The 66,462-nt window shown below is 37.8% G+C and overlaps 5 protein-coding genes across 8 annotated transcripts; 2 read left to right on the top strand and 3 right to left on the bottom strand.

Moving 5' to 3' along the window:
- The first annotated feature begins 25,221 nt into the window (after positions 1-25,221).
- LOC140833134 (chaperone protein dnaJ 49-like) lies at positions 25,222-27,596 on the top strand. Of its 2 annotated transcripts, none has more exons than XM_073197578.1 (3): positions 25,222-25,346; positions 25,545-26,773; positions 27,180-27,596. In XM_073197578.1, the coding sequence occupies exon 2, from the start codon at positions 25,716-25,718 to the stop codon at positions 26,769-26,771; it is 1,056 nt and encodes a 351-aa protein (XP_073053679.1). In that variant the 5' UTR covers positions 25,222-25,346; positions 25,545-25,715; the 3' UTR covers positions 26,772-26,773; positions 27,180-27,596. The 2 variants fall into 2 exon arrangements, with proteins under 2 accessions (XP_073053679.1, XP_073053680.1); XM_073197579.1 differs by having other exon boundaries at positions 25,545-26,779.
- A 4,410-nt stretch (positions 27,597-32,006) lies between these two features.
- On the top strand, positions 32,007-32,513 carry LOC140831461 (uncharacterized). The gene has a single exon (XM_073195214.1). The coding sequence runs from the start codon at positions 32,007-32,009 to the stop codon at positions 32,511-32,513; it is 507 nt and encodes a 168-aa protein (XP_073051315.1).
- Positions 32,514-34,606: 2,093 nt separating this feature from the next.
- LOC140831802 (uncharacterized) lies at positions 34,607-36,286 on the bottom strand. Of its 2 annotated transcripts, none has more exons than XM_073195542.1 (6): positions 36,003-36,286; positions 35,822-35,925; positions 35,699-35,755; positions 35,455-35,630; positions 34,902-35,365; positions 34,607-34,806 (listed from the first exon to the last, which is right to left on the bottom strand). In XM_073195542.1, the coding sequence occupies exons 3-6, from the start codon at positions 35,727-35,729 to the stop codon at positions 34,665-34,667; spliced, it is 813 nt and encodes a 270-aa protein (XP_073051643.1). In that variant the 5' UTR covers positions 35,730-35,755; positions 35,822-35,925; positions 36,003-36,286; the 3' UTR covers positions 34,607-34,664. The 2 variants fall into 2 exon arrangements, with proteins under 2 accessions (XP_073051643.1, XP_073051642.1); XM_073195541.1 differs by having other exon boundaries at positions 35,827-35,925.
- On the bottom strand, positions 35,744-38,513 carry LOC140831460 (uncharacterized). The gene is made up of 7 exons (XM_073195213.1): positions 38,342-38,513; positions 37,310-38,032; positions 37,060-37,230; positions 36,291-36,979; positions 36,130-36,206; positions 35,822-35,925; positions 35,744-35,755 (listed from the first exon to the last, which is right to left on the bottom strand). The coding sequence occupies exons 1-7, from the start codon at positions 38,357-38,359 to the stop codon at positions 35,744-35,746; spliced, it is 1,794 nt and encodes a 597-aa protein (XP_073051314.1). The 5' UTR covers positions 38,360-38,513.
- Positions 38,514-39,743: 1,230 nt separating this feature from the next.
- LOC140833133 (glyoxysomal fatty acid beta-oxidation multifunctional protein MFP-a-like) lies at positions 39,744-44,850 on the bottom strand. 2 transcript variants are annotated; one of them, XM_073197576.1, is made up of 18 exons: positions 44,610-44,850; positions 44,029-44,100; positions 43,884-43,949; positions 43,740-43,796; positions 43,561-43,628; positions 43,403-43,484; positions 42,948-43,003; positions 42,541-42,843; positions 42,375-42,461; positions 41,870-42,044; positions 41,654-41,775; positions 41,396-41,559; positions 41,074-41,328; positions 40,873-40,994; positions 40,639-40,760; positions 40,411-40,574; positions 40,201-40,339; positions 39,744-40,039 (listed from the first exon to the last, which is right to left on the bottom strand). In XM_073197576.1, exons 1-18 carry the CDS (start codon positions 44,707-44,709, stop codon positions 40,004-40,006), a joined length of 2,190 nt encoding a protein of 729 aa, XP_073053677.1. In that variant the 5' UTR covers positions 44,710-44,850; the 3' UTR covers positions 39,744-40,003. The 2 variants fall into 2 exon arrangements, with proteins under 2 accessions (XP_073053677.1, XP_073053678.1); XM_073197577.1 differs by having other exon boundaries at positions 40,411-40,559.
- Between the last annotated feature and the right edge of the window lie 21,612 nt (positions 44,851-66,462).

Below are 66,462 nucleotides of genomic sequence, written 5' to 3'. Positions count from 1 at the left end.
TCTTCTCATGCACCTTCAACTGCCTGGAAGCATAAGCTATCACCCGACCATGCTGCATCAAAACTACGGCTAAACCGAGCTTAGAGGCATATGTGTATAGCACAAAATCGCCTTGCCCTATTGGCATGGCTAATGCTGGCGCTGAAATAAGAGCTTGCTTCAAAGTATCGAAGCTCTTCTGGCACTCGCCACTCCACACGAACTTAGCATTCTTCCTTGTCAGTGAGGTGAGCGGCACTGCTATTGACGAAAACACATTAATAACTTACGATAGTAACCTGCTAAACCTAGAAAAATGCGGATCTCTGAAGCATTCTTCGGCTCAACCCATTTCTTAACGGCTGCCACCTTTGCTGGATCCACCTCAATAGCACTGCTAGATATTATATGGCCCAAAAACGCTACCTTCTCCAACCAAAATTCACACTTACTGAACTTTGCAAATAACTTGCGGCTCTGCAAGATCTGTAAATTTGTCCTCAAATGTTGATTGTGCTCCTCGTGGCTCTTCGAGTATATAATAATGTCGTCAATGAATACTATGACGAACTGGTATATGTAAGGCTAAAATACTCGGTTCATGAGGTCCATGAAAATTGCTGGAGCGTTCGTCAGTCCAAACGGCATCACCAAGAACTCATAATGCCCGTCCCTGGTTCTAAAGGCTGTCATGTGAACATCTGCATCTTTCACCTTCAGCTGATGATACCCTGATCGAAGATCTATTTTTGAGAACACTGGCTCCTTGCAACTGATCAAACAAATCCTCGATCCTTGGAAGCGGGTATTTATTCTTGATCGTTACCTTGTTCCATTCTCGATAATCGATACACAACCTCATGCTCCCATTTTTTTTCTTTACGAAGAGTACTGGTGCGCCCCAAGGTGAGAAACTAGGGCGGATAAATTCCTTGTCGAGAAGCTCTTGTATCTGCTGTTTGAGCTCTAACATCTCCGCTGAAGCTAATCGGTACGGTGCCTTCGATATTGGCACAGTGCCTGGTATAAGATCGACGACAAACTCCACCTCTCTCTCTGGTGGGAGACCTGTGATGTCATCTGGAAAGACGTCAGGAAAATATCTGACTACTGGTACTTCAGATATAGACGGAGTGGGTACGTCAGGTGCAGAAACAACACTGGCCAAGAAATCCTAACACCCTTTGTGAATGAGTCTCCGCACCTTCATGCAAGGGATCATGCGAGGAAAACTCCTCCATCTAGCTGGCTCAAAGAGAAATTGTTCCATACACAAAAGTTCTTACTAACACTGACCTTTTCTGGAAGTCGATAAGAACTCTGTTCTTCGTCAGCCAGTCCAGTCCCGCAATGATATCAAATTCTGGCATCGGCAACACAATCAAATCGGCGTACACTAGGTGGCCCTGGAGTTCCAGATCGATGTCTCTGACCACGCTAGTAGCTGACAATTCTTCCCATGATGGGACTGTCACTGTATAGCTCACATCGAGTCCAATAGACTTGACGTCCATGTGACTAGCGAATGTCTCCGAAATAAAGGAGTGGGTGGCTCCTGAGTGTATCAGGGCCTCCGTGGTTAGTCACTTTATGAATATATTTTCAGTCAATAACGTCGTGTCTGGGTTCGCCTCCTGAGCATGCATGGCGAATACTCTGCCCTGAGTTGGCTTCCTCCATTGTGGGCAGTCCTTTAGCATGTGGTCACTGGATCCACATTTAAAGCACTTGCCTGACCCATATAAACATTGTCCCGGGTGCTGGCGGTTGTACTTCGGGCACAACGGGTGGTCACCCGGCCTCTGTGGCGCCTTCTGCTTTGGCATAGGACCCTTGCCCTTTGGCGGTCCCTGATATGGCTTCTTCACTGGCTGTCCCTGGAACGGCCTCTTAAAATGAGGTCGTTGTTGTTGCTGCTGCTGCTGCTGTGGAGCCTGATAGGGCCTCTTGCCTATCAGCCTCAATATCCCTCTGATCCTGTTCTGCAGCCAAAGCTCTAGACACGACAACTGCATATGTAGTAGGACCAGCTACTCGGACATCTCGGCGCAAGATCGGCCGCAACCCATCCATGGAATGACTCAACTTTTTCCGGGCATCATTAGCTATTAGGGGTACAAAGTAACACCCCCTCTCAAACTTCGCACAAAATTTTCTACGCTGCTGTCTCTCTGCCGCAGTGCCATGAACTCCCTGGTCAACCTGGACCGTACTTCCTCAGTAAAGTACTTGGAGAAGAACACCTCTTTGAATCCATTCCAGGTCAAAGCCTCCAGATTGACCGATACGGACGCGCTCTCCAACCACCGTCTGGCATCCCCTGCTAGAAGGAATATGGCACACCTGACCCGGTCTGTATCTTGATGTTCCATGAAGTCAAAAATCACTTCGATGGACTTAATCCATCCCTCTGCCACCATCGGGTCAGTCGTCCCTGCAAACTACTTGGGATTCATTCTCTGAAATCTTTCATACACCGCTTCTGGTCAGGGCCTCGCCCCTGCATTCGCTGTAGCCTGGTTTCCCGCAAACTGTGAGAAGAACTGCGTCATACCTGCAAGCATTTGTGCCTGCATATCCGGCGGTGGAGGAGGAAGAGCGTCTCTCTCCCCATAGCGAGTCTCCCTGTCCTCCTCTCTTGCTTCCTGATTAATCAAGCGTCTAGGAGGCATACTGTTCCAGTAATTTACCCAACATGTAAACCCGATATGCATGAATGTAATATCAATAACACACGATGCACGTAATTTGAACTTAAAACATGGACATGCTGAAATCGTGACTTACATAACATAATTCAAAACCTTAAAACTTACAGACTTGAGGTGTGAGTTCGTGAGCTTCTTGCAACTAACAGTAGACATAACCCTTTACAAGAACACCGCTCAGATACCAATTGTAACGTACCGTACTTTACACTACTTGAAATTGCGGAAAAATAAAAATTTTCTTAAATATAAAATAAACATTTGAATTTGCATTAAAATTTCTCGCTCGTCTAAAAACAATTGCCATAAACCAACCACACTCAAGTTTGCCAACTATCTAAAACTATTTGTAATAAAAGATCACCATAGAAATTTTACTAACGGAAATACTTGTTTTAGAAAATCGTAAACAAACATGAAATCAGAGTATTTGAAACTTTCAAAAATTCTTAAAAACATGGCGGTCCTCGGGTTTAGCCTCCTGCGCAGTCCAAACAAGCTCATTGATCCCCACCCCTCGTCTCCTCAAAGTCATCCTCACCTGCATCGATCAAGTCTAGTAAGTCTAAAGACTCAACATGTATAAACTAGAGATAACGAGTAATATATAATAAAATCACATGCAACTTTAAAATAGGACGTACATACTGAAATTTGTACTTGCTTATAAAAACTTGAACTCACGTACATACATATACGTGCCATAACGTGAAACTTTTCTCAAACACGCTTGCATACTTGTACATACTTGACCAAACATAACTTCATAATTTTGCGTAGAGGCATGTTTCAAAGCAAGTGACCCATACATAAATACGCTTGATCAGACTAAACCACAGTACTGGGCTGACAGGGAAAATCCACTGCCACATACATGAGATCCCCATTCATGCTTTAATGGGTGGATTGGTCTCTGGTCATGCTTTACCACTTTCCAATCCTGATCTAAACCCGTTCATGCTTTAACGGGGTGGATTGGTCTGTGGTCATGTTTTACCGCTTTCCAATCTCATACATAAATTTGGTCACAAGACATTTAGCATACCTAAAAATTTTAAAATATTTTCTTTTGCATATCGAACATACTTACTTGGCATTGAGGGATTCGTTGGATCTCGCTTGGGGCCACTATTGCACATACTATTATAAGTTCAAACACTTATCTTGCATAACTTCTACGTAGGTAACCCGTGCTCGCCACCGAAGTAAATAAATAGCTTATGACATTCTAGATCACTCGGGACTTGACCTCGTTTAATAATCGTACTAAGCCATGATATAGAACCTCAAAACAAATCCTATATTTTTACATAAATAAATTTTAACCATCGTACTAAACCATGATATAGAACCTCGAAGCAAATCCTAAAAAAAATAAAAAATTTAAAAAAAACTTAAAAGGTTACACAGACCCGTACACAGGATCCCGGTAGGGGTCCGGGTAGACGATGAAAATTCACATTTTGAAGGAAAAAGGACACGGACCCCGTGTACGGGTCCGTATAGGGGTCCAGGTAGACTCTGAAATTTCGTATTTTGAAGGACAAAGGGGACGGACCATGAACCGAGAGAACCATCCTAAAGTGCTAGAACATTCATTCAAACTCAAAAAAACACTCCAAAACAACAACGTCCAACTTACAACGCAATACAATCATGAACACGAAATTTGACACCAAATCAATTCCTACGATTTCTAACTCTACCAAGTGCCTAACGACACAAAAAGAAACACCAAAAATCATCCCAACATCATTCTCGATATACATAAACTCAGCAGCGATCATCCATCGATCCTCGACGAAGCCTGAAATAATAAAACTTCAAAAACATATCAATAGCATATATTTTCAGAAAACGCAGTTTGAGCAGTCCCACGAAAACGATCATAACTCACTCATTTATTATCCAAATATTTCTAATTTACTGTCAAATCGAAGGTATCGAAAAATTATACGTTTTATAAGTTGAAAGTATTTCCAGAAAATCGACCGAAAAGTCGCAGTATTTAAAATGACAGCAAATTTTGAGTTTTCAGGTCTAAAATCGTTTCAAAACCGATCCAACAAATTTTTGCTCAAACGTTTTATAACATACATGGATTTTTACGCATAATAAACAACACAGCGCATAATATGACGAGATCAACACATGAAAAATAGAATATACATGCGTTATGATGATTAAAATACTGAAACGGCGATACCGACGTGGGAACGGGGCGAGGCTTGATCCGGGACGAATGTGACACTATTTTCCTTGAAGAAAACTCGACGCAATCTAGCTGGAAAGATTAGAAGAAAGGGGCGGCAGCTGTTCTCTCAAGAACCTTAAGTTTGCTCTCCTCTCAAAAATAATAAAAATCTGAAACATGATTGTGTGTGTGTGTTTTTTTCAGCCGTGTAATTGTGTATAGATGTATGTGCGTGAGTTAGCTAGGTAATTAGGGAAAAGTTTTGCTCAATTACATACTTAACATGCTAATTAAATTGCTAATACAATGCTAACTCAATATTAACTTTAATAACTATCTCACAATAAAATTTAAAGTACACAATAAAAAAAATCTTTAAAAGTTTTAAAATCTAAAAATTACCTAAGAATTAAATTAGGCTTTTTAAAATACTCAAAAATTATAAATCATTTAAAATGTCTCAATCCTAACTTAAATAAAATGCCACATTTTAAAATTTGCCAAAATTGTCGTTGGTCTCTTTTCCTCGATCCCGCATCGAATAGTCGCCTGAAACATGAAACTCAAGAAAATATTTTAACGTGCATCACATAAGCTTAAATAATTTAAAATAATCTAATTTCATAAAACATGCATCGATAAAAATCATTTTAACATTAAATGGATGATTTAACAATTAAATAATTGCATGTGTTATATGTGTACTGAATTTGGGCTCTACAATAAGGCTAATTAGGGTAAGCCCGAATAAGAATAAATGTTATTATGAATCACACGGAGATGTGAACTCACAGCTAGTTATATCCCTGAACCATTGAGGGTCACACAAGTATCGGATTCTATGTTCCCGTTGAGAAAGTCAAAGTTCAAGGATTTGAATTTGGCGATTATAGTTTGATGGAGATCAAACATGATGCTTATAAAGGAGTTTATGAGATGATTCCATAGAATTGAGGAAATGGAAGTTAGTTTAATTGCTAATTATGGAATGAGAGTGGAACTGTCTGTTTTGGTTAATGAACTCACTAAATTGACAGTTGCCCAATATGGTAATTGAAATTTTTTCTCTTCGAAATTTTCAATTTTCATTATATGAATAAGTCTTGTATTCTTGATACATTAATGATGTCGGATCGTCGATCTGGGATATAATGAGTTCAAAATTATTTATTTTTTGAATTTGGAATTTAATAATTAAATTATAGTTTTAGTAGTGGTGACTACTGATATGTGTACAAATTCTTATAAAATATTATAGAGATATCTAGAATTAATTAACTAATAAGTTAATAAAATAAATTAAATAATTATTATTTAATTTTAATTAATATGTCTATACATGTATTAAATGTGCATGTGTAAATATATTAATGTTAATTATACAATTTATATGGAGTTATAACATAAGGTGTATTTATATTATTAATATATCACGCATTATTAAAAATTGATAAATACATGATATAATAATAATATGAGAATTTTATTATAATGGAATTAAGATGTCCTGATGGAAGAGGTATTCCACGACCATCACAAGCGAGGAACACAATATCTGATCGTGGACCAGATTTGACGATGAAGAGGACGAAGATCTATTCATAGATAAATACAAGAAGGGCCATACCGCTAACCCCGGATTGGATTGGTGTCCAGCGTTATAAACGCGCAAGTATAAAAACTAAACACTCTATGGATGGTTTTGACATACAATTCCCAAGGACAGTTATGAACGTCAAAACAAAATTTTAAAACTTCTTCTGCTCCTTTGGTGTGAGAAAACGGTACACCAACACCATCAACCACCAACAACCCATTAATTACTTACATTTCCCTCACATGAAGATTTGATTGAGAATCAAATGCATCTCCACACATCCTTTTAATCTTATCATTCTCTGCTACTTAAGTTTTCTCTAGGCCACTTGATGATCTACACCACTCAAACTTATCAATGTTTACTGACTTGGTAAGAAAATCAGCTATGTTATCATCTATGGCATAGTTTGGTACACATGATAGGATAAACATGTGATATATAATATAAGGATAACTTAAGGATAAATAAGATGTAGGATATTATATTTAATGTTTGGTATGATTTTAATAAGAGTGATTAAATTTATATATTAGATTGTAATGACAAAATTAACATTATCATAATAAATTTTATAATTTCAAAGTTGTTGCTTGAGTTCATATTTTTTATCTGTTCATGTGCCGATAGTACTTGCATGATTTATTTATTTTTACCTAATTTTATATATTATATAATATGATAATTGAGCCCTTGATTTTGTGAGTCAAGTCAAATATCAATTTTTAAGGTTAATCGAGTGATACTAATAATTTTATTGAGATTTATAAAAATTATTTATATAATTATCTCGAATTCATTTATATAATTATCATATTATATAATATATAAAAATAAATAAAATATTTATTTGATTTTAATTTCTACCTACTAGCATAGATTTATAAAAAAAATCATTTATAAATTGAGGGTAATTAAGTCATTTGTAGTGCATTTTACCATTAAATTAAAATTATCATACCTTCTATTAGGGATATTTTATCCTTATAAAAAATTATCTATCAAGGGCCCATGATATTATCATGAGCTTTTTAAAAAAGTACCAAACATGGGATAAGAAGGATTATTTATCAATCCCTCTCTTATCCCATGTACCAAACTATGCCTATATGGATTGTATATCCACACTTCTTTCTTCTACTACTTCTCAAAATGAAATCTAATTCCAATGTGTTTAGTTCTAGAATAAAAGGCTGAATTCCTTCCAATGTGCAAGGTGCTCTGATTGTCACAAAAAAGAGCCTTCTTTTGTTTGTACCCGATCTCCTCCAATAATATTTTAATCCATATTACCTCCTTCCAAGCTTGAGTATCTGCCATATATTGTTCTTCTGTTGTAGATAACGATAAAATTGTTTGTAGTTTTGAAACCCAGCTTACTACTCCCTCTGCTAGTGTAGACACATAACAGTAGTAGATTTTCTCTTATCAGGATCACCTGCGTAATCTGAATCGACATAGCCCCTGAGTGTAAATATGACCTCTCCATAACATATTGCAGTATTTGAGGTACCCTTAATGTATCTAAGAATCCTTTTAACATTTCTCCAATACTCTAGTCCCAAATTTTCCATATACCAACTAACTATTCCCACTGCTTGTACAATGTCCAGTCTTGTACAGATGAACGCAAACATAAAACTTCCCACTGCTGATGCACATGATGTTCAAGAAATCTACATCCTTTCTGCTTCAATGCTAGGACACATCTCAAAGAATAACTTGAACTTAATAGGAAGATGGTTCGAAATTGACTAACTGTCTTGCACGTTGAAGCGTTGCAAGACTTTTTTAAATAATTTTTCTGGGAAAACCAAATCTCTCTTTTACTTCTGTTTTGGTGAACTTGCATCCCTATAATCTTGTTTGTCGGTCCCAAGTCCTTCATATCAAATTCCCTTGTCAATTGTGCCTTACATTCTTGGACCTGATCTTTGTTGGGCCTGCTACCAACATGCCTTCCACATACAACAAAAAAATGATATAATTATCACCAGACCTCTTGAAATATGTACAAGGTTCTGCACTCAGTTTGTTGTATTCAAGGATCATGATATAGGAATCAAATCTCTTGTACCAAAATCTCGGCGCTGTGTGAGACCGTACAAAGATTTGTTTAACCTGCAAACCAAGTTCTCTTTGTATTTTTCCGCAAAAACTTCTGGTTGAAGTATATAGATTTCTTGTTCAAGATCACCGTGAAGAAATGATATTTTCACATTTAGTTGTTCAAGATGTAGATCAAACACCGCACACAATTCCAACAAAAATCTGATTGTTGTAAGCCGAACCATATGAGAAAATATCTCATTGAATTCAATGTCTTCTTTCTGAACATACCTTTTTACCACCAATCTAGCAAGATAACGCTCTACTTGATTATTTCCATTATACTTGATCTTATGGACCTATCTGTTACTAATGACTTTCCTCCCTTTGGTAGTTTAACAAGAACACAAGTTTTATTTTTGTCTAATACCTCTAAATCTTCTTGCATTGCTATCATCCACAGAATATATCTAAGTTTTGAGTAGCCTCGTTGAAACTCGATGGCTCATCATCCTCTGATAATAGACAATATGCAGTATTTCTTTCAGTGACATAATGTGAAAGACAACCCTGTGGTCTTATGTCTCAAATTTATTGCCTCACATTGGAAACCTCGGACTCAACATGTTCTTATTCTTTGTCCTCTGGTACTGTTTCACAAGAAATTTGACCTTCGTTCGTCTTATTTTACACCTGAAATATAGTAGTTTCTTAATTCAACGTGCATTTGTCTCCCTTTACTTTATCTTCGTCGAAGATAACATATCTGCTGATGAAAAACTTGTGGTGTAAGGTCCAGGAAATTCGATCTACATAACCTGAATATATGCAATCTAGAGTTTTATTTTAAAATATGTGCTTATTGATTTTTACACATTTAATGCATGATTATTGCATGGATAGGTATAATTTCATGAGTTATTTTAAATTTTCATGCATTAGGGTTTTAAGTTGTATTTCGCGCTCGAACGAGGAACGAGAACCACAGAGTATCGGGAAAAATATTTTTATTGAAGGATTAATTTTAATTAATCATTATGAAGTTTTTTTAAGGGCGTTTTTCGAAAATGTGCCTTGATGGGTATTTTTACTTATCGTACAACGGTCCGAAAATTCGTGTTTGGAAATTTGCGGAAAATTAAAAATTTTCTTTTAAATAATTAAAAAGTCTCATTCATAGATAAACTGACAAAAAAACTGTTAAATGTTTAAAATAGCAGCGGAAGAATTTTAATGTTTGCGAAATAATGACTTAAAAATAATTCAGCAACATAAAAACTTGGTTTGAATTAAAAATAATAAATGCTGAAATGAGGTCCTCGGGTTCCACTACTGCCAACTCGAGCTGGCTCACTGGTCCCCGCCCTCGGTCCTGACATCATAAGTAACTACAACAATCAAGTCTAGTGAGTCTAAAGACTCAGCATGCATATATCGTAGATAACAAGTAAATAGTAAAATTTGCATGGAATAAAAATATCTTGTCATGAGGCATAATGTGAAAATAACTTGTCAGGAGCAATTATAATACGTGCATAACTGAACTGAAAATCATAGTAAAAATGTTTGCTCCTTGGAGCCCTGTGCTGAAATAGCATGTGATAATTTTCTGGTGAGATTATGGTCTACGCAAGTGGTCCCTGCACTGTACTGAACTGACCGGTAACTGGCGACCGGGCCGGTAATTGGCGACCGGATTTAATAATGTACGTCTGATCAGACTACTGCCACAAAATACTGGGTGAAACAACTGAACTGACCGGTAACTGACGACCGGTAACTGGCGACTGGACCGGTAACTGACGACCGGATTTAATAATGCTCCCATAACCGGTAACTGACGACCGGACCGGTAACTGGCGACCAGATTTAATCATGATAGTAAAGTGACCACAATAAATATCACATAAATCTCAAAAATGAATATTTTTGCACGTAATATAATTAACCAACATAATTAAATATGAACAATTTCGATCTTCTTGCATTAAAATCATGTACTTGAGATATTTAAAAATATCTATATAGCTTGATTGAAGAGTGAAAGAAGATATAAATATGCCTTGGTTTGTTTTGACAAAAAACAAACGAAATAACGACGCGGCGCGGCGGAGACAGAGTGCTCTTCACTTTCTCACTTAATTCCTCTCTTAATTCCTTTAAACCAAGCATGATTCATAATTATTATAATGGCGTAAAAATCGTAAACGTGATGCATGAACATTCAAAAATATCATGATTTGTGCTGAGGGCGCTGCCATGACCCAAATCTTACCCCGGGTGCAAAATGACCATTTTGCCCCTGGGAACCCAAATATTATCGTTTCAGCCCTGGACCTCTAAAATTGACCCGAAGCTTACCCAACCCCTTAAAATGTCCCAAAATATTTTTAAAACTATTCTTAGACGGAAACTCGAGCCAAATTTACAACTTACCCTATTCGTTTCAACATTTGGACCGGGGTCCCGGTTTTAACCCGAATCAACCCGAAACTCAAATAAAATTTTTCCCAACTCGAACTATAATTTAAACAACTCATACTCAACCCTTTACTAGTTAAATTATATCCTTTAAATTCATGCACCATCGGCCAACTCCTAAATTTCCTAAAAAGAAATCCTTGGCCACTCCCTTAATTTTTAATAACCAAACACATGTCCTACCTTCACTCCCCCACCTCTCCACATCTCGGTCCTCCCTTCTACAACAACATGTCCTACCTTAAGACTCACCATTAGGCCCTTAATAACCCCTCTAGACTATACTAAACCCAACAAATGGCCGCTGCACAACGCGAAGAAAAACCAGCCGAGACTACCTCACTAAACCCTCGACTCGGCCTCTCCCTAGCAGCATCCAACAACCAAACTAAACCCCAAGCCAACATCTTTGACACTACCAGTAGCCCCTACACACAAGGATCGCAGCCCCTTGCACCAAATTCAGAAAAAAAAACGTGAGTTTACAAACAAAAATATGATCAACTTTCATGCAAAAACCGTGCATCTCATCTCGAACGTGTATGATATGATTTTTAACGACTATGGTACACACATCAGAAATATATGGGGTGCAAGATGCAGAAATGAAAGTACATAACGCGCCTTGATGATGGGAGAACCAAAACGATGCAAAAAGGAGGCCAGGGTGAAGTTTTGTTTGCAAAACAAACCAACAACCAAAGCTTTCGGCTGCTGGGTTCAGAAACCCAGAGAGGATGTTTGAGGGAGGTGGGTGTCGGCTGATGCACAATTAGGTTTAGGGTAAAACATGCTTAAGGGTTAATTATATAAGATAAATTATTAGTTAATGGGCCTAACTTGTTTAATTTAAAGATTAAAAATACGATTAAGCCCTATAAATTCAAAAGTAGGCCCATTAAGCTCAAACCCACTCCCAAAAGATCTTTCGAGTTGGAAAGATTTTGAAAATAATAGCCGAACCATTAAAAAGTCCCCCGATTTGATAAAATTTACGTACCGTAAAAATTAAAGGTTGTGCAAGTAATATACCCGAAAATTCCTATTTTTGAAAAATACCCTAAAAATTCTTTAACTTAATTTATAAAAATAGATCGTGTAGTAAAATAATTTTCCTGAAAATTCCCCGGTCTCCGATCCTCGCTCGAACGTGAAATGCAACTTAAAAATCTTAATGCACGAACTTTTAAAATTTCATGAAGCAAATCCTATCATGCATGAATTATGCCTAAAATGCATAAAAATAATTAAACATAAATTAATGAATTAAACATGCTAAATTACTACTTCTTAAATAAGTCTTTATTAGCTTATCTCAATATTCCATCTTCAGTCCGGCCTCACTTATTTAATTAAAAAGGTAACAATTAAACTACTGCGTAAAATAAATAAATTTAAAGAAAAGAATTTAAATACTCATGTAATAAAAATAATTTCAATTTAAATACTAGAAATTATGCATGGCTTATACGCAGTCCAATTTACGGGTTCTACAATCCTCCCCCCCTTAAAAGAAATTTCGTCCTCGAAATTAAAACTCACCGAATAAATCGGGATACCGACTCCTCATCTCTGGCTCAGACTCCCACGTAGCTTCCTCCTCTGAATGGTTAAGCCATTTGACTTTGACTCGCTGTACCAATTTGTTCCGAAGCTTATTTTCCTGTCTGTCTAAGATCTGCACTGGTCTCTCCTCATAAGACAGGTTTGGAGTAAGCTGCAACGGCTCGAAGTTCAGAACATGCGAAGGATTTGTCATATACTTTCTCAGCATAGAGACGTGGAACACATTGTGTACTCCGGCCAGATTCGACGGAAGAGCAACACGATAAGCTAGCGTCCCAACTCTGTTGAGGATCTTAAACGGTCCAATGAATCTCGGACTGAGCTTCCCTTTCTTTCAAAATCGCATGACACCTTTCATAGGTGCCACCTTTACAATAACATGGTCGCCCACTGCGAACTCTAGATCTCTCCTCCTCTGATCTGCATAACTTTTCTGTCTACTCTGAGCAGTCCTCATCCGGTCACGGATCTTGACTACTACATCGGCAGCCTGCTGAATAATTTCTGGACCCAATTCTGCTCTCTCTCCTACTTCATCCCAATGAACAGGAGATCTACACTTACGGCCATACAGTGCTTCATACGGAGCCATACATATAGAAGATTGGAAACTGTTGTTATAGGTGAATTCTACCAACGGCAAATTCGACTCCCAACTCCCAGAGAAATCAATCACACAAGCACGGAGAAGATCCTCTAAGATCTGAATAACTCGCTTTGACTGACCATCTGTCTGTGGGTGGAAAGCTGTGCTAAACAACAACTTCGTACCCATGGTCGAATGTAAACTCTTCCAAAACGAGGAAGTGAATCTAGGATCTCTGTCAGATACGATCGAAACTGGAATACCATGAAGTCGGACTATCTCCCGGATATACAACTCTGCATATTGAACCATGGTGAAAGTCGTCTTAATAGGCAAGAAGTGCGCCGATTTGGTAAGACGATCAATAATCACCCAGATGGCATTCGATCCTCTGACTGACTTCGGCAACCCGGTCACGAAATCCATGGTAACATTCTCCCACTTCCACTCGGGAATAGGAAGGGGCTTGAGCATACTTGCTGGTCTCTGATGCTCTGCTTTCACAAGCTGACATGTCAGACACTCGGACACAAAACGTCTGATGTCCTTCTTCATTCCAGGCCACCAATACAATGACTGCAGGTCTTTGTACATCTTCGTACTCCCTGGATGAATGGAGTACGGGGACATGTGGGCCTCTGATAGAATATCTGCTCGGATAGAACCACTTCTAGGAACGCACATCCTCTCTCGGTATCTCACAATACCGTCGCTAACTGAATACAAGACACTGCCCTTGGTCTCATCCCTATGCTTCCACTTTGCTAACTGCTCATCTGCTGACTGACCACTGCGAATACGATCTAGAAGAGAGGACTCGATAGTCAAGGTAGATAGACGAAGAACTCTACCTCGAGGATAAGTCTCTAGATCAAACCTCTGCATCTCAGTCCGAAGAGGTCTCTGAATCGTCAAATGAGCTATCATTGCAATTATTCTGCTCAATGCATCCGCAACTACATTAGCTTTACCCGGGTGGTAGCTAATGTCACAGTCATAATCCTTCACAAGCTCCAACCAACGCCTCAGACGCATATTCAGCTCTTTCTGCGTAAATAAGTACTTGAGGCTCTTGTGGTCGGTGAAGATCTGGCACTTCTCTCCATACAAATAATGCTTCCAAATCTTCAAGGCAAAAACTACTGCAGCCAACTCTAGATCATGGGTAGGGTAATTCTTCTCGTGGATTTTCAACTGTCGAGAAGCATAAGCTATCACCTTCCCATGCTGCATCAATACTGCACCCAAACCGAGCTTTGAAAGCATCGGTATACAGAACAAACTCACCGGGCCCTGACGGCATGGCCAAAACTGGTGCTGAGATAAGAGCTTGATTCAAAGTATCGAATCTCTTCTGACACTCCTCGCTCCACACAAATTTAGCATTCTTCTTGGTCAATGATGTGAGTGGAACTGCGATAGAGAAGAATCCCTGAATGAACTTCCTGTAATATCTTGCTAGCCCCAGAAAACTGCGGATCTCAGATGCATTCTGCGGCACAACCCAATCTCTGACTGCTGCGACTTTTGTTCGGTCTACCTCAATACCACTGCTAGAAACAATGTGGCCTAAGAACGCCACCTTCTCTAACCAAAATTCGCACTTACTGAACTTTGCGAATAACTTGTGCTTCTGCAAGGTCTGCAGCACTGTGGTCAGATGCCTGCTGTGATCCTCCTGATTCTTTGAGTAGACGAGAATGTCGTCTATGAATACTATCACAAACTGGTCAAGGTACGGCTGAAATACGCGATTCATGAGATCCATGAAGATCGATGGCGCATTCATCAGACCGAACGGCATCACAAGGAACTCATAGTGGCCATAACGAGTCCTGAAAGCAGTCTTGGAAACATCAGCATCTCTGACCCTCAACTGGTGATAACTGGAACGCAGATCTATCTTGGAGAATATTGAAGCTCCCTGCAACTGGTCAAATTGATCCTCAATCCGCGGAAGTGGGTACTTGTTCTTCACTGTAACCCTGTTCAACTCCCGGTAATCAATACAAAGCCTCATAGAGCCATCCTTCTTCTTCACAAATAAGACTGGCGTGCCCCATGGTGAAAAACTCGGGCGAATGAACTCCTTGTCAAGAAGTTCCTGATTCTGCTTCTTAAGCTCTGCCATCTCTGTCGGTGCTAGTCAGTACGGTGCTTTGGGGATCGGAGCAGTACCTGGCATAAGCTCAATAGAAAACTCCACCTCTCTCAGGTGGCATACCCAAGACGTCTTCCGGAAAAACGTCTAGAAAATCTCTGACAACTGGGACATCTGAAGCCGACTGACTGGGTGCCTCAGGGGACAGATATAAAAGTCGCTAAAAATGCCCGACACCCTCTATGCATGAGTTTCCTAGCCTGGACATAAGGAATAATGCGCGGTAAAGGAAAGTACATGTCCGGCTCAAATAAGAACTGTGTCATCCCAGGCGGTCGGACTTGAACAGATCTCCGCTGGAAGTCTATCAACATTCTGTTTCGCAATAGCCAATCCATGCCTAATATGATATCAAACTCTGGCATCGGCAACACGATAAGATCCGCATAAACAAGATTCCATGCAGCTCGAGGTCTATATCTCTGATCACATTGGTAGCTGCCATTTCCTCGCCTGAAGGCAACACTACAGAATAGGCTACGTCTAGCCCAATGGTCTTGACCTTGAGAAAATTAGCGAAGGTCTCTGCAATAAAGGAATGAGTAGCCCCTGAATCTATCAGGGCTTTCGTAGCTGACCCCGCTATAAAAATTCTCCCTGAAAGTTTGGAACATCAAGCTGAAACCAAAAATCTCAAGAACTATCCTATAGACATGCAGAGGCCAATGTTCTTCTAACTTAAATTCCAAAAATAATACTGAGTAGAGCATTCAATCCTATAACAGTTTCTAAGTTCAAAATCTTAATCCCGGTTCCCAAAACACTGAAAATTAAATATTAACTTAAAGGTTATAGGTACCTGTCATCAGCATAGTATCGGGGTTCGTTTTCGCCGCATAGAGAGCAAACACTCTGCCCTGAGTAGGCAGGTTCTTCTGAGGGCAATACGACAGCGTGTGGTCTGGGCTACCACACTTGTAACACTTTCCTGAGCCAAACATACATGCTCCAGGATGGCGGCATGAGCACTTGGGACAGACTGAGTGCTCAAATGGCCTCGGGACTGCGCGTCCCTGCTGCGGCTGCTGAGGTCCTCCTCTGTTTCTGGGCGGGCCGTGATGCGGCCTCTTGTTCTGGTGCTGCTGCTGCTGAGGGGGAGGAGGGCGGTGTGGTACCTGAACTGGTTGCTTCCCCAAGCAATCCCTCTCAATGTCGATCAGGTCTTGCTCTGCATCCAGAGCTCTAGAAACCGCAACTTCATAGGTAGTAGGGTCAGCAACCCTAACATCGCGGCGTAAGATCGGCCGCAGTCCATCAAGAAAGTGCCTCAGCTTGGCACCTGCATCATTCGCAATCAAGGGCACAAAGTGACAGCCCCTCTCAAACTTACGGATGAACTCCGTAACAATCAGCTCTCCCTGTCTCAGGGTCATGAACTCCCTGGTCAATCGAGAACGCACCTCATCAGTAAAATATTTGGAGTAAAATACCTCCGTGAAGCGCGCCCAAGTCAGTGTAGCCAAGTTCAGGGCTACTGATGCTCCTTCCCACCATAAGCGGGCATCTCCTCCTAATAAATATGTAGCACAGCGTACTCTGTCTGCATCTCCCAGCTCCATGAACTCGAAGATAACCTCGAGGGACTTGATCCAGCCCTCGGCTATCATGGGGTCCGTCGTCCCTGAAAACAACTTAGGAAGCATCTTTATAAACCTCTCATAGACAGCATCGGGCCCTGTCGGCATGGCTGCTCCAGCGGCATTGTTCCCCGCAAACTGTGCGAAGAACCGATTCATCCCAGCTAGTATCTGGGCATTCATATCTGGAGGAGGGGGTGGGGGTCCGTTCTCCTCTCGCCTCTGATCCTCACCATCCTCATGACGGTGCTCACCACCACCTCTCGGGCAACCAACCTGGCGTTTAGGAGGCATAATGTTCCATAAAAACCCATACGTAACTAACATGCATAATTCCATAATTTACTTTAAATAAATACTGAAATAATTAAAGAATCTGAATGTAAAACATTTCATGGAAGCATGCAGTCAAAATAATTCATGCTTTAAATAAAATGCTGAAATGTAAAACTTACAGATCGAATACGTGACTTCATGATTTTCTCGTGGTCAGTAGTAGTACAACCCTTTACAGAATCATTGCTCTGATACCAACTATAACGGCCCGAAAATTCGTGTTTGAAAATTTGCGGAAAATTAAAAATTTTCTTTTAAATAATGAAGAAGTCTCGTTCATAGATAAACTGACAAAAAAATGTTAAATGTTTAAAATAGCAGTGGAAGAATTTAATGTTTGCGAAATAATGACTTAAAAATAATTCAGCAACATAAAAACTTGGTTTGAATTAAAAATAATAAATGCTGAAATGAGGTCCTCGGGTTCCACTACTGCCGACTCGAGCTGGCTGGACCAATCCCCGCCCTCGGTCCTAACATCATCAGTACTTACAACAATCAAGTCTAGTGATTCTAAAGACTCAGCATGCATATATCATAGATAACAAGTAAATAAATAGTAAAATTTGCATGGGATAGAAATATCATGTCATGAGGCATAATGTGAAAATAACTTGTCATGAGCAATTATAATACGTGCCTAAATGAACTGAAAATCATAGTGAAAATGTTTGCTCCTTGGAGTCCTGTACTGCAATAGCATGTAATAATGTTCTGGTGAGATTATGGTCTACGCAAGTGGTCCCTGCACTGTACTGAACTGACCGGTAACTGTCGACCGGACCGGTAACTGGCGACGGGATTTAATAATGTACGTCTGATCAGACTACTGCCACAGTATACTGGGTGAAACAACTGAACTGACCGGTAACTGGCGACCGGATTTAATAATGCTCCCATAACCGGTAACTTACGACCGGACCGGTAACTGGCGACCAGATTTAATCATGATAGTAAAGTGACCACAAGCAATATCACACAAATATCAAAAATGAATATTTTTGCACGTAATATAATTAACCAACATAATTAAATATGAACAATTTCGATCTTCTTGCATTAAAATCATGTACTTGCGATATTTAAAAATATCTATATGGCTTGATTGAAGAGTGAAAGAAAATATAAACATTCCTTGGTTTGTTTTGACAGAAAAAAAACGAAATAACGACGCGCCGCGGCGGAGACGGAGTGCTCTTCACTTTCTCACTTAATTCCTCTCTTAATTCCTTTAAACCAAGCATGCATCATAATTATTATAATAGCGTAAAGTCATAAACGTGATGTATGAACATTCAAAAATATCATGATTTGTGTTGAGGGCGCTGCCATGACCCAAATCTTACCCCGGGTGCAAAATGACCATTTTGCCCCTGGGAACCCAAATATTATCGTTTCAGCCCTGGACCTCTAAAATTGACCCGAAGCTTACCCAACCCCTTAAAATGTCCCAAAATATTTTTAAAACTATTCTTAGACGGAAACTCGAGCCAAATTTACAACTTACCCTATTCGTTTCAAAATTTGGACCTGGGTCCCGGTTTTAACCCGAATCAACCCGAAACTCAAATAAAATTTTTCCCGACTTGAACTATAATTTAAACAACTCATACTCAACCCTTTACTAGTTAAATTATATCCTTTAAATTCATGCACCATCGGCAACTCATAAATTTCCTAAAAAGAAATCCTTGGCCACTCCCTTAATTTTTAATAACCAAACACATGTCCTACCTTCACTACCCCACCTCTCCACATATCGGTCCTCCCTTCTACAACAACATGTCCTACCTTAAGACTCACCATTAGGCCCTTAATAACCCCTCTAGACTATACTAAACCCAACAAATGGCCGCTGCACAACGCGAAGAAAAACCAGCCGAGACTACCTCACGAAACCCTCGACTCGGCCTCTCCCTAGCAGCATCCAACAACCAAACTAAACCCCAAGCCAACATCTTCGACACTACCAGTAGCCCCTACACACAAGGATCGCAGCCCCTTGCACCAAATTCAGAAAAAAAAAAACGTGAGTTTACAAACAAAAATATGATCAACTTTCATGCAAAAACCGTGCATCTCATCTCGAACGTGTATGATATGATTTTTAACGACTATGGTACACACATCAGAAATATATGGGGTGCAAGATGCAGAAATGAAAGTACATAACGTGCCTTGATGATGGGATAACCAAAACGATGCAAAAAAGAGGCCCGGGTGAAGTTTTCTTTGCAAAACAAACCAACAACCAAAGCTTTCGGCTGCTGGGTTCAGAAACCGAGAGAGGATGTTTGAGGGAGGTGGGTGTCGGCTGATGCACAATTAGGTTTAGGGTAAAACATGCTTAAGCGTTAATTATATAAGATAAATTATTAGTTAATGGGCCTAACTTGTTTAATTTAAAGATTAAAAATATGATTAAGCCCTATAAATTCAAAAGTAGGCCCATTAAGCTCAAACCCACTCCTGAAAGATATTTCGAGTTGGAAAGATTTTGAAAATAATAGCCAAACCATTAAAAAGTCCCCCGATTTGATAAAATTTACGTACCGTAAAATTAAAGGTTCTGCAGGTAAAATACCCAAAAATTCCTATTTTTGAAAAATACCTTAAAAATGCTTTAACTTAATTTATAAAAATAGATCGTGTAGTAAAATAATTTTCCTGAAAATTCCCCGATCTCCGATCCTCGCTCGAACGTGAAATGCAACTTAAAAATCTTAATGCGCGAACTTTTAAAATTTCATGAAGCAAATCCTATCATGCATGAATTATGCCTAAAATGCATAAAAATAATTAAACATAAATTAATGAAATAAACATGCTAAATTACCACTTCTTAAATAAGTCTTTATTAGCTTATCTCAATACTCCATCTCCAGTCCGGCCTCACTTATTTAATTAAAAAGATAACAATTAAACTACTGCGTAAAATAAATAAATCAAAAGAAAAGAATTTAAATACTCATGCAATAAAAATAATTTTAATTTAAATACTAGAAATTATGCATGGCTTATACGCAGTCCAATGTACGGGTTCTACATATCGTGTCGTATTTTTTAAATCGGTACGTGAATTTTATCGAATCGGGGGACTTTTTTAGGGTTCGGGAAATATTTTCAAAAACATACCAAAACTTAATATTTTTTGGGAGCGTTTTTGGGCTTGATGAGTTTGTTTTAATGCTAAATGGGCTCCAAACCCTTTTAATTTTTATTAGAGCCCATTAGTGTATTAACTTCCTACTTAAACTTTACTAAACCTAACCCTAGCCCTACTTAATAGTCATGGCCACCCCTCCCCTCATATATCAGCCTCCCTTTCAGTTTTTACAGCAATAAAAATAGCAGCAACTTCGGCCATAGCTTGTTCCTTCAAGAAAGCTTCTCCCCGCCTCTCTGGTTCACGTCCCGCGCGTAGTTCTTCGAGTTTCTATCACGTTATTGCTAAGGAACTCCATGTCTCTCCATTATCGCATCATTTACGTCATATATGTCTTGTGATATGTGTCATGTTTATAGAATGCTTGGTACTTGCATATTACATTGTTATCTCTTTAGGATTCATCATGAAATCGCACGGTTATGGTTGCATCTCACGTTTCTTTGTTTTGGTGAAAAGCACTGCTCGTGTAACGTTTTAGGGGTTGTATCTTGTGCTGATCAAGGATGTGTAGGGCCGAGTAATGTCCGAATCGCGACTGGTTTAACTGTCCTAGCGTTTGAATCATCATAGCGTAAGGGCTAGATCGAGAGATTTGTGTGTCCAACCGTGCATGGTTCGATCTTGGCACAGAAACTGACCCTCTTGAGTACGTGACAGGGGTTGGAGAGGGCCGTGAGCTGCTGGTCTTGGTCCAGGAACTGATCGAAAGAGTAGGTTGAAGGGTGGCTCGGTTGGTTTGTTGGGGTGGCTTCAGGTGTAACACGCGGGGTTAGTTGGCTGGGCAGTAGGGTTAGCTAAGGTGGGTCAATGAGGGTCTTGTGGTTTTGGACTAGGTTCCAGATTATTTGGTTAGTTGCTGGTCCGCTTGGTCTTGAGCTAGGTCGGTTATTTTAGAGCCAAGGCGCATTAGGGTTTTGTTCTCCTTGGTGCAGAATTTTTCAGTAGGAATAAGGGGTTTTCGAGGATTCCATATGTTGTGAAATGGGTTTTAAGGAGTATGGTTAAGTATTATTAAGTCATGTTTTGAGTTGGGAAAAATTTGGTTATGTTTCAGGTTGGTTCGGGTTAAAATCGGGACCATGTCCAAATTTTAAAATGAATCGCGTAAGTTGTGAAACATGCTCAAGATTATGTATTTAAAGAGTTTGATAAGTTTCAGGTCAAAATTTAGAGGTCTAGGGTAAAATAAAATGGTCATTTTGGATTTCCAAGGGTAAAATGATCATTTTGCATCTGAGTCGAGGTTTTAGTCCTGGCAACGCACTGAGCACAAATTTGTCATGTTTTTGTATCACAAGCATGATTTTTATGAATTATGAAAAATACGTTGCATGCTTGGTTTTAAGGAAAAAATTTGTATATGCATGATTTTGATAAGTGATAAAAATGATGATGTTTTTGAATGATGAGACTTGGTTGTGACTGACGATTTATGTATACGATGATGATGATACCTAGGCACAGTGGATGGGTAATGTTGTCGCTGATGTTCGACAGCTACCGGGTACCACGGTTATACGTAGCTCGATCCATCGAATAGAGCTGATACTAAAGTCACAACTAATAAACTGAATTCAATTAAAAGAAAATGTATACATATATGATGTTATGTTGAGACATGTTTGACACGTTATGATTTTATACGACATGTTTATTTTTACGCTCTTAAGTTCATGAAATGTATTTTTAGTAAGGTATTTTTCACTGTTGCATGTTATGTATATGTCTTGCTATTAACATTACAGGTATGTTGAGTCTTTAGATTCAGTAGGTGTGAATGATGTATGTGAGCATGTTGATGAGTAGGTGGGAGGTGCCGATGTCTGAGTAGGCGGGGCGGGCTGGATGTGCGCACGTGAACCCGAGAACCATATATTTTCTGCACATCATGATTTGAGATAGGAGTGGACACGAATATTTTTACTCATTCATTTTATTATGTTATTGGTTATCAGGATCTTTACTCGTTCATATTTTTTTATTTTAAACTGCAGTATTTTCATCCGGTAGTTGATTATTATTATTTTGAAAGGTGAAATTTTCTGAAATGTTGCATGCATGCATGATTTACGAATTTTCGAGAAATGACCTTGTAAAAAAAAATTAGTTGCATTGTTTTTAAGTAGTAGATGTTTTATGTGGATAGTAGGATCCCACAAGTGGAACCTTTTTACTCCATCAGCATAACCTAAAAAGATATATTTTCTTGATTTCGAATCTGACTTCGATCTTTCTTGATCATTGTATAGAACATACACATAATTTCCAAATGTATGGAAATTAGAATAATCAGTCGGCTTCCCAGTCACATCTCCATTCTCTTCCATTGTTAGTCCTCAAATACTTGATTTTCTTTTCATAAAATGTTCAACCTGCTCTTTGAAATCATTGAAGATCTGTAAAAAAATATTATTTCTTCTTAATTGGATACACCCAACATCTCCTAGATAAATTATCAATGACCATGACAAATTATCTCGCTCCTTCTAGGGATACAGCCGTTGCTTGCCAAACATCCAAATGAATCAGCTCCAAGATGCTTTTGCTTTTAACATTCGATGTGCCAAACTTTAATTTGTATTGTTTACTGGTAACATAATGCTCACAAAAGAGTAGTGACACTTTTGTAAGTCTTGGTTGCAGCTTCCATTCTGAGAGAATTTTCAACCCCCGTTCTGACATATTCCCGAGCTTTCTATGCCATAACATTTTTAATTCTTCTCATAAACCAATTGATCTAACAACTAGTTCCCTCTCTTTGTGATTTTTTCCCAGAATTGCATACAAATTTGCAGCAACTTTTTCCGTCTTCATAACCAAAAGCACAACGCACCCTTCACAATTTTCATAATTTCATTTTCGATGCGGATTTTGCACCCTATATCATCCAATTTCCCCAAGTACAAAATATTTTTTCGTCAAACCTTTCACATATCGTACCTCTTTTATGGTGCAAATGTTGTCGTCAAATATTTAAATTTTGACATTACTGATCCCAGCAATTTCCAAGGCATGATCATTTCCTATTAATACAGATTCTCTTGAGACTGGTTCATACTTATCGAACCATTCTCTTCAAGACTTCATGTGCTATGTCACACTTGAATCCATAAATCATTTGTCACAAAATATGTGTCTGCTTTCTTCAATTGTTGCTACTTCGTTGGATAATATTTCACTTCCGCCTGAAGTACTTGCCACATTTCCTTGAGAACCCTTCTCGATACTCGTTCATTTTCATCTATTTTATGCCACATAGAAGTGAATTGGACAAATAAAATATTTAGTATGATGATATGATCGGTCATCGATGAGGATTCCGCCATATATGATCGGTCATCGATGAGAATTCCGCCATTTGAAGAGTATAAAACCTTATCTTTAGGAAAATAATATTGTGTAGTTACTTGACCTCATACATCTTTGTCAGGGTATCCCATATAACAACATTGTTATCTCGTACTTGCCCGCTATTTTGTCTACAACAATTTAGTAAACTGGACAAAATAATCCCATCTTAATAAAAAAATATCAAAAAAACTTTTCTGATGTGGAAGATCAGTCTAGGCTTCAACAATATAGCATACTCAGAATTTTAAAAAAATTTAAACCAAGACTCTGATAACATTTGTTGGTCCCATGTGCGGTAATTTGAGATAATAATATGAAACCAAAGTATAAATCTGGACAACGTGATTTACGTGAAAAACCTCTAAAAATTATTAAGGTAGAAATCAAGAGCAAGATAAAAAGAATTACAAAATAATATTTTATAGTATACAACCACTCATTGTGTTTTCAGTGAGAACACACACTCACTTAATATAAGAGAAAAAACACCTCACAAATGTTATAGAACTAAGCACTCAAATACTATGAGAGAAAAAACTGAGAATGAAATGATTATAACAGCCACAAACTTTCATCCATCAACCACCAATAACACAATAATTACCGACATTTCCAAGTCACAAAAGAATTATATAATCAACCATCAATAACACAATAATTACCGACATTTCCTTAACACCTCACAAAGGTTTTAAGGAATTATAAAGGTTAAATAAATTTGATAATATGGTAACCCTGATTATATAGAGTCCGAGGAAGAAGACTCCAAATAGGAAAAAAAATTAATTTCCCAAATCACGACTTACTTTCCATTTATTTATTGCCACATCAAGTCCTTCCTTGGGCCAAAATCCTGTTTTGTTCATGTTATTTACATGAATAATGTCTTTACCCACTCAGCACACACGTGTATTTAGTGAATAAATCAAGATCACTCATTCAATGATGATATATGAATGAGTGACCATTATTTATCACTCAACACATGTGTGACATGTTGAGTGAATGGGAACACTACCTATGTAAGTAACATCTACCAAACCCCAAAATCCGAGTATAAAACCAATTTTATTATTATTTTTTACATCATTGTAAGGCAAAAAATTATTTTTAAAATATTTTTTGTGAGTCGAATATTTTATTCGATTTTACATATTAGATATTATTAATCTTTATGCAAAAAGTGTTAATTTTCATTTTTCTGAATCTCATGGATTCGTGAGATGGATTGATTCAAATATTATTCTTTAATTATTGGGTTATTAGGATGAAGATTCAATTCAAGCAAATAATTTGGGATAATTGCGTAACATAAATATATATAAACTCGACATATTGATGCATCTATATACTTTAATATATATCGATTTTCAAATAAAATTGATTATTTTCTTATATTACCCTACAAAAAATAATATATTCTTGATATTAAATTAATTAAGTCATCATATATAAATTAGAAACAATGTGGAAAGTTTTGATTGGTGGATCCTGGAGTCAGGCTCTGTCTATACATGGCCCGATACGCGGTTTCTTCTTCCTGCACATCATATGAACCGATATCATATGAGGTTTCGCAACTGATGCAAAAAGTAAGCCAAGCCCCCTTTTTCATTTGATGGATTGATCGATTTTGTGTTTTATTGCATTGTTTTTTTTCCATTATTTGTTACGCACGCGATTCTTGATTGTGGAATCGATATTGACAACTCCTTTCTTGTTGCTTAATTTTTTTTATTTTTCCCAATTTAGTGAGATCCTGATGCATTATTATTTTTACTTTTTATTAGGTTATTATTTGGACTTGCGGGAAATTGAGCACCTTGGATTTTATTGATTCGTGAAGTTCATCAACTTCACGGGGGCGTTGGATTTTCTAGGTTTTGAACCTTTAGATTGAATTTGGGACATTTTCTCGAATTTGATTGGCTGTATTTCAAAATTGTCATTAAGCAATTGTTATGGATAGTAACAAGGATGAGGCTTTGAAGTGCTTTAATATTGCTCGAGAGGCCATTGCTGCTGGCAATAAACAAAGAGCACTTAAATTTATTGGGATCGCTCGCCGCCTGAATGAGAATTTACCCCTGGATGATCTTTTGGCTGCGTGTGAAAATCTTGATGCTTCTTCTGTCAGTGCCTCTAACGATGTGGAGACTATCAAGAGAGGGAGGAACAATCTGGGTTCAGTTGATGGTGATGGGGTTTCAAACGAGGAGAGGAATTACACAGAGGAGCATGTGCAGTTGGTTAGGCAAATTAAGAGTAAGAAAGATTATTATTCCATTCTTGGCGTGGAAAAGAGCTGTTCTGTGGAGGAGATTAGGAAGGCTTATAGGAAATTGTCTCTGAAAGTTCATCCTGATAAGAATAAAGCTCCGGGAGCTGAGGAGGCATTCAAGAAAGTTGGCAAGGCATTCAAGTGTTTGAGTGATGGTGACTCGAGGAGGCAGTATGATCACACTGGTATTGTCGACGAATTTGAGTATAATCAACAGAACAATGTCAGGCAAAGAAGAAGGAGAACAGGGAATGACTTTTTTGATGATGACTGTGACCCCGATGAGATATTTAGGGCTTTCTTTGGTCAGCGTGATGCATTCAGAAATGCTCGAGTTTACAGGACTAGAACAACTGATGCTGGTGCTCATCACAGGGAAGATTTGGGTGGTAATGGACCGAATCTTATGCTGCTCCTTCAGTTGCTACCATTTTTAATAATCGTCCTGCTTGCCTATCTTCCTTTCTCCGAGCCGGAGTATTCATTGCAAAAGAACTATTCATATCAATTCATGAAAACAACGGAGAAACATGGGGTTGAGTTTTTTGTCAAATCACCTGAATTTGACCAGAATTATCCTATAGGCAGCTCTAATCGACAAGACATCGAAAATAATGTGATCAAGGACTACAAACACATGCTTGGACGGTATTGTCACATGGAAATGCAGAGGCGTCATTGGAACAGACACTTTCCAACTCCTCACTGTGATAGGCTTGAAAGTTTCACATCATGAAGGTCAAGGTTTTTCTGTGTCTGCATGTTCCATTGACCTGTACTAAGTTGAATCTTTGCAATTATATAACTGTTTGAATGATGCCTTTTACTAAAATTCTTTCCCTTCTGTGATATAGCTGTACAAATGTGGCTCCCTTAGAGGGAAAACTTAGCTATTATAATACATATCAACAACATTTTGCTATGCAATTTCCTTCTTCAAAAATTTCGAGTCCTAGTTTATAAGCTGCTCCTAGACTGCTTGAACAATGTAGTCCTGTAATTCGTGTAATTCAATAATGTTTGAATAATCATTGGCCTGGGACTTACTCATCTACATCCTATATCCCACTGAATCTTTTAACTTTAGGTTCTGTTATTCGCTAGAGTTAAAATGGTTGACACGTAAAATTTTGACTTTTTGCAGTAAACTGGAAATTATCCATCTCTAAGTGAAGTTATTCCTTTGTTGAGTATGCGGATCTTATAAATGCATCGACCTTCAACTTTTTACTTCCACGAAGCCTTACATGTCCTTTATGGAAGTGCCTTTACAGAACAGAGGTATTTGACCAAAAGATCGGGACCATGAATCTACTGCTAACATTCAGCTTTTCTGGCTGTGGCTTTCTTGCATCTGGATCATAAACAGTATGAAGGAGGTTTGTGGCCTCAACAGGCCCCGTGATATTTTTATCTTTTATTTACTGTTATTGTGTTGCAATCATATGAAATACCGTGTACTGAATCAAAATCATTGTTGATGAAAACTGCTAGATGTTTTGAATCTAGCGTGCTTTGTGATCTACTTCTACCTTGAAAGATGTTTAACAAACATGCCTTTTCCTGCAATTCTTGTAATCTCTTTTATCTTGTATCTCTGTGATTTGCTAACTTAATCAGAATCCATCCAAGAACATGCATGCGTGAGATATATGGGATACCTGAAATGTCCCAACCATTCAATATATTCAAAATATTCGTGGTAAAACAAGACTCCCTACTGCTTGCACATAGGGAAAAACATTTTGTTTTCCTCGTTACAATTGGGGTGAGCCCGATTGTCGAGTATTATGACCCTAGGGCAAGAGCAAAAGCAGAAGCATGCTGCAAAGTTACTTGAACTGCTTGAGCACGGCAACAAAGATTGAACTAGATCAACCGTGGTGAAGAAGTTCTCACAATTGCTTCCTTCTGATTATCTATGTTGCATGGATACGGGTACGAGTATCGTATCGAATACAATACGGATACGGCGACACGTCAAATTTTGAAAATATAAGACACGATACGGTTAGGATACGAAATTCATTAAAATATATATAAATATTATATATATTTATATTTATATAAATTTAGTATTGAAAAGTAAAAATTATAGAGATAGATGTAATATTTCATTAATCATAATATCTTAAGTACAAAATATTAAATGCAAAATCCATGTTAAGTAAAAAAAAATCAAACATCTATATCGGTTGAATTGAGAGCCGCTTGAGCAGAAATGAAATGAAAGAGATGGACAAATTTATTTAGGGATTCAAAAGTCCAGCTCAATTTATTGTAAATTATTTTCCATTTAGTCCCTAGAAATTTTAATTTTTTTAATTAACCCCTAAAACTTTTAAATATTTGCAATTTTGAACAAACGTATCCGAAAAATGTATCCACATCGTATCCATGGCGTGTCCTCGCCGTGTCCAAAACGTATCCGGCTGGTCAACCCTAAACAAAGTCAACGATACAGATTTTGAGGTATCCGACACGCGTATCCGTATCCATGTCGTATTTGTATCCGATACTTTAAAAAAAAAAATTTAAGGTATCCATGCTACATAGCTGATTATTCAGGTCCTTATATAAGTTATTATCTGGGGCTCTAGTAGATAGAGTATCTTACTTCACTGCCATTCTACGTAAAGTTTTTTTTCAGATGGAAGAAGTGAGGTTCTACTCTGAATCCAGAAACACTGGATTGCTTTAGTTTGAGTTATTGCATGTTGAGGTATAGAAGTATTGATGTTTCTCTATGTTATCCAAGTGAAGAACCATTAGTGATGTCAAATGATGACTCGAGTCTTGTCTTCCAGTTTATCAGCTCATAATATTCTTCGTGGTTTGTTAAGCTCTCCAAGTATGGCCATTTTTTACTCAAAAGTTAATAGATAAGTGGAGAGGAGACTATCATATGCTACGTTTTCACAGGTTGGTGTAAATGTATTTTCCCCTTTTTTGCAATAAGCATTATATTTTTTCAGCCGGACGGGATATGTGCAGGAATATCCGCACACATAATTGTGGATACCGATCGCAAAAGGTGCAATTAATGTTGCCATCACCGTTGGTGCAAGAAAAAATGAAAAGAACACCACCACTTAAATAGTTTCCAAAAAAAAAAAAAAAAAGAACTACCACTTAAATTACTTATTTTGTTAGCAAATAGAAAGGTAATCTAAAAGAAAAAGATACGTTACAGCAACCATGCCATCGACTTTTTAACCCCTTTTACCAATAGATGCAGGTCATGATACAATGAAAATTTTGCTGTATTCAAATCTTACATCATACTCACGACATCACAAGTGATGAACAGTAAAACATAACCAAACAAGGATGGACCAAGAACATACTAAAAAATTTTAAGCTTTTTTTTTTTCTTTTTCTCAGCCACTCAAACAGCTAACAATGAAGGGATTGCAGCCAAATTGGAAGTAGCATTCTTAATCGAGCCAGTAACACTTTTACCAGTAGAAGGCTGCTTGCCAAAAGGTCTCATTGGACTAGCCAATGCCCATCCCCAACTTTTAACTCTGCCATGTGAAAGATTTACCACTGATGAATGAGTTGGAGAGATTGATTTATCCTCAGTTGAAGAGGAGGAAGAGGATGAAGGGGTCATAAAACCACTGAAAATCCCACCACATTTCACTTTTTCAGTGACACCAATTTTATGAACTGAGGGAGTTTTGGGCTTTGCTTCCCTCTGAGACTCCACTCTGCGGAGAGTACAAGGGCCAATTTAAAAACTGGGATTACGTGGTCAAAGATTTAAAAAACAAGGAGTCTGACTTTTTTTTAAAAAAAAAGAAGGAGTTGATTCTTGATTAGTTAATTAAACCTTAATTAAAGTTAACTTCCTAAATTGATTAATTGTTAGTTGTTCTCTCTCTTTCTTCCCATTCCACGCACAAAATCCCCACAAAATTCCCAAAGCTTCCCAAATTTAAAGAACTCATCTACGGCATCTACCTCTTCCGCGTATCAATAAATCGAAATTGACCACGGTTGCTCAAGTGTTGTGGCGCTCATTCCTCAGATCTAGATCTAAATCTACTCCTACATATTGTTCCCCCATTCTTCTGTATCTGAATACGTCTGTATTTGAAGAAAAATACAGTAAGTTTGCTCCATTTTCTTTGACAAGTTCATTGTTTTCATCATTTCATGCAGCGATCGACCAAAAATAAGATGAATAATCTGTGTCGTTCATCAAATGAGGATTTTTTTCGAAGCCAAAAAAGAATTCTTCGTGGTCGACCAAAGAGAAATTATTCATGTTCTTGTTTTTTCTGAAATTAAGTCGGTCGACCGTGAGCTTATTGGTCGACCGACATAACTTCATGGTCGACCAACTTATTTTTTGGTCGACCATGTGCGTTTTTTTTTGTTTTTACAACATTTTACCCATTCTAATTATCATATTTGTTTGTGCACTTTGTAGATATGCCAACAGTTATTGTTGTTCATTTTAATGGGAAATAGGAAGTGACAGAGGGGCTGGTTTATAAATGGAATACAGGGGCCAATGCATAGTTTGTTGCTATTCCAGTGGATGATAATATTTGTTATTTTGAAGATTTAAAAAGTGAACTATACAGAGCTGGGAAAGTAGAAGACACTTCCAACTTGAGGTTGAGATATCTACTAGATTTGCCGTGCAACATTCAACCAATTTATATAGAGAACGACCATGATTTGAAAGCATATTTGTATCTTGGTTGTCCGAGAAGTAGGCCAGTACTTCAAGTTGAAATTGTATGTGTTGCTTCTTTTGATTTTTGTGATAATTTGCACGGAAATGCTATTGATGAGAACAATTGCAATATTAACGAACAGAGTCATTTTGATGATTATTTTCACTTGAATATTGTGTCTGTGGATCGTAATAATAGCAGTGATTTTTTCGACGAAGCGCATAATGTGGATGCCATGCCTGTGGATCGTAGTAACACATTCGACGAAGCGCATAATGTGGATGTCATGCATGTAGATCGTAGTAACACGGACGAGTTATATGATGAAGCACGTGATGACATAATTGAGGGCGAGGCAAATTTGGTTCAAAGCAATGATGCAAATTTGGTTGCGGATGTGGCTCTTGATAATGACACATTTTCATTCACGGATGGTTCGAACTTGTTTGTGGGTCAAGAGTTTCCAAACCGAGAAGCGGTGAAAAAAGAGCTAATTAGAATAAGTTTGGAAACTTGCTTTGAATTTGAGACGGTAAAAAGTATCCAAAAGGTGTACGCCGTAAAATGTGTAGTGTCTGATTGTAAGTGGAGAATATGGACCTCTTTGATTAAGAATGATTCACGTGCATTCTCCGTTCGAACATATTGCAATACACACACATGTGGTTTGACTGGGAGAGGAAAGAGAATCCGTGGAGCGAGTTCTGCTGTTGTTCGTGATATGTTGGTGGATAATTTCCAAGGTCATCCAGTGCCAATTGTACCAAAAGCGGTGATGGCGATGATGTGCAATAGTATGAATGCTGATATATCATACTACAAGGCTTGGAAAGGGAAAGAACTAGCAGACAATATGTTGAAAGGTGATCCTACGCAGAGTTTTACAAAATTGAGCTGTTATTTGCACATGGTTGAGCAGATGAATCCAGGAAGAATAACAGACATATTTGTCGACGAGGAAAATCGATTCAAGTATATGTTTCTTGCTTTTGGGACATGCGTTAGAGGATATCGAAGTATGCGAAAAGTTGTATCAATTGATGGTACGTGGTTGAAGGGCAAGTATAATGGTGTTTTATTGGTGGCATCGGCACAAGATGGAAATTATCACCAATATCCTTTGGCGTAGGGAGTCGTAGATGTCGAGTGTACTTCTTCGTGGAGTTGGTTTTTAACGAAGTTGTTAGAAGTAGTACCAGACGAGGATGAATTGGTGATAATTTCTGATAGGCATCAGGGGATCATTAATGCAGTTTCTACTATCTATATAAATGCGCATCATGGGCATTGTACGTTCCCAAAACATGAAGACAAGATGCAAAAAGAAGGGTGCAACCGAAATGTTTTTGCACATTGCAAAAATTTATAAAACTTTCGAGTTTGATATTGCATACAATGAGTTTAGGAATAGATATCCTGAGGCAGCGCAATATTTGGACGAGAGAGACTCACTTGATAGATGGACTCGAGCGTATTGTCCGAAGACCCGTTACAATATTATGACGACAAACTGGGTTGAGTCAATCAATGCTAGACTGCTTGAAGAAAAGAAGCTGCCAATCATTGCACTGTTAGATTCCTTGCAGAGACTGGCATCATCTTGGTTTGCCCGATATCGCCACGCATCAATTGCAAGTAACATTAACTTGACCCCTACGATCGAGGGGATTCTTCGTAGCAGGTTCACAGATGCCCAAGGAATGCAAGTTTTTGAATTAGGACGTATGGAGTTTGATGTTAGGAGTCGTGGACATTCGGCCATAGTGGACCTCGAATCAAAAAGATAGACATGTCGAGTTTTTGATATTGATAGAATCCCATGTGCTCATGCCATAGCAGCTAGTTGGTTAGCGAATATTGATTTATATGATATGTGTTCACAGTACTATTCTACAATGTTATGGTGCATGGCTTACTCAGAGACTGTGTATCCCGTTCCGGAAGAAAATGAATGGCCACGCAACATTAATTTTCCATTGGTGTTGCCTCCTTTGCTAGAGAAGAGAGTTGGCAGAAGAAAACAAAACAGATTTCCTTCGATTGGTGAATTCAACAAGAGATAGCTTGAGGTTCGAACATTATTTTTCTTTGGTCGGCTATTATTTTCTTTGGTCGACCATCAAGCTATCGGTAGGGTGATGGTCGACCCTTAGCTTTGTTAGGTCGACCATCAATTTCATGGTCGACCATTAGCTTGATGGTCGACCATTAGTTTTCTTTGGTCGACCATCAATCTCATGGTCGATCATTAGCTTGATGGTGAGTTTTGTTTTTTTTAAATATATATTAATAATTGTCCAAAATATGTAACATAATTGTGATCATCGCAAAACACTGAGATTGTGATGAATTGATTGATATGTAAGTTAAAATATATAACATAATATTGAAATTACGAAGTATATTTTTTAAAAAATATAAAAAAAAATAGCATGATTCACATTTAACTTGAAACATATAACATAATCCTGTTTTTTAAATCGTGACAAAATACTGAGATTGTGATGAATTGATTCATAAGTAAATTAAAATATATAACATAATCTTGAAATTATGATTTACATATTTTAAAAAATATAAAAAAATAGCATGATTCACATTTAACTTGAAACATATAACATAATCTTGTTTTTTAGATCGTGACAAAACATTGAGATTGTGATGAATTGATTCATATGTAAATTAAAATATATAACATAATCTTGAAATTACGATTTATATATTTTAAAAAAAAATAAAAAAAAATAGTTTGATTCCATGATTCACATTTAACTTGAAACGTATAACATAATCCTGTTTTTTAGATCGTGACAAAATACTGAGATTCTGATGAATTGATTCATATGTAAATTAAAATATATAACATAATCTTGAAATTACGATTTATATATTTTAAAAAATATAAAAAAATAGCATGATTCACATTTAACTTGAAACATATAACATAATCCTGTTTTTTAGATCGTGACAAAATACTGAGATTGTGATGAATTGATTCATATGTAAATTAAAATATATAACATAATCTTGAAATTACGATTTATATATTTTAAAAAATATAAAAAAATAGTTCGATTCCATGATTCACATTTAACTTGAAACGTATAACATAATCCTGTTTTTTAGATCGTGACAAAATACTGAGATTGTGATGAATAAAATATAAAAAAATAGCATGATTCACATTTAACTTGAAACATATAACATAATCCTGTTTTTTAAATCGTGACAAAATACTGAGATTGTGATGAATTGATTCATATGTAAATTAAAATATATAACATAATCTTGAAATTACAATTTATATATTTTAAAAAATATAAAAAAAATAGCATGATTCACATTTAACTTGAAACATATAACATAATCCTGTTTTTTAGATCGTGACAAAATACTGAGATTGTGATGAATTGATTCATATGTAAATTAAATTATATAACATAATCTTGAAATTACGATTTATATCTTTTAAAAAATATAAAAAAATAGTTTGATTCCATGATTCACATTTAACTTGAAACGTATAACATAATCCTGTTTTTTAGATCGTGACAAAATACTGAGATTGTGATGAATTGATTCATATGTAAATTAAAATATATAACATAATCTTGAAATTATGATTTATATTTTTTAAAAAATATAAAAATCCTAAACCCTTGAAACCGTAAACCCTAAAACTAAATAACAATGATCGACCAAAAGAACAGTGGTGGTCGACCAACACAATATAATGGTCGACCATAAAAGGTAAAGGTCGACCATTACTCGTTGGTCGACCAAACTCGTTTATGGTCGACGAACAGAATTTGTTGGTCGACCAGACGATTTTTGGTCCACCAAAAACGAGAGTGGTCGACCAACAAAATAACACCAAAAATTACATAAGAAAACGATGTTCCAATAATGACATAAAATTGTCAGATACATCACAATAATCACCAATCATTAAGGAACATATTACAAGCTAAAAAGTATCTAAACTCATATACTAATCTATCATCTAAAGTTAGTACTACTTGCGCACTCCTGGACAAAGAGTATCTGGCAACCGCTAATACAAACGCTCCTAAATCTTCGCTGTGAAAAAAAAACGAGAAGTTAATATTTATTATTAACATTAAAAAAAAGAATAATGAAGTTATTATATTTTAAATAGAAAGTTGACAACGTACTGTATAATCTTGGCACAGAATTCATCATGTAGTTTTATATTCCAAGGCCTCTCGGGGTGTGGGTTGTTCCCAACAATGGATAGCAGACGAGCAGCGTTTATAAGTATAGGCTCTATGTCTTCATTCAGTTCTTTGAATTTGGGATCGTGCCTTTGCTGCAAGTCATATATAATGCACTTATTCACCCATGTCACGAGTTTTAGCAAAAACCAGCGCCCATCTGTGTAGACAGGGATGAGAATTCTTCGTGCCTTTTCCCACGAGAGACACGACCATTCTGTATCACTACCTTTGACTTTGCTCACAATCGGTGCCAGATTTATGTTGAAATCGATATCTTTAGCTTCGGCCAAAACTGATATCGCAGAGTAGAAATTTCTGTCCATCAATGAATCATCTGCCGACATCACTTCAGGATGTCGGATCTGCATCTCAAGCAATCCACGGAGAGCTTCGCCGATGTGCTGAATTCAACATAACATAAGGTTTTCAAAGTTTTAAAAGAACTTCTCTACAAATTTAAACTTTATAAAAGATTTATTTAAAAGCTTACAAGGAAAGTGACACGCGAGTTTGCGATAGCCATGGGCCCGTAGAACGACTTCTCATATTCGACATAAAAACCTCGAATCCTACTGGGCGAACGGTCGAGCATCGAGGCCCTAACTCGCGCAAGCGAGTTGTTTACCTTCAGTGTCACGGTCTCCGCAAGTGGCCTCACACCGGCATCTATAAAATGATCAATTGTAACAACTTTAATGCAAATATGAACAATAAACAAGGTATAGTTTAATAACCTCTCGATGTGGTCGTCTCGCCTCCTGACATACGCGCATCTGGAGTCACTTGAATATCTAAAAACATAAAATATATTGTTTAATATACTATAAATAAATATAAATATAAAAAATGTGCATTACCTCACCTCCTACGGACTCCTCTGGAATGGCTTGAAGGTTAGGCTCAAATATCTGTTGGGTTTGGCTATCACTACCAATTTCCCTACCCAAATTATCAGCCACACCTAACAGCGTACATTCAACAAATTAAATAATAACAACTTTAATGCAAATATGAATAGACAAGGTTTACTGTAATAACCTCTAGACGTGGTCGCTTCACAACCTGACTTACGCGGAACCGGAGTCACTTGAATATCTAAAAATAAAGACTTTGTTGTTTAATATACTATACATAAATATCAAATCAAAAAAGTGCATTAACTCACCTTCTGAGGACTCCTCTATAATCACCGAAAGGTTAGGCTCAAATATATGTAGTGTTTGGCTAGTACTCGCAATTTTCCTAGCCAAATTATCATCCACACCTAAAAGCGCACATCAAACAAATTAAAATAATTATGAGAATTGTACTAAATCATTATACTACATAAACATAAACATAATAAATAAAATTAACTCACCAAAATCTGCCTCAGATGCTTTCCTCTTCCGCCCTCTGCTATAGACTATGCTATAATCTCTGTCCTCTTGCACTGACATGTTAGACCTCATCTCAGCAAAACCAGCTCTAATCTGTTCAGTCAAACTCGATTTCAAGTCAACTAGAGCTTGATTTATACTCCTCATAAACGATCTGGTATCAATAAATTCTGCTGCAATCTTCACATGCATGGACGTAACGGAATCGTCCAAGGCAGTCAATCGCCGCTCGAAACGATGCTCCAAAGGTGATGGGCGGCGGGAGGGATTGAGTCCAAAGTGGACTGTAGGACCCGTACGCATAGGAGAACTGGTCCTAGAGCTGGATCTATCGAGATCACCAGGACGGATGCCGGAAACGTCAGGAGATGCATGTGCAGGAGGCGTGTGCTGGACAGAGGGAGGTGAATGTCCAAAATACATGGGCTGGTCAGAGGGAGGTGAATGTGCAGAATGCGTAGGCTGGACTGAGGGAGACTCCACAGGGTGCTCGCAACATATGACTATCCGACCCTGCCTCCAGAGCTCGAGTACCCGAGTGATCACCGCATCAGGCGCAGAATCAACAAAATGCCCGGTCGTATAATACGGTGCAACTACCTCCTCAGGAGTAGGAGTCAAAAATCCTAGACAATCCTGCATATAATTAATAAAAGAACAAATTAATTAAAATTAATGTCCACGGTTATTTTACCAAATCAATTCATATTACTTACATCTATAGCACAATCACCGAAGGCTGCAGCGATTTCAACACCAGTTGGGGCACGGTTTGACGCCCACGTCTTAGTCACCCACTGAAACATCATGAGCAACATCAAACCGTCCACATCTCTTCTCCTTGCTAACTTCTGTGCCACGCTCGGATAACATTCATAAGCGAAGATCTGTAACATAAATTTCAAACAGTGTTACTGGTACAAATAGAGATAACAAATCCACTATAACATTCAAAAAATAATATACCTGCAGAGGGAGAACAAAACCACCGACAAGGAAGCTGCCCTCAACTTCTTTCCGGCCCTGTGCCTCGGCGAGGTAATTATATCGTCCTAAAAGATCCTTCTTCAGACATCGGACCGCATCCCGATAGGCTACTCTACCCCAGGGATAATGGTTCAACCTATCTAAATCATCTACAAGCCTCAAGTATTTAGGATCGATCTTCGTCGTCTTTTTCCTCGTCGCCTCACCGAATACGGCACAACAAAAGTATAGACTAGCCATCTTTATCTTCTCCATGTCTAGACCAGTCTCGTTATGCTCTTGGAGCATAATCTTTCCCTCCAAATCACCCCAAACAATATCAGCCTTACCGGGAAAGTGTGTGGTGGCAAATACACCTCTACCTGGTAAATCTTCGGGCTCTATAGCGCAATCGAGACCCGTTATTAAACAATACTCTAACAAAGAAAATCTAACAGGTCTTTTGCGCACCACCATCCACAAATCATCACTACTACTATCAAGTATCTGGTTACTCATTAAATACCATAGAATTTGGCTGGAAATTTTAAAATCTCTATAATACCTAACTAAATTACCAAAAGGCGAATGCTCGAAAAAATGGGTTCTCTCCTCGTTGTTCAAATAAAAATGAATCTTCTCAGAAATCTCGTTATATTTCGATTGAATTGTCAACTTACATCGGAAAATGGCATCCCTGCCTAATTTTCTTGGCAAATAGACCTGTGACAAAAAAAAAAGTATTAGTAAGGTTAGGAAAAATTTTGTGGTCGACCATAAAACCACATTTGGTCGACCATACAAACAAATAAGGTCGACCATGTTTTATGGTCGACTTCGTCTTATGGTCGACCAAATAAAACATGGTCGACCATAAAGTCGTTGTTTTATGGTCGACCACAAACAACGTACAATTTGTATGGTCGACCATGGTGGAAAACCATGGTCGATTACGCACACACACGCAACAAACATACTAAAAAATACGACTAAAATTCATAAGAAACAAATCGAAATAAACGCGAAAATTACCACATTTTCGTCTGCCATTCCTTCGGTTGAGATTTTGAAGACTCGACGGAGACGTTTTTCCGGGAACGGAGGGTTTAGGGTTCGGAATAGGGTCTCTGCTGGTTTTTGGCAAAAGAGTGCTTTTAATCGTGTGTTTCACATATTTTAAACTTAAAACACAGGAGCATAAAAGTAATTTTCATTATAGATCCTTTATTTAAAAAAAAACACAACCATGTTGAAACCTTTCTGTCAAATGCAGCTTTCTCATCAGGGCTACCATCTTCACTTTCATCCATAACCACAAAGTCTTCCTTTTTCTTGTCCCATGTTGAACTACCACACATAGTTCTCGGTGTAGCTGATGAGGAGTTCAAAGGTTTGGAGTGTATCGTAGCTGTTTTGCTAGTTGAGAGCTTTGGCATGTAAAGGAATGACCAGAATTCTGTCCTGTGAATATGATCTTTAGGATGATTTTCAGCCAAGAAATGCACCCCTCTTCTAGGAGGAGTTGTTGATATACTTCTCTTGAGAATGATGTTGGAATCCGAACACGCCATCGTTTCATCCTTCTGTTTCTGCCTCCCGTGGTCCAAAATAAAAGGCAGTCTTTACCTCCTAGTTGTGTCGTAGCCAAGAAAACCACTTTCCTTAGCTCTGGTGGTATCAATGTAGTTCGGAAACAGAGAGTGAGTGGATGAATTTGATACAAGACGGCGACCTTGAAGGGTGGAAGCTGTGCTACCACAGCCAAAGTCAGATCTAAAAGAGGGAGTTGAAGATGAGGAGGAAGAAGGGAAAACAGCTACAGGAAATGAAGAAGAAACAAGCTTTCCAAGCTTTTCTCGAGGCATGCGGCACAAATCCCACCAGGAGTACTGTTCTGGTACTGATGGTTTACACATCCCATGTTTCCTTCTCCCAAATCTTCGTGCACAACTTCCATCACCATAAGTTCTCACTCCAAAATCTTGAAAACCCAGATGATTTTAGGATCAGGGCTGCTGGTTTTCCCCCCTTGCTTGGCATAAATCTCGAGAAAACTAGAATGCATAAAAATTCACGCTAAGGGGGAAACTGGTCGAAGGACTATAACTTGTAAGAGTGCTAATTAATGCAAAAAATCGGCACTGAAGTGAGCCAGGAACGGTCATTTATGAGGCGAGTCCCCAGGACCACGTGGAAATCAACCTAGGTATGATTTAAACTTGGCAAATTAACAAGACAAGGCCAGCTAACCCTAGCTCGGTTAGTGGCAGGCCAATGTGCCTTGTTTGGCATCAACTATTTACTTCTTCCCATCTCCAATTTCTTTCACCTAGCCTACCAAACGCAGCACATCACACAAGCAAGAAAGAATCTTCGGCTTACATGTGTCGCTAAAGAATGCACGAGGGCCTCTGTTATATCATGCGAGTGAAAATATTCATAAATAGATTGTTTGAATTCTCGAAGCCATTCAAATCCAAACAACTCCATGCAAATGCAAAAAATAGATGATGATGATGATGATGATAAATAGACTTCATTCTCAGTGCCGTTTATTTAGCTCTTCTCGTCTGTTTCCATCACAAGATACATATTTTAAAGCATAAGACAACACGAAGGTAGCAGAGAAATTTTAAAAACTCGATGCCCGCAGTAGCGAATCATATGCGTCAATCCTAGGCCCGTACATCAACCTTACAAGCGCGACTTCACTGGATCAACAGTCAAACTCTGCATAAACAGACCAAACTTATCAGTACTAGATGTAATGACAACGTGAAATGAATACAAGAATCAAAACTAGACTGCATACGCAATCATGATTTTGGGTGCCATAACGAGGTGGAGGATGATAAAAGCATCACATCATCATAAGACATGAGAGTTCTCACCAAGGGAGCTCCCTTTGCGGCTCGTCCGGCCAAATAGGAGCAGGGCTTGAAAAATCCTCCATATGAGTTCGACCACTCCTCCAGTCTTGAACAGATGTATTTTGATCCGAGTGTATCGGCCCAAAACAAGATACCTCCTCTGTCCATGAGTAACAAGAAGGGTTATGTAAAAACCAAGGTGATGTGTAAACCATAAGGTGGTGAGCAGACCTGTAAGGAGGAAAACCCATCCCCATGACAGCAGCTATGTCGAGATCAGCAGCCTTGACTGCGATTCCTTCGTCCAGTACTCGACAGGCCTCATTCACCACAGGAAAGAATATCATCTCGATTATATCTTTATCTGGCAAGTTTGTTAACTGTGCAAATTCAATCTACAGATTTAGAGGTCAAAATAAGCACTCAGTTTATATTCAGGAGCTGAGATGAGAGAACCACCTTTGGGTCGATGCTGACACCGGATATCTCTCTAGCCTTCTCAATGTACTTCTTGAGCTCCGGATCTGGAGCAGCTTTGCGCTTCTCGTCATATATATAGAACCCTTTTCGAGTCATTTCACCTAAAAGAAGCACATTGTAAATTCACAAAACAAGACTCTCATTGTTTCTTAAAATCTGAAAACTGAAAAGCATTTAATGGTGGATTGATATTAGATGAAAAGGAAGATGTACCTGCCCTCTTATCCTCTTGCATGAGTGGAATCAGCATCGACTTGTACGTCCTTTCAGGAAAATTCAAAACAAATTGTCCCCCAGTAGCAATGGCAACTCCAAATCCAACAAGGTCACACAATCTAAGGCCAACATTATCCAAACCATTAAGCCATCATTGCATTACGCTATCAAGCTATGTAGTGCCATGCAACATGTTACCTGAATGGACCCATTGGCATTCCAAATTTGGTGATGGCTCTATCAATTTTGTAGACATCTGCACCACGGTCTACAAGTAAGAAAGCAGCTTGAGTGTAAGGAAAGAACATTCTGTTGACAGCAAAACCAGTGCAGTTTCCGACCACAACTGGTGTCTTCTTTATTTTCTTCCCAACATCCAACAAGTCTACAATTGCTTGTGGAGATGTTTTCTGTGTTCGAACTATTTCTAAAAGCGGCATCACATGGGCCGGACTGCAGGAATTATGGAACTCGCATCAGTACAATGGGGAATTATTTTAAAAATTAGGCCAACTCTCACCTGAAAAAGTGAGCTCCAATGATACGATCCTGGGACTTGGTCTTTTCCCCAATCAAATTTAGATCAATAGTAGAAGTATTGCTAGCTAGGATACAATGCGGAGGGCAACACTTTTCAAGATCTGAGAATATTTGCTGCTTCAAAGAAACATTCTCGATGACCGCCTAGTCAAATGACAGGCAAAAAGAAAACATAAGATACAGACAAAAAAAGGCAATAGTCTTGACCGATAGTAATTCTTATAATGTCTTAGTTCACCTCTATAACCATGTCCACATCTCTAAAGTCTTCATAATCAAGTGCACCCTTGAGCAAAGAAAGAGTTTTCTCAAACTTCTCTTGGGTCATTGCCCCTTTCTTGACCCGGCTTTGCAAATTTGCTGAAAACACAAAAACCAGTCAAATTAATGTATAAATAAATGAGTGATAATCAGCAAAGCTGGATAATATATCTAGAGCTTGGTCCAGTCTCACCTTTTACTCTACCAATACCAGCCTGTAAGAATTTATCATTCACTTCCTTCAAAATAACTGGAAAATTACTGAGAATCAATGAAGTTGCTATTCCAGAGCCCATAAGCCCTCCACCTAGTATTGCAACCTTCTTTATCTGCCTTGGTTTCAAGCCACTATCTGTGACCCCTGGAACCTGTTTGTAAGCAGAAAAGGAAATATAAATAACTTGGCTGGGTAATGCTAAATGCTGATATCTATTCAAAAGAGATTTTAGTAAATAAACAAGGCAATCCTGTGAACACATGGAACTCAAAGACTGACTCTGTTCACAGACATTTTGCAATCTGTGCCACATATGATAGGCATTAATAATCATGAACTCTGAAACACAATAAATCTGTGTTGAAGAATGTATTTTAGTGAAAACTGGGAACCCTGATAAACTAAAATTATTTCAAGGAGTTTATGATATAGAATGCAAATTTTAGCTCTAATATTATAAACCACCAAAAGTTCACTCCACCTTTGTGGTACCACGCTGGGCAAAGAAAATATGGACCAAGCTCTTGCAAGTATCCGACTCGACAAGAGTTTGAAATTCTTGAGCTTCCTGCCAATATAGATGCTCATTCATCTCAGGTCAAGGTTGGACTAATATAAATTTATTAAGTGATGAAATGGAAATGAACCTTCAAGAGCCCAGCATGAGCACCAGCAACTATGCCTTCCTCAATAACGTCAATGCAAACTAGGGGATGCGTGAGGTTTGGAGCCTGTTTACGGGTCTGAGCTCGGGCAAAATTGAATATTTCCCTGGCTTCACGTAAAGGTTCCAACTTTTCAGTTTTGTAAAAAGTGTTGATCCATGGTTTTTTAAGCTCCAAAATGTCAAGAGCCCATCGACGAGCAACATTCACTAATTCATCAGGTGAAGCTATAGCATCCACAAGGCCTAAACTTAAAGCATCCTGGCCTTTTACAGGCTTTGATGTCTATGCAAATACAGATAAGATAATATTAGATGTCAATCAATATTATGGAAGCTACAAACCACAATACCAACTGAACCCAGTAACTCACAAAAACGAAAGCTTACCAACATCATTTCAAGGGCCTTGGCTATGCCAACAAGGCGTGGCAGTGCCTGTGTTCCTGAGAAAATAATTCAAAATAAGATTGTGTGAAATAGAAACATCATGAAACTTCATTTGAATGTTCCAGCCTCTCGTTATTTACAACAGACTCATGATCAACCAGAGGGTATAGGGTTCTCTAATGATCAGCATTTTGGTATCCACTCAGATCCATTAGCCATAACATCTGGCACAATAAGCTTGATTTAATAATGATACTCTCAACTTCATGTTTGAATGAATATAGTTCAACTATATCTGGAAGTAGATTTCACCATATTTTTGCTACTCGTGTGGATAATTAGCTATCCCAATTATACCTTTTAACAATGACATTTCCCACAAGTACGAGCTTCTTAAATGTTACTAACCGAAAAGAACCCACAAATAGGCACATGCAACAAAAATAATGACATACCTCCAAATCCAGGCAATATCCCAAGCTGCAACTCAGGTAATCCCAATTGAGCATTAGGAGTAGATACACGTGCATGACAAGCCTGAAAAATGACATAAATGGTCATCAATATTCGACAAGAATGCTTATATGAACCGTAAACAGTGAAGAGAATTTACCATTGCAACTTCTAATCCTCCACCCAAGGCAAGACCATCAATGGCAGCCACAGAGGGTTTTTTTGCAGCTGGAAGTAAATTCACAGTCAGTTAAAGAACAGCTAAAAATACTAGAAGATATAGACCATGTTCTTGCATGTAGCAGGATGGTTAGAATGACAAAAATCTCAACGACATACCTGCCACAATATTGCTGAGAATCTCCAAAGATACAAAACCGGGCTTCGGTGTTCGCACTGTGATCAAACAAACACAACTAGCACTAGTTCAGAAGTGACGTCGAAGCAATAAAACCAAAACAAGACACGAACAGTACATAATACCACTTTTATCATGAATTTTTCCAAATGCACTTATATCAAAGCCACCAGAAAATTTTCCTTTTGCACCTGCTCAAGTAACAAATAAAGCTCCCTAAATCCGTAAGCCATGGTATTCAACATCAAACAAAATCTCCTGAATGTTTACCTGTCACAACAATTGCCTTTACATCATCCCTTCTCAAGGCCTGTTCATAATTCTCTTTTAAGCTGTCCAACACTAAAGACATAACATAAAGATCGGTTAACAACTGCCCAGAACTAGGAAATCAAGAGCTCAATGCAATCCAATTTCTCAACCAGTGATCACATACAAACTCACGTTCCCTGCCAGTGCCGCCTAGAGTAGTAGAAAAAAATTAAAGAACTCTATTCATCCGTAAATTTTTTGAAATACGTCATACGTGCAATTACTCCAAGTATTGAAAAATAAAATAGATATCGATCGATAATACTTTTCTTAAATTTCCAATTATAAATTCGATATCATAGACTAAAGATCCAAACTTTTGTTTTTTTTAAACGAAAAATAATCTACAAACATAAGAAACATCAAATATAACCCTTGGACAACAAAGATCAAATGAACTAAAACAATACAAAGAACCCATGTGAGGAAAGAAAGAAAAATGAACCCTTAAGCAGAAAATATCAAAGATAAAAGAGAGAGCGTGGATGAATCAAGACTTGTCTGAAAATTGTAGTGAGATCGCAGTTCACAAATAATACCATCAAAAGATAGAGAATTGACGGGAGGATTGAGGAGGGTGATGATGGCCACCCCATCAGCTCCCACATCAAGTGTCGTTCTTCCCTTTGAGCTGTTCATTTTCTGTAAAAGTATTTTTCTCGAAGAAAATGGAATGGCCAAGTTGAAATGTATTCAATGTAGGAGGAGGAGGAGGAGGAGGAGGTGTCGTGAACAGAGCGTTAACATTGACGTTGGAGTTTTAATGTAGGGGGATGGGCCACAAAATTATCAATTTCAATTTAATATTCCCCAGGTTCATATTTGGAGATTATCCATAACAAATCAATCATATTAACCGATATATAAAAGTGAAAAATATAAAGTCCGAATTCAGTTTGAATTAGATATATCCAAGTTTTAATTTGATTCAAAACTCTAACATTTTAAATTTTTTGGTGATGAATTCAAATATGTTGAAGAGTTATTTAAATTATTGTTTGAAGCTAAATGATTGAAAGTTCAAAATATATTAATTTAACATATTATATTATATTTATACAATATTAATGTTTCGCGAACATCTTGAATTTTACAAAAGAAAATAATTTCAAATCGCGTGTAATCATTTTTTTTTATTTTCTCTTCCATTAAGAAAATAGTTCAGATAAGAAAATTAAAATATTTTTTCAAGGAAAATAGCGTGTAGATCTAGAAGATCAAGAAACGTTCTAAAAAATTCAAGATTATGGCTTCAGGTACGCTTCCGTTTAAGTTTCAATCAAATTCTTAATGATTTAGCATGATGAATTATGTGATTTTTGTGGAATTTTCTCAACAAGTGGAATAGAATCACTCATGTTTGAATAATTGAGATTTGTTTAAAGCTTTAGATATTATTTGGTTTCAGATCTGCAAAAGAAAACTTTGTTTGAAATTTTTTTAATATGGTTTCAGATCTGAAAAATATTTTGGTTGAAAACAAATTTTCCATTGATTCAGGTTCACGAAACGTCTACTACTAAATGCTCTTAGATTTTTTTTAAAGCTAAGACCGTATGGCACGCATACTCATATACATAAAAATATGACAACCATTTATTTAAAATGTCGTCCAACCATTGAATAAAATAAATGCAATTAAATAAATCTTAAATATAATCAATCTCATAGTCTATTGTTTTAAAAAGAACTTGAACACAATACCAAAAAGTCTGTCAAAATCGACAACATATAACAATATACAAATCAACTTCGAACTGCTCACCTGCATCAATAACATCTAGTGGGTCCAAAGACTCAACAAACCTAAACCGTTATAACAAGTACATATACAAATCATGCAACAGTGAAAATTACTGTAAACAAAGTAATTTTCATGATCTTTCAAAGCATTAACATAAAGGTAAACATATTCATATCAAATCATGTCATATCGTGTCATCATATACGTATTTTTTTCCTTAATTGAATTCAGATAATTAGTTATGACTTTCATATCAGCTCTAAGTTGATGGATCCATATACGTATAACCGTGGTACCCAACGACGGGGACATCAACAACAGTTTTACCCATCCACTGAGCCTTGGCTTTACATGTTCGTGTTCATATTAGTCACAACCAACTCACCTCCTTCAAAACATGTCATCCTATTCATCACTTGTAAAATTCATGCATTTATATACAATTTCTTAAAATCAAGAATGCAACGTATTTTCTAGCCTAATCATAAAATTCATGTTCATAAATAATGTATACATTTTAAACATTCATTTTCAGTTATCAAGGCGCTTCCATGACTGTTAACTTGACCTGGGTGCAAAATGATCATTTTTCCTATCGAAACTCTAATTGACCATTTTACCCCTGGACCTTAAAATTGCGACCCGAAGCCAACCAAACTTATTAAAACATCTTAAAACATACTTTTAAGCATATCTTAGACGTAAATTTGAGCCCATGCGGTAAATTCTATAATTCGTTTTAAAACTTGGATCGGGGTCCCAGTTTTAACCTGAATTAACTCGAAACTCAACCAAATTTATCCAAACTTAAATCATGACTTCATCACACATGACCGGCCCTTAAATCACTTATTTTAGAACACCTAAGACACTTGAAACCCTCGGCCAGCTGCTCGACTCTTCCGCACGCATTAATCCCCAAACCCTACTTGACCCTAGGCGCTAACCCTCGGCCCTAGCACAACATTAACCCCCAATCCTTACTTGACCCTAGGAGCTAGCCCTTCGCCCTAGCCCAATCTAGATTGGACCAGACCCGAACTAGACCATCCTAGGACATGACTAGTGTATAGTGGGCCCTTAACTAAAAAAATAATGAGGTTGTGAAGTCTTTTAGGCCCAATAAATATAAAAATAGGCCCATTAAACCCAAAACACATTCGTAAAATATTTCGTTTAGGTATATTTTTTAAAATATTACCCGAACCCTCAAAAAGTCATCCGCTTTGCTAAAATTGCATATCAGTTTAAAATACGACTCGAGTAAAAATACATTAACAAGGTCCATTTTCGAATTCAAACTTATTTACACCATATATTAAATAATTTAAAAAAATTATTTAATAAAAACATTTTTTCTTAACATGTTTACCCTATAACATGCAATGAACTATGTCATAAAAACCATATTCATGTCACAATCATGTATTTAATGCAATAAAATAATTTAATTACAATACATAAGAAATTTGATAATTTTCATGCATGAGGTTCACGTGGACCTTCAAATTTTCGGGACGTTACATTCACAGTTTCGAATTACAGTTCAGTTTATATATATATATATATATTATAATATATATATATATATATATATATAATATATATATATATTCAGAAATTTGAAATTAAAGGGTCGCCACATAGTTTCTACAGTGTTCCAATGCTGAAGGCGGCGATTAACACAAATACTGTCTTTTCCGGATACCAAGACATCTCCGAGATTGCCGGGGCATCTATATTTGGGGCGCCCGTGCGCTGCATTCTATCCGGGCAGGCGCAAGCACGCGGTGGCGTCCATTCTGAGCGCGCCGCATTCTATCCGGGAAGGCACAAGCACGCGGTGGCGTCCATTTTGGGTGCGCCTCCGTGCCTAGGTTTGCATGGGAAGAGACTAGCAATGGGGGCGGCCCCCTCAAGGCGCACTCGCGCGCTCAGGACTGTCCTGGATAGAATCAGGCATGCAGTGGCGCGGGGGCGTATGGAATTTTCCGGGTTAAAAAAATTTACGATTCAAGTTTATTTGGTTTAAGTTTAAATTCTCAGTTATTCAAATAATAATAAATTTATATGCATTTTAAAATATATTGATTGAAATAAAATATCTTCAAAATAACTTTTATTATGGAGGTTAATTACATTGAAACACAATAATATTTCGCTATATGTAATTTTTATGTATATTGTTTGGCCAAAAGAAACTTCAATATTTAATATAATTATATATGCGCTTGTGGTGGTAAACACATTATAGTTTTTCAATTTTTCACGTGAATAATAAATCTTCCCAAAAAAATGTTGTTATTTGATATGATAATTACTATCAATGTTTGAATGCTGCGTCATGATATCACTTTTCAGTTAATCTTTTGTCCAAAGATAAATATTAATAGAGTCCTCGATATCCTGTTTATCGTGTTTACATTATTTGAATTTATTGATTATTTTATTTTGATATTTGGTTGAACATGTATATTTGGTTTTTTGTTTAATATTTAGATTTGACTTCTGTAAATATTCATTCCAACATAAATTATATTTATACGTTAAATGGCTCGAACTTTAAATTGTGACAAGAGAATTTACTGATAGTTCCAGGAGTAATGGATTTGGACTTTGCAATATGGGTTAACTCTCCTCCTGCCATTACTGCTAAGAATATCTCTTATGAAAAGGAGTTCGAATCGTGAGAGAGGTCTAATCGCATGTATATGATGGTCATGAAGAAGGTCATTCAAGAAATATTTAGGAGACACAATGTAACGTACCGTACTTTTAAACATACTTAAATTTATAGAAAAATAAAATTTTCTTAAATAAGAAATAAGCCTTCAAATTTAGATTAAAATAAACTGTTCATCCAAAAATATTTGCAACAAAAGGATCACGAATAAATTTTGCTAAAAAAAATACTTGTTTTAACAACGTAAACCCATCTCATGAAAATCAAAATATTAAAATCATCATGCATCAAATCATAAAACATTGGCGGTCCTCGTGTTTAGCCTCCTGCTCAGTCCAAGCCGGCGCTCATCTCCTCATTCTCGTCCTCACCTGCATCGATCAAGTCTAGTGAGTCTAAAAACTCAACACGTATAAATGGAGATAACAAATAATACATAATAAAACAACATACATTTTAAAGTAACGCATACATACTGGAAACTTAAACGTAATGAAATAAACGTAGACGTGTCATCATCATAAACTTTTAATAACATACTTGCATCATACATACTTGAACATGCATAACTTCATGATTTTGAGTAGAGATATGTTTCAAAGCAAGTGACCTATGCATAAATGCGCCTGATCAGACTAAACAACAGTACTGGACTGGTAGGGAAAATCCACTACCACATACATGAGATCCCCGATCATGCTTTATTGGATGGATTGGTCACTGGTCATGCTTTACCGTTTCCCAATCCTGATCTAAACAAGATCATGTTTTACCAGGGTGGAGAGGTCCTCGAACACGTTCACCGACTCCAAACTGTTCATAATTGGTCACAAGACATTTAGCATACCTCAAAAACATAAAATATTTTCCTTTGCACGTCGAACATACTTACATGGTGTTGAGGGATTCGTTGGATCTCGTTTGGGGCCACTGCTGTACATACTAACATGATTATCAAGCACTTAAATTCCATAACTTAGATGTAAAAGTCATGTTCACCACCCGAAAGGACAATTTGCTTATGACGCTCTAAATCGCTCGGGACTTGACCTCGTTTAAACATTGTACTAAAACATGACATTGAACCCCAAAACAATCTTTATATGGAGTGTGATCATTTCCCAAGCATTGGAAGACACGACAACTCAACATACAAAATTAATGAAGGCACAGACCCCGTGTCAGGGTCCGATTTTGGATCTGTGTGCCTACGAAAATGGTAAACCAACGAAATTCACTACACTTGTGGCTTAACCCTCCTAACTCGATCATATGGACAGTAAAACAACACATCGAGACTCATCCTAGGATGCTATGGCACTGACTCGACTCCATAAAAACATCTCAAACGTCCCCACAGAAACGACTCACCACACGCCACGCAATAAAACACATAAACTCAAATTTTGACACCAAATGCTTCCTATGATTTCTAATGCAACAAACAACCATTGACATGAAATGAAGCATCAAAACTCATCCCAACATCATACTCCATATACTTAAACACAACAGCGATCACCTGACGGTTCCCAACGAAGCCTGCAATAATAAACTTCAAGAACACGTTTGCATAAAAATGCAGTTTGAGCAGTCCCACGAAAAAAATCATAACACACTCGTTTCTTGTCAAAAAATTACGATACTGTCAAATCGAAGGCATAGAAAAGTACTACGTTTTATATGTTGATAGTTTTTCCAGAAAGTCAATAGAATTTTCGCAGAAATCGAAATGACATCAGAATTTGGGTTTCCAGATCTAAAATCATTTCAAAATCGATATAACCAATTTTTGCTCAAACTTTGCACAACATACATGGATTTTTACACATAATAACATAAAAACATGTACTATAACAAGATCGATGCATAAACGAAACAATATACATGCCTTTTGATTTTTAAATTTACCGAAAAAGACGATACCGAAGCGGAGATGATGCGAGGGTTGATTCGGGATGAACGTGGCACGATTTTCTTGAAGAAAAGTGGACGAAAATTGTTGGAAAGATGCAGAGGATAGGGGAGGCTGCTCTTGGTTCTTAGAACCCTAGGTTTTTCTCAAATAAAATCTGAAATGAGAATGTAGAGAAGTGTGTGTGTGTGGTGTGTGTAAATGTATGTGTGTGCGTGAGTTTAGAGATTAGGGGATAAAATTTTTCTTAATTAATAATTAACAACTAATTAAAACACTAACCTTCCTCTAACTTTAAAAAAAATCTCTTAATTAAAAATGAAATGCACATTAGCTCAACTTTAAAAGTTTTAAAATTTTAAAATCACTAAATAAATAAATCAGGCTTTAAAATGCTAAAAACTAAATAAATCATTTGAAATGCCCCAATCCTACCTTAAAATAAAATACCACATTTTAAAAGCGCCAAAAATCGTCGCCGTTCTCTTTTCTTTGATCCCCCATCGAATAATCGCCTGAAACATGAAACGCGAGAAAAAATTTTTAATGTGCATCACATAAACTTAAATAATTATAAAATAATACAATTAAATCATGCACCTCTAAAAATCAATTCAAATTTAAATAAACAGTTTAAATAAATGCATGGGTTTTATGTGTATTGAATTGGGCTCTACACACAATGTCTAGTGACATTTCTACGGCCAAAGATTTCCTTCAGGACCTCGAAAAGATATTTGCTAAAAGTGAAAAGTCTGAAATTGGCATACTTTTGGCAAGTCTCGTTTCAAAATGGTCTAGGGGTAAAGGCAACATAAGGGAGTACATCAGGGAGATGTCTCATCTTGTTTCAAATTTAAAACCACTAAAGCTTGACCTCTCTGAGGACTTGTTTATACATGTAGTTTTTATATCTATTATTCTACAGTTCAATCAGTTTAAGGTGAGCTATAACTGTCATAATCTCTGAATGAGCTCATTTCTCACTGTGTTCACTAAAAGGAAAGGTTGAAGTAAGACAAGACAGAAAGTGCTTATCATGTCTTTACCTCGAAGGATAATAGAAATAAAAGAAAGAATAATGAAGCTGCGGATACACATCCTCAGAAGAAATAATAGAAGAATCCTATTGATTCTAAAAGTATTGGTTGTTCTTTATAGGTAATGATGAGCATATAAAGAAGCAATTCACAAATGATCACGTTTGGCATGATGTATTATTCTTAATATGGTTTGTTCTGAGGTTAATTTAAATTCAGTGCCTAAACACACGTGATGGATAGACTCCAGTGCAACAACTCACATCAATGTGCCTATCCAGGGTTGCTTAGATTACTGAAAATAAGTGATGCTAAAAGCTTCATCTACGTTATTGACGACAACAAAGTTGAAGTTGAGCAATATGGAAATTTATATTATTGTTAAAGACCGGAATATATTTTGATCTTTTTGAAAAATTTATTGTACGTCTTTCAGAAAAAATTTTATTTATGTATACGCATTGGATAGATTCGATTATTCTTGTTCGTTGGAGAAGAAATATTCAGTTTGTTTCATGATTCAAAATTGGTTGATTCTGATTCTTTAGTAGGGTATGATAATATTTGTTCTTTGGATGATATTGCTTCGTTTAATATATCTCTGCAAAGTAGAGTAACTAGAAAATTAATAAGTGAGAATTCAGCTGTGTTATGACACAAAAGACTGGGTCATATCTATGAAAAGAGAATAAGGATACTAGTTTCAGACAAAATTCTAGAACATTTAGATTACACATATTTTAGTAATTGTGTTAATTTTATATAGAGAAAACAAACAACAAAAAGATATTTAAAGCCATCAGAAGTTCAGGCGTCTCAGAATTTACATACTGATATTTGTGGATCATTCCCTTCGTCTTCTTAGAATGGTCAACAATATTTTATAATGTTCACATACAGATTTTGTAAAGGCCCGTAATTCGTATTCGCATTTTTACGAAATTATCAAAAAAATTTCTAAGTAAATAATTTGCTTCATTCATAAAATAAGTATGTAAATAGATTTAACTTTAAAATAACAGCGGAAGTAAATATTGTATTTCAAAACGACAACTTAAAAATAATCCAACATATTAAAAAACTGAGTTTGAGTATAAAAAGGTGAATAAACTGAAACATGAGGTCCTCGGGTTCCTACTACTTCTGACCCAAGCTAGCTCACTGGTCCCCGCCCTCAGTCTCGGCCTCCTCAGTACCTACAACAATCAAGTCTAGTGAGTCTAAAGACTCAACATGCATATATCGTGAATAACAAGTAAATATATCATAAAATCACCTGCAACGAAAAAATATCGTATCGTAAAGCGTAATGTGAAAATCTTGTCATGAGTAAATATAAATACGTGCATAACTAAAAATTTTATGTAAAAGCTTGGCTCAGTAGAGCCCTATCATAACATTTCATATCTTAAAACTTTCTGGTAGAGATAATGTTTCAATGCAAGTGGCCCATAACATAACATGAACGTCTGATCACACTAAACTATAATACACTGGGCGGTAGAGATAACCACAACCCCTGGACTGGATGTCCGTACCCATACATAATCGTAAACCGGTCGTAAGTCACCTGGTGGAGAGATCCCATAAGCGTGAGGTGGCCACAAGACATATCACATATATCTCAAAATAAACCTTTTATATTTATGCACGTAATATAATTATAACTCTGTTTTTACCGGATAAGTTGAATCGTTCCCAGGGTTGCTACGACCTAATCATAATATGAGACACATGCAAATAATCTCAATTTGACAAAACTTCATATCCGAACCAAAAACGAGACAAACGAGACCAATAACCTAGTTTCCAATCATGGCTTCGTACAAACCCGAACCAACATTGAACCATCGTTTAGCCATGATTAAAATACACCTAACATAATGAAAGAATATCCATAAAACTGTAGTACACGAAAAATAGTGAATGGAGACCAAAATTATGAAACGCTCTTTTGAGAGTCACTTTGGCACATTGCACCGTAAATTCTCGTATGACCTCTAAACTCAACCAAATCACAAACGGACAAAAACACGACCTTCATAACTCATTGGGGGTACGGTATAGTCCAAGGCCATAGGCTAAAAGCCAAACAAGGACTCGAACAAGACCCCTGACCCAAACATTGCTGCTGTCAAAAGCACGGTGGCAGCAGCTGTGCATTTGCTAGTTATTTTAGGGAACTAATGGCCATTGTGTGACACCCTGACCCGATACAATAAAAATACAGCGGAATTTAAAATTTTCTTTCAAACATGGAAGGAGTTTCAAAATACATTTTATAAAAGTGTTTACAAAATAACAACATGATCATTCCAATGACATAACAAAATACAAAATATCATTAGTGTGATCATGTTACAAAATGGTACAAAATAATCATCCTTCCAATCTTCGTATGCATATGACCCCCATCCACAGTCAACGTCCCGGTCCGTCGCTCTTATCTGCATCACATGAAAATAACTGAAATGAGAATAAATCTCAGCAAGTGGAACTCTTACATAGCAATGATACATAGTATACACTGTAAAACATGGCTTTTAAATCATAAATACCATCGACTCTGAATCATGAATAACGTAGCAATAACTGTAGCAATAGCAATGGCAATAGATAGCAAAACGATGGTATTTCTCTTTTCTATGGTTGGATTGATATCAATAGTATCTGTGACTGTGGTTGCCAATATCCCATCGATATAAATCGATAACTGTGAGGGGATAGAAGCCTATGGTCGATGATCATCTAATTGCATGCAATGCTATGGCTATGATTAATCAATCCAATAAAACATTTGAATTCTCAATAGCATTTAAGGCCGTCGTTTCGCAATCTCATAATATCTCTTGTATTCCCTTTTTAACAATAGTGAGACATCAATGCCTCCACTAGATAATCAATGAAATCAATACATAACAATGGATCAATGGAAGGGAATAACACTTTGAAACCTTTAAAACACAATACATATAATATCATGTGAGCAAAAAGGATGAAATTCCACTTACAAACCAATAGAACACCTCCAACTATACTCTTGGTACACCACCTACAACAATAATCCATAAATAACACCAATATCAAGACTAAATCCAAAAGTCCATGCTAAATAATCCATAGAACCATCAAAACATCAAATCCAAAATAACCCTTAACTCGAAACCTCATTAGAATCGCACCAAAAACTTACCTAAGCTTCCTTATACCACGGAGAACGATGATCTCAAGTCGGAAATCGAAACAAAGCCAAGAATCAAAGGTAGGAAGCAATTGAAATGGATGAAAACCCTTGCCAAAAGAGAGAAAATCGGAAATGGAGGAAAGAAGATAAGGTAGGTATGGCCAACAACTCCCAAAAAGTCACTTAAAAACTCGCCCATACTTACACCGCGGGTGCGGTCACACAAGCACCGCGGGTGCACTAAGCTCACGGCAACCAAAATAAATCCCATGCACGAACACCGCGGGTGCGGTGCTACAATTACCGCGGGTGCGGTCTCACCGCGGGTGCGGTCCTTGCACTGCCGCGGGTGCGGTGATGCCACGGCCCTCCAAAACCAAAATCATGAATAGTACACCGCGGGGGCACTCATCTAAGAGCGCGGGTGCACTCTACTCACGGCAATGAACAGTAACAAAACAACTAAAAATCGATTCGAAACGCTGAAACGAACAATCAACACCAACTAACACCTCAAATAAATAATAACCAATAATACTATAGCCCAAAACACAACTATAATCATCTAATCACATAACCCAATTAACACAATAAAGCTTAAACCGTACCGTACACCGGGCTCGGCTATTACAATCTCCCCTCCTTAGAGGAATTTCGTCCTCGAAATTGACGTCACGACACGAACAACTCAGGATACCTCTCTCTCATCTCAGTCTCTGGTTCCCACGTAGCCTCCTCAATCAAATGGTTCCTCCAAAGGACTTTAACGATGCCGATCTCTTTGTTCCTCAGAACTCTAACTGTGCGATCCAGAATCTGAATCGGAATCTCATGGTAAGTCAAACTCGGCGTCAAGTCCAATGGCTCATGGCGAAGAACATGGGAAGGATCTGCAATATACTTCCTGAGCATCGATACGTGAAACACATTATGGACTCTGTCAAGATCGGGCGGTAGGGCTAATCTGTAGGCTCGGTCACCCACTCTGTCCAATATCTCGAATGGACCAATGAATCTAGGGCTCAACTTGCCCTTCTTGCCAAATCGCATCACACCCTTGAGAGGTGCTATCTTCAGAAAAACATGATCGCCAACCTCGAACTGCAAAGGTCTACGACGAACGTCTGCATAGCTCTTCTGTCTGGACTGAGCAGTCTTCATCCTCTCTCTGATAACTGCAACAACATCGGCAGTCTGTTGGACCAACTCGGGACCCAACATCTTCCTCTCACCAACCTCATCCCAAAACAAAGGGGATCTGCACTTCCTGCCATAAAGTGCCTCATACGGTGCCATGCCAATCGTCGCCTGGTAGCTATTGTTGTACGTGAACTCCACAAGAGGCAACTTGGAATCCCAGCTACCAGAATAGTCAATAGTACAAGCTCTGAGCATATCCTCCAGAATCTGAATGACTCTCTCCGACTGACCGTCGCTCTGAGGATGATAAGCTGTACTGAAAGCTAATCGAGAACCCATAGCTCTGTGCAAACTCTTCCAGAACTCTGAGGTAAACCTGGGGTCACGATCAGACACAATCGACACCGGAACCCCATGAAGTCTAACAATCTCTGCAATGTAATCCTCGGCATACTGAGACATCGAATACGTCGTCTTGACTGGGAGAAAGTGCGCTGACTTGGTCAATCTATCAACAATAACCCAAATGGAATTGAAACCCTTCTGCGTCCTGGGTAAACCAGTCACGAAATCCATAGTGATATGCTCCCACTTCCACTGAGGAATCGGCAAAGAAAGCAATGTCCCAGCAGGTCTCTGGTGCTCAATCTTTACCTGCTGACAAGTAAGGCACTGAGAAATGAACAAAGCAATATCTCTCTTCATACCTGGCCACCAGTAGAGTCGACGAAGATCCTGATACATCTTCGTACTGCCTGGATGAATCGAATAAGGTGCGGTATGAGCCTCTGTCAAGACATCTCTACGAATATCGTCGCCAGAAGGAACACAAATGCGGCCTCTGAAAGTTACCAAATCATCACCATTCAGACTAAACTCTGAATTCCCTCTAGCCTCGGCTCTAGATCTCAACTCTGCCAACTGAACATCAGTCGACTGCTCTCTACGGATCCTGTCCGTCAATGTAGATCGAATGACCAACGCTGAAAAGCGAGCAATGGTCCCTGGAATCACCAGATCAATCTCCTCTCTCTGCAAATCCATCAACAATGGTCTCTGAATCAAAGAACTCAATGAAGCACTCGACTTGCGGCTCAAAGCATCAGCCACAACATTCGCCTTCCCTGGGTGATAACTGATCGTCACATCGTAATCCTTGACAAGCTCTAACCACCTCCTCTGTCGCATATTGAGCTCTTTCTGCGAGAACAGATACTTCAAACTCTTGTGGTCTGTGAAGATCTCACACTTTTCGCCATACAGATAATGTCTCCAAATCTTAAGGGCGAAAACCACAGCTGCAAGCTCCAAATCGTGCGTCGGATAATTCTTCTCATAATCCTTCAACTGGCGAGACGCATAGGCAATGACCTTACCTCGCTGCATCAACACTGCACCAAGGCCTCTCTTCGACGCATCGGTATAGACCACAAAATCCTCTGAACCACTGGGCAAAGAAAGAACAGGAGCTGTCGTCAATCTGTCCTTCAACTCCTGAAATGCACTCTGGCAATCGATAGACCACTCGAACTTCACAGTCTTCCTCGTCAGATTGGACAATGGCAGGGCAATCTTGGAGAAACCTGAAATGAAACAACGATAGTAACCCGCCAAACCGAGGAAACTGCGTACCTCAGAAACAGTGGTAGGAATAGGCCAACTCCGAATCGCCTCTATCTTCAACGGATCAACAGCAATGCCATCTCTCGAAACCACATGGCCTAGAAAAGAAATCTGATCTAGCCAAAACTCACACTTCTTCAACTTGGCAAACAACCTCTTCTCTCGCAACAACTGAAGCACCACTCTGAGATGCTCTGCATGAAGCTCTCTGGATTTGGAATAGATCAAGATATCGTCGATGAAAACAATAACGAAGCTATCCAGATAAGGCTTGAACACACGGTTCATCAGATCCATGAAGACTGAAGGGGCATTGGTCAACCCAAAAGACATGCAAGAAACTCATAGTGACCGTACCTGGTCCGGAAAGCTGTCTTAGGGATATCAGACTCCCTAACCTTCAACTGATAGTAGCCAGACCGAAGATCAATCTTCGAGAACACAGTAGCACCATGGAGCTGATCAAACAAATCATCTATCCGAGGCAACGGATACTTGTTCTTGACAGTTACTTTGTTAAGCTCCCTGTAGTCGATACACAGTCGCAAAGAACCATCCTTCTTCTTGACAAATAGAACCGGAGCTCCCCAAGGCGAAGAACTCGGACGAATAAAGCCCTTGTCTAAAAGATCCTGCAACTGAGTCTTCAACTCCTTCATCTCGGTAGGGGCCATCCGGTACGGAGCCTTAGAAATAGGAACCGTACCTGGAGCTAAATCAATCACAAACTCAACATCTCTATCCGGCGGCAAACCCGGAACATCATCCTCAAACACATCAGCAAACTCCCTCACCACATCAATATCATCTACATTCAACTTAATCAATCTATCAACATCCACAATAGAAGCAAGAAACCCATCGCAACCTCTACACAACAATCTCTCAGCCTCAAAGCAAGAAATAAAAGGAAGGACCAGCGAAGTACCTGTGCTGGCGAGCGCTCCTCTCTGGCCATCATCTGCAAAATTCACCTTCTTAGCAACACAATCGATAACTGCACGGTAAGTCGAAAGCCAATCCATGCCAAGAATAACATCGAAGGCAACCATAGGGATAACAATCAAATCAGCGAATACAACTCGCTCCTCAATACGAACAGGGCACGCAAAGACAATTGATGTCGGGCACAAGACATCCCCCGAAGGTAAAACAACATTAAGCTGAATGGGAAGAACAGAAGGAACTATACCCAAAGATCTCAAAAATAATTCAGACATAAAAGAATGAGTAGCACCAGTATCAATCAAAGTAGTAGCTACTCTGCCTGAAATCAAAATAGTACTAGAGATCAATGAAGAATCACGATTAATACCTTCCTTGGTCAACGCAAAGATACGACCCTGCACCTTCCCTTGGCTATCTCCCCTCGGGCAATTCCTAGCAACGTGGCCCGCCGCGCCACAACGAAAACAAGTATGAGTGCCCAATCTGCACTCTCCTCGATGATGCTTACCACACTTTGGACACAGTGGCTTCTCGGGATCAAATGGAACTGGCGGTGGTCTAGAACTCGGCTCCATCTTGCCCTTGCCCTTGAAACGATCCCTGCCCCTCTGATTCGAACCCTGGCCTCTCTGAGCAATGGCCTGGTGTCTCTCTTGCCTCTCCCTGGCGATGTCCTTCTCGTCTTGCTCGGCCAACAATGCTTTGGACACAATCTCCTTGAAAGTAACAGCTTTAGACATGTTGATATCACGACGAATCTCCGCTCTAAGGCCTCGAATGAAATGAGCGCCCTTGTCCTTGTCGTTCGAAGCAATATACGGAGCAAATAGGCAACCCTCCTCGAACTTCAGAATATACTGGCCAACATCCAAGCTCCCCTGTCTAAGTTCCAAGAACTCCGTAACCTTCCTCGCTCGAAGTGCGTCGGGGAAATACTTGTCGTAGAACAAGTCAGTGAACTCTGACCACTTCAGTGTCGCAACATCAACTCCAACTTTCGTCGCATTCCACCAAATGCGGGCAGCCTTAACCAACATGAAAATGGCACAACTAATCCTGTCTTTGTCCTCATACTGGAGATGATCGAAGATAGCTTCAAGCGCCTTGACCCACTCGACAGCAACTAGAGGATCGGTGCTACCTGCGAATTCCGGTGGATCCATTCTCTTAAAAGAAGAAAAGACGGCATCAGTGCCAACAGCCTGAGCAACTGGACCTCTCACTTGGCCTCGACCCTGTCCTGCTCCTTGCAATCGGAGCAACTGTTGAATCTGATCGCTATGCACCTTAGCCTGCTCCTTAAGCAACTTGCCGAACTCGTCGACAACTCTCGAGGAAGAACTATCCTCACCCTCTGTCGCCTTACGCTTAGGAGGCATACTCTACAATTGCTCACAAGACACCAATCAATATATAACAATGGATAGATGCAAGAAAACATACCCGGACAGTTGAAAGTAGACGAAGTCATATGCATTGGTCCGAAGAACACCGCTCTGATACCACTAAATGTGACACCCTGACTCGATACAATAAAAATACAGCGGAATTTAAAATTTTCTTTCAAACATGGAAGGAGTTTCAAAATACATTTTATAAAAGTGTTTACAAAATAACAACATGATCATTCCAATGACATAACAAAATACAAAATATCATTAGTGTGATCATGTTACAAAATGGTACAAAATAATCATCCTTCCAATCTTCGTATGCATATGACCCCCATCCACAGTCAACGTCCCGGTCCGTCGCTCTTATCTGCATCACATGAAAATAACTGAAATGAGAATAAATCTCAGCAAGTGGAACTCTTACATAGCAATGATACATAGTATACACTGTAAAACATGGCTTTTAAATCATAAATACCATCGACTCTGAATCATGAATAACGTAGCAATAACTGTATCAATAGCAATGGCAATAGATAGCAAAACGATGGTATTTCTCTTTTCTATGGTTGGATTGATATCAATAGTATCTGTGACTGTGGTTGCCAATATCCCATCGATATAAATCGATAACTGTGAGGGGATAGAAGCCTATGGTCGATGATCATCTAATTGCATGCAATGCTATGGCTATGATTAATCAATCCAATAAAACATTTGAATTCTCAATAGCATTTAAGACCGTCGTTTCGCAATCTCATAATATCTCTTGTATTCCCTTTTTAACAATAGTGAGACATCAATGCCTCCACTAGATAATCAATGAAATCAATACATAACAATGGATCAATGGAAGGGAATAACACTTTGAAACCTTTAAAACACAATACATATAATATCATGTGAGCAAAAAGGATGAAATTCCACTTACAAACCAATAGAACACCTCCAACTATACTCTTGGTACACCACCTACAACAATAATCCATAAATAACACCAATATCAAGACTAAATCCAAAAGTCCATGCTAAATAATCCATAGAACCATCAAAACATCAAATCCAAAATAACCCTTAACTCGAAACCTCATTAGAATCGCACCAAAAACTTACCTAAGCTTCCTTATACCACGGAGAACGATGATCTCAAGTCGGAAATCGAAACAAAGCCAAGAATCAAAGGTAGGAAGCAATTGAAATGGATGAAAACCCTTGCCAAAAGAGAGAAAATCGGAAATGGAGGAAAGAAGATAAGGTAGGTATGGCCAACAACTCCCAAAAAGTCACTTAAAAACTCGCCCATACTTACACCGCGGGTGCGGTCACACAAGCACCGCGGGTGCACTAAGCTCACGGCAACCAAAATAAATCCCATGCACGAACACCGCGGGTGCGGTGCTACAATTACCGCGGGTGCGGTCTCACCGCGGGTGCGGTCCTTGCACTGCCGCGGGTGCGGTGATGCCACGGCCCTCCAAAACCAAAATCATGAATAGTACACCGCGGGGGCACTCATCTAAGAGCGCGGGTGCACTCTACTCACGGCAATGAACAGTAACAAAACAACTAAAAATCGATTCGAAACGCTGAAACGAACAATCAACACCAACTAACACCTCAAATAAATAATAACCAATAATACTATAGCCCAAAACACAACTATAATCATCTAATCACATAACCCAATTAACACAATAAAGCTTAAACCGTACCGTACACCGGGCTCGGCTATTACACATTGGGTCTGAACCACCGACCAGAATCCCTTACCAACATCATAAAGCGTGGCTTGAACCATGGCTAAGGGCACTTGGCCAAACACAACTCAAGCAAATACCTAGGACAACCCACAGCTCCAACCGAGAGCACCAAATTCTGTGTAGTGTGGCATGTTGAAGTGTTGTGCTGTCTTGTGTCGTTCTAGTGGCCATATGACTGACCATGTCTCGATCTTGACATGATGAGGCATTTTTTGAACCGTAACTATAGGCTATAAGCCAACCACAATCCACCCAAACACCCCAAAACCGAAACTCACTCACCCATACCAGAAATGAAAACCGATGGGCGTTTGTTTTGTTTTTGTAAAAATTTGATGGATCCATGAACCAAGCCTCGAAAGGTTGTCTTGGTCACGTCCTAGACATGATAAGGGAGGGTTCTAACCATGGTTACAGGCCTTGGGCCGACCAAGATTCGAACATTCACCTTAGCCAACCAAACAACAAAATCGTGCCTCAACTCGCAACTATGGGGAAAGTTGCTGTCAACTCTTTAACATGAGTGCATGGACTTGAATCAATGAACCAACAACATCCTAACACACTCATATTCATGCCTAGATGCAGCCTTGAGTGCCTGGAACCGAACCAACACCTGTAATCAAAAGCACACATCACACGTAAGTTTTAAAGCAAATGGCCGAGGAGGGGCCCACACCGATTCTTGGAAGTTGCTGTCAAATTGATTTTTGTTTCTTGAATCATGGACATATAATGTTTTAAAAATATCTATAGGACTTGATTGAAGAGAAGATAAACAATATATACATGCCTGGGAAATTTGTTTTGAATAAAACAAAGCAATACGACGAATACGGCGCGGCGGAGTCGGAGTTTATTTTCTTTCTTATTTTTCTGCTATGGTCTCACGATTCTTAGCTGCTATTTTCTCTGATAATTTCGAAGGTAGTGGTGTAGGAGTGCTAGGTATTGAAGGTGAAGCCTACTAGGGGTGATAAATGAGTCTTGCAAGGCATTTAGATGGGAGTTATTAGTGAGGATTTTGAATGGCAATTGAAATCTTTCCTTTCCTTCTTGCTGTACGTAATGTATAGGATTAATGTGCTAGATTAGTGGATTGAGGGAAATTAGATGCATAATGGTGCTAGAATTATCATAATTGGTGAGTTAAAGGTGAGGGAAAATTATCATTCCATGAAGGCCATTGAGGGGTGACTTGAATGGAGAGTTGCTAAACATACATGAATTGATTTATGAGATGGCCGAAATTTGCTAACAAATTGTAAGGTATAATATTGCTTAAATCTTGTATTTTAAATTCTTAAAGTTTTAAACACTCATCATGTATTTTAGTGAATTAATAAATTAAATTGGGATAAAAATTCCTTGCATGGCATGACTTGGTCTTAAAATTAAATATTAAAAAGTTAGGTTTTAATTTCTTGAATATATTAGGACTAGATTAATTTTATCCTAATTGGTTACATATTTTAATTTAATCTTTAATTAATATTGGACATAAAAGAACTTATTTAATAACTTAAATCCAATTAATTTAATAAATCTTAAAAACATTTTTTATCATTAAAATAAATCATTCATTGGCTTAAATTAAATTTAAAAATATTTTTCTTATTATTAATCTTATCTCAATTCTCCAAACTCCAGTCCGACCTCGCGTATTTATCCGAAAATATAAAAACTAAACTCATGCGTTTAAAATAAATAATCATGACTTAACAAATTTTAAAATGAATTAAACACTTCATATAGATATAAAAATCATTTTTAATTTAAATGATAGCATTTATGCATGGCTTATACGTAATCTGATTTTCTGGGTTCTACAAATTTTCAATATATGTCTTACTTTATCTCATTAATGAAAAGACATAGTCATTGGATGTTTTCAAAAGTTATAAAGTTGAAGTTGAAAATAAATTTGACTTAAAAATAAAAACGTTAGATCTGACTATGGTGGTGACTACTATAGTAGATATGACGGTTCAAGCGAACAACATCCAGGAGACCTTTTGCTAGATTCCTAGAGGAATACTGTAATATCCCGAAAATTTTAAGGTCCACGTGAACCACATTCATGCAAGTTATTAAATTTCTTATGTATTTTAATTAAATGGTTTTAATTGCATGAATTAAATATAATGTGCATGTTTACACATTTAAAATGTACTTCTCTACATGAATGCATAAAACTGTATTTTTGAAGGTTATTTGATATGCGATCGAGGAACGGGACCGAGGGCTGAAAAATGAAAAATATTTTTATTAAATAACTGCCTTTAATTATTTTAAAAAAAGTTGATGCTTTTTATTATTTTTGAAAATAAAGAGTTTGGAGGAGATTTTACACGCCGAGACTTAAATTTTATCGGTATTCGATTTTCCACAAAAATACGAACGTTTTGACAACTTGGCTAATAATTTCACAAACTTTCCTAACCGAAATAATTTTTAAATGCAAAATTAGATTTATTGGGCCTAGTATTGTTTGCTAATAGACCAAACCTTGTACACTTATTATTTTAGCAAAATAAAAGCCCAAACCCTACGGGCTTTTTCTAAAAATATTATAAATTAAAATAATAATTATAAAAATATGGCAAAATGAGGGAGTTTGTAAAAATATAGTAATCCGCTGCACACTGCAGCGGATTCATCCTTTTTTTTATAAAAAAAAATTAAAAAAACTAAAAAATAAAGAATAGTGAGTGGGTCACGGATTCAAAGAATCCGTGACAGTCTGTAAATAAATTAAGTATAGTTATTATTATTACTTAAAAATAAAATTTCAACTTAGTTAAATAAACCTATAACATAATCTAATTAACTTAGCTCTAATTATTTAAGATCTATGTGGAATAATACTTATTTATAACATGTAATTCCAATAATATAATTTATAATTACTGTAATAAAATTAAGTATAGTGATTATTATTACTTAAAATTATTACGATGCGGTCATAAAGTTTTCGGTATCCAATAAGTACAATAATAATATAATTAATAATATAATTATTGTGCTGAACGAAATTTTCGTAAAATCGGAATTAGCTGACAATAATAAATATAATAAACTATTGTGCTGAACGAAATTCTCGCAATAATACAATTAATTGACAATAATAATATAATAAACAAAAAAGAATTTACAGACTTACGTACGCTAAATGCACTGAAGCCGAACGAAAGTTCTCGCAAAATGGGAATTAGATGAACGAAAACGAGAAGAAGGAATTTAAAACGAGAAGAAATTGAGGTGAAGCCGCTGCTGAATGAACAAAACTTCATCCGAGGAGCGCAATTTAAAGCCACGGATTATTAGAATCCGTGACCAAAGTCACGGATTCTAATAATCCGTGACAGTTTGCCACGGATTCAGAATCCGTGACTATGGTCACGGATTCTACAAATCCGTGACCCACTCACTTTTCTTATTTTTTTTAGTTTTTTTAATTTTTTTTTTATAAAAAAAAGGATGAATCCGCTGCAGTGTGCAGCGGATTACTATATTTTTACAAACACTCTCATTTTACCATATTTTTATAATTATTATTTTAATTTACAATATTTTTAAAAAAAGCCCCAAACCCTACCCCAAACTCTATAATAGTACATGCCCCCTTCCCCTTAAATTTCTCAAGACTCCTAGCATCACACAACTCACGGCACACGCGTAAATTGCAAGGAAAAGCCTAGAAATTTTGTGGTTTTCAGCCAAGGTTTTCTCGTCGTCGTTCTTTGCATCGTCAACGGATTTTAGTGCGTTAAATACGCAAAGACACACCATATTTCTTTCATTTTCTCATCTATCACACCCTAATAAGTATTTGAATATGAATTGCATGAAAAACAAGTTACTCTTTTATTTATTTCATTTTATGCATAAAAATGTGTTCTGAAGCATGTTATTGATCCAAAACTTTATAATTTTATACATGAAGGGGCTGCCATGTTATAGGATTAAAAGAGCAACGATTTTAAACGATTTAAGGGTCCTAAGTTACACGAAATAAGCTGCACACAAGAATTGAACAAGTTGGAACCGAAACTTGCACGTTTTGTGTCATAGGGCTCGGTTTCAAGGGCAAACCATGCATGGATCGGCTTGGGTGTGACCAAGGCTGGACTGGGTCATGTTTGGGTCAGGAGAGGAGTCCTAGACATGCTAGGACTCGAGCACAGTGGCTGGGAAGGAGTTTTAGCAAGCTAGGACCCTACCAGCGGCTTAGCAAGGGGACGCAGTTGTGCGCAGGGAATTGTGGCTCAGCCTGGGGGCTTAGGGCTAGGATAGGCTAGGTCTCTAGGGTCCTGAGAGTGCACAAGTGTCTGAGTCAGGGGATGGGTCGGTGGTTAGTGTCCTAGCAGGTTCTGAAGAGTCCTAGTGCTTGTATGATTCTTGGTCGCATCGCATGGCTCACACAGATGGATTCGGTTTGGGCTAGGATTGAGTCCTATGGGTCTAGTGGGTTCATGAGGGTCCAGGGGAGGCCTGGTCCAAAGATGGCTCGAGCTAGTTTGGGCATGGCTCAATGAAAACGTAAAATGGTTCGAGGTATGCTAGGTTGGTTCGAAACTGGGGTTCACTTGGCTGGGGTTCGAAACATGGTTAAACGGGAGTCAAATCATGGTTCACGAGAGCTAATTAAATATAGAAAGTCTAAGTTTCAAATTTTGGAATTTTATATTAAAGTTTGAATTAATTCAGGAATTAAACACTCTGCGATTTAATAATTAAAGAAAAATTGGAAAGCCTAGAGTTTAAGCTAAATTATGAGAAATTTAATCTAAGTTTAAATAATTATTTGGGATGGTATAGAGTTAATGAAAGTAAGAAAAATTCAAATTCGAGGAATTTTACGTATAAGGGTAAAACAATCATTTTACACCTAGAAAATAGTAAACGTTATTGCAGTGCTTTGAATGCTATTTTATATCTTAATGTGATTATTTTAAATG

Source organism: Primulina eburnea, chromosome 5 (genome assembly GCF_022965805.1).
Source record: "Primulina eburnea isolate SZY01 chromosome 5, ASM2296580v1, whole genome shotgun sequence".
Taxonomy (NCBI): domain Eukaryota; kingdom Viridiplantae; phylum Streptophyta; class Magnoliopsida; order Lamiales; family Gesneriaceae; genus Primulina; species Primulina eburnea.
The sequence above is the reverse complement of the archived record's forward strand: the minus strand, read 5'-3'. Positions and strand labels throughout refer to the sequence as shown.

What these genes read in the sequence shown, in the direction of transcription:
- LOC140831802 (XM_073195542.1), bottom strand. Translation starts at nt 35,729, where the DNA reads ATGTCAGGAGGCGAGACGACCACATCGAGAG. An exon ending in ACTCGCGTGTCACTTTCCTT is followed by an intron (nt 35,366 to 35,454) that starts GTAAGCTTTTAA and finishes TGTTGAATTCAG; the next exon opens with CACATCGGCGAAGCTCTCCG. An exon ending in TTCTGTGCCAAGATTATACA is followed by an intron (nt 34,807 to 34,901) that starts GTACGTTGTCAA and finishes TTTTTTTCACAG; the next exon opens with CGAAGATTTAGGAGCGTTTG.
- LOC140833133 (XM_073197576.1), bottom strand. Translation starts at nt 44,709, where the DNA reads ATGAACAGCTCAAAGGGAAGAACGACACTTGATGTGGGAGCTGATGGG. An exon ending in GATATTGCCTGGATTTGGAG is followed by an intron (nt 43,004 to 43,402) that starts GTATGTCATTAT and finishes TTATTTTCTCAG; the next exon opens with GAACACAGGCACTGCCACGC. An exon ending in ATGGGTTTTCCTCCTTACAG is followed by an intron (nt 40,340 to 40,410) that starts GTCTGCTCACCA and finishes ACTCATGGACAG; the next exon opens with AGGAGGTATCTTGTTTTGGG.
- LOC140831460 (XM_073195213.1), bottom strand. An exon ending in TCGGTGATTGTGCTATAGAT is followed by an intron (nt 36,980 to 37,059) that starts GTAAGTAATATG and finishes AATTATATGCAG; the next exon opens with GATTGTCTAGGATTTTTGAC. An exon ending in TTTATTATGTTTATGTTTAT is followed by an intron (nt 36,207 to 36,290) that starts GTAGTATAATGA and finishes TAATTTGGCTAG; the next exon opens with GAAAATTGCGAGTACTAGCC.
- LOC140831461 (XM_073195214.1), top strand. Translation starts at nt 32,007, where the DNA reads ATGGGCATTGTACGTTCCCAAAACATGAAGACAAGATGCAAAAAGAAG.
- LOC140833134 (XM_073197578.1), top strand. Translation starts at nt 25,716, where the DNA reads ATGGATAGTAACAAGGATGAGGCTTTGAAGTGCTTTAATATTGCTCGA.